The 72,089-nt window shown below is 41.7% G+C and overlaps 1 long non-coding RNA gene across 1 annotated transcript; it reads left to right on the top strand.

Moving 5' to 3' along the window:
* Window positions 1-34,158: 34,158 nt before the first annotated feature.
* Window positions 34,159-46,139, top strand: LOC138741827 (uncharacterized). Its single transcript, XR_011343798.1, has 3 exons — window positions 34,159-34,344; window positions 39,874-39,996; window positions 46,012-46,139. It is a non-coding gene; the product is annotated as an uncharacterized lncRNA (long non-coding RNA).
* The last annotated feature ends 25,950 nt before the right edge of the window (window positions 46,140-72,089 follow it).

The raw sequence follows: 72,089 nt of genomic DNA, 5'->3' as shown, positions 1-72,089 counted from the left end.
CACGTCTCCAGAATGGAGGACCATCGCCTTCCCAAGATCGTGTTATATGGCGAGCTCTCCACTGGCCACCGTGACAGAGGTGCACCAAAGAAAAGGTACAAGGACTGCCTAAAGAAATCTCTTGGTGCCTGCCACATTGACCACCGCCAGTGGGCTGATAACGCCTCAAACCATGCATCTTGGCGCCTCACAGTTCGGCGGGCAGCAACCTCCTTTGAAGAAGACCGCAGAGCCCACCTCACTGACAAAAGGCAAAGGAGAAAAAACCCAACACCCAACCCCAACCCACCAATTTTCCCCTGCAACCGCTGCAACCGTGTCTGCCTGTCCCGCATCAGACTTGTCAGCCACAAACGAGCCTGCAGCTGACGTGGACTTTTTACCCCCTCCATAAATCTTCGTCCGCGAAGCCAAGCCAAAGAAGAGTGTAGGGCATGATAATGCGGTGAGTTGGGTGGTGTAGATACTAACATATGTTGAATTGAATGTTCCTTAGCTACTTTCATAACAGTAGGTAGGATAAAGCATTTCAAGTGTTTAGTCACAGAAGTAGAGCTACTTTTCTTCTGCAAATAAAATTGCCCTCAGTGCATGGAAGGGTCCATGGATTTTTTTTCCTCTTCAATTTTTTTTCAATAAATTCTTTTATTGTCATGTAATAAAACAGAAAATGTAATATTACACTAAATTTCCTTTAGTACCAAAAGAGTTGCCATTCATATGGGCAGTGCTCCTTACAGTAAGAGAAAGAGAAGCAAAAGAAAGTCCCTTGTCACTGAATGTCCATGGATTTGCCTCAGCACTTGTTGGAATTGTTGGTAAATGCCCACACTTTCAGATGCCCATTTTGTGGGCATGTTTGTTTCAGTAGGTTTCACTACAAGGTAAGTTAGTCATCCATGGTAGATTTGATGGCTATCCTAACGCAGCATGGAAATGACCCTATATTAGAGGGTGTGATTTGCTGTTCTGTTTGGACATTCACACCTTCATTTCAATCAAACCCCCTCCTTGGAAAAGATGATAATTTTGAGGTGTTTTACTCACCAAATGGGCATTCTTTTGGGGAAAAAAAATCAAATCTCGAAGATGGCATGAAAAAGAACTGCAAGTATCAAAAAATAGAAATACTGATATCTCAGCTTGTGTCTTACAGATCTAGGATGTTTCTCACCCCCCCCACCCCCACCCAAACTTTAGGACTGAACAATAGCACAGGCAAGAGTGTTGGTTAAACATGCAAAATATCAGACAGCAGGGATCAGCTGAAAAGAATCAATAACACGGCAAAATTTAAAACGTGTTGTCTGTGTATTTACAAAACCAACTTAATCTGATTGTCGACAGGTACAGCAAGAGAGGATAATAATTTGTATCCAGAATTAAGGGAGTGAAAGTGAAGGAAATAGCTGTATATGGATTATTTCAATATTCAGAGAATGTCCATTGCTCTAAGTGAAAATGTCAACGGGAATGTGAGCTTCTGATGTTCACCACATTGCTTCTTATGAAGCTTCACTTCATTGGAATGCCAATTTATTGCAACTTGCATTATCTACAGAAGGCAGCTACTCATTTCAACAGGCAAAACTGCAAGTGCTATTACCAAATGACATGTCAAAATGGGACAATACTGTATTAAAAAAAAATGATGGTGCCTTACAACGACAACTCTTTGTGTAAAGCTATGTTGAGAGTAATCACATATTCCTGTTGAGAACTATTACAACTCGAACCCCAGCCACATGAATCAACTTAGCAGTAAGTAGCACTGTACTGAAGCTCAGCCATTCAACATCATCAAAGCCTCAGTACTGGTCAACATGCTCCAAAGCCTGGGCCTTTGCATCCCCTCTGCAATTGGATCCTTGGCTTCTTCATTAGAAGACACAGACAGTAGGAATCAGAACTGTCTCCTTCTCACTGACAATCAGCACAGGTGTGCCTTAAGTTTGCATGCTTAGCCTTCTGCTCTACTCTCTCTACACCCATGATTGTGTGGCTAGGCACAAATCAAACACCTTCTACAAATTAGCTGATGACACCATGTTCGTTGGCAGAATCAAAGACGGCAATGAGGAAGCATACAGGAATAAGATAGATCAACTAGTTGAGTGATGGAACAACAACCTTGCACTCAACTTCAGCAAAACTAAGGAACTGATTGTGGACTTTAGGAGGGGGGAAAGCAGGAGAACACACACAAGTCCTCATTGAGGGGTCAGTGGTAGAATGGGTTAAGAACTTCAAATTCCTGGGTGTCACGATACAATGTTTGCATACCACCAACTGAACACCTACTTGAAGGACAAATTGGGAAACAGTCTGAGGTTATCAGAAGGAAGCAATTTTAAATATGTGATTACAGACACAATGATAATTAAAAAATTTATAACAAACATGTACATCAAACTGCAAGAAAAGGAGAACGAGGAAACAAACGGTAAACCTAAACAAAAATGGGAACAAGATCTAAACATAAAGATAAAGAATGAAACATGGGAAAAGCAATGCTTTGGAACTATGAGAAATACAATAAACACGAGGTTACACATGATACAATATAATTGGTTACACAGGCTATACATCACACCTCAAAAGTTAAATAAATGGGACCCAACAGTATCAGACAAATGTTTTCGCTGTAAAAAGGGAATGGGAACAACAATTCATGCAATTTGGACATGTGAGAAGGTGGAAAAATTTTGGGAAGATCTAAACCAGATATTAAATAAAATCACAAAAAGCAATATACCAAAAAACCCTGAGATCTTCCTCCTAAGTAATATAAGAAACAAAGAATTTGGACTTGATTTGGATGGAGCACAAAAAAGATTTGTTATGATAGCCCTAGCTGTAGCAAAAAAATGTATTATGTCAACCTGGAAATTAGAAGAAAACTTGAGAATACAACAATGGTACATAGAAATGAATAAATGTATTCCATTAGAAAAAATAACATAATTTAAGAAATAACATCACAATATCCGAACAAATATGGGAGCCATACATGAAATACAATAGAGAAATCCTACCATGAACCTCCACCACCTAAAATGACAGAAGGAGAAGACAACGAAAAGAACTGACTCAGTAAAATTTCTTGTTTATTTTTATTAAGTGACAACATTGTTCAACGGGTTTAATGTATCTTATAGATTGAACTTCAAATAAATGGGAAAGGGGGTGAGGGAGGGAGGGAAGAAGGGAGGGGGGAAAAGGGGGAGAAAATGACACTATATATTCAAGAGAAAAAATGTCTGTATGTATCTTGGTCAATATGGTTTATAGTGTGAAAAATAAAAAATATTAAAAAAAGGCTTGCTAGTGGCTATACTTCATGAAGTTTGAGGAGATTTGGTATGTCACCAAAGACTCTTGCAAAATTCTACCATGGAGTGCATTCTAACTAGTTGCATCACTGCCTTGTATGGAGGTGTCAATACACAGGACATAAAAAAGACTACAGAGAGTTGTGAACTCAGCCAACATCATCATAGGTAATCAGTATTCAACTCATTGAGAATATTTACAAGAGGCAATGTCTTAAGAAAGCAGCCTCTATCCTCAAGTACCCTCACCACCCAGGCCATGCTCTTTTCACACTGCTACCATCGGGAAGAAGATACAGGAGCCCGAAGATGAACACCCAATGGGACAATGGTGAATGGTCCCACAGACACTACCTCATTTTCTCTTCTTTTTGCACTAGTGTGATGCCACTGCAAAACAATGAATTTCATGACCTGCTCATGACAATAAATTCTGATTCTGACTCTCGAGCTTCACACCTTTTGAAGATCACATGATTGTAATTGGGAAGTTTGGTATTTCAATGGGAAAGGTTAAAGCTCCACAAGGAATCATTGAATACTTGCCTGGTGTGCAGATAACCAAGTGCAATGAACATTTCCCCTGATTGTGTGGCGGCTGTCATCTTTCTGTAAAATGATAGAGATATTTCAGATGTATTGTCAGAGAATATGCATGACATCACATTTCTTAGCTCTTCTCAGTTTTTAAGCCTACACGTGTTACTGCCAGTTTGTGCTCCCTTGCACATGTTTTAAAATTGAGAGATAAAGCAAGGCAACAGGCTCTTCCAGTCCACTAGCCACTGTTGCTCAAATATACTAATTAACCTACAGACCTTGTATGTTTTTGGAGGGTTGGAAGAAACAGGAACACACAGAGGAAACACATATAGACTGGAGGAGAACATACAAACTCTTTGCAGACAGCACTGGATTTGAATCCGGGTCACCAACACTGTCATAGAGTTGCGTTAGCCGTGCCCTACCTTCTACAATATTTGTAAAAATGGCATGTGCCTCATGCCCATTCCATGACCAAGTCAGTGGAAATTATTGTTCTGAACTGTTGTCAAATTTGAAATGTATGTTAATCTCAAACTGTGAGGAATTAGCACATTTTCTATACTGGACGATGGACAGATGGGCTGAAGACCTGTTTCTGTACCAAATGACCTTATGACTTCAAACCAAAGTAGATTTAACTTGAATTTACAAAGAAAAGTAATGCTTGGATCAGGATCTCTACAGATATCAGGCAAACAAGATTATACCTGTAGCCATACAGATCAGGCTTGATCCCTTAATCACAATCAGGGGAGCTGTAAAAGCATGAGCCTCCCCTCAACTTTAATCCTTTAGTCAATGAGAATCATCTATAATAATGTGTGGACAGAACTGATCTTAAACTATCATGGTCTGAGTCTCTAATCAGTGTTAAAGCTCAATTATGTTATGACAGATTGGAATATGTATCATGTATAACCATATATATTCTTCTTTGGCTTGGCTTCGCGGACGAAGATTTATGGAGGGGGTAAATGTCCGCGTCAGCTGCAGGCTCGTTTGTGGCTGACAAGTCCGGTGCGGGACAGGCAGACACGGTTGCAGCGGTTGCAGGGGAAAATTGGTTAGTTGGGGTTGGGTGAACTACAGCATAGAAGTAGGCCAACTTGGCCCTTCTAGTCCATGCCGAACACTTACTCCCACCTATCCCCACTGACCTACACTCAGCCCGTAACCCTCCATTCCTTTTCCATCCATATACATATCCAACTTCTCCTTATCAGAGAAAAAGGCTACTTCTGTAACTTTATTCCAGTGAGGGAAAGCAAATTCTTAGCAGGGAGGAGAGCAGAGAATGTCATCAGAAAAACAAGCGACTCCAAATAATTTGTAAATGTTGGTACCATGGCTATCAAAGGTTTATAAGTAGCACAATCTGATAGCTGTCATAGCTCCGTTTGACTATGGCTTTATCTTACACAAAACTGAATAGATTTCAAAAACTTGACATTGACTGCATGGTGACTATTGATTATTACAAGAAAAAAATGCTGGATGATATTTTATGCTTCTATCTGTTTTTTTGCATGGAAATGTAATGTTTGTATGAGTAAGACAGTTCAATAAGATAAAATTCTATATCAGAATATGAATCTAATCAGAAAGAGGATGCCAGAGGCTTCAAAGGTGGAATCCTGAGCAAAACAAAAGCAAACTGCTGGATATTTCCACCAGCTACACATCGACCCCCGACACAATAAGACAGAGTGCAATAATTATATTCAATAATTACATTCATAGTTTCTGTTTGGTTGGACATAATTGTCAAAGGGTTAAATTGAATGCCTTTGATACTCGTTGGACAAATGATCTTTTGGATGCATCAATCTTTACTGCTCAATCCAACATCCTTCATATCCTCTCCATTTGTGGACTATAACTGACTAGCTCATATAATCGATTCAATTTGTCTGTGTTCTTGTAGATTAACTTTTTTTTTATCAAAGATGAGCATTTTTGACCTGCTTGATACATGAGTCCACATGATACATGTTATTATTTGCTCAAAAGAAAAGGAAAATCAAGCTAAATGTACTATTATGCAGTTCAAAATAATGGAGCTTGAGAAAGTGTCTAATGAAGCAAGACATTTGTAAAATGGTGTTTTCATCATCATGGTTTTGAGTGAATCAACAGAATGGATAGTGAGGCTTTGCAGTTGTTTTCAGACAATCAATTAATATATCCTTGACTAACTTCCTGTTACTCCCAGTGGATCAAAGAATCAATCATTCAATTGTAACAGCACAGAACATGGCCAATTGCATTGAGCTTATTTCAGCTCTTAGTAGAGTAATCCTGTCAATCCTACCTGAGCCTTGCAAATTGCCCTGCCACAAATGCCTAAGCATTTAAACCCATTGATGAATTCTTTCCATCAATTAGGGTGAAAGTAATTTGCCTTTCTCAACATTATGGTTATATAGATGGAGAAAGGCGTTTTGAACTTTCTGATTGATACACTTTTTTGATTGGTTTACTCACTCTTATTTCCTCTTTCGGCAGTGAATTCCAGATCGTAATTATTGTCTGAGTAAAAATCTTTTCTTCAAATTTCTTCCCTTCATTTTTTTTTGTCAAATTTTAAGTTGGTGCCACTTGCCTTTGAACAATCCATTAATAGGAACAACTTTCCTCTATTTACCCTTTCTTATTTTTAGACATACAGCACAGTAACCTACAACCCCTGACTGTTTTGACGGGTAGAAGAAATCAGAGCACATGGAGGAAACCCATGCTGACATGGGGAGAACTTCCAAACTCCCTACAAATAGTGCCAGATTCAAACCCAGGTTGCTAGTTCTATAATTGTGCCCTAACTGCTACACTAAACCATGTTATCAATCATTATTTTCTACACCACCTTCATGTATCCTCTATTAACTTCAGTTTCTCCAGTTTGCCCTTCAAGCTGAAATCTTTCATCCCTGAAACCATTGGATTCCTGGATCTTCCAACATAGAAGCTGGTTCTTCGGTCCAAGTTGTTGACTCAAGCTAGTCCCATTTGGATGCATTCATCCCATATCCTTCGAAACTATTCCTATTCTGACATCGGTCTAAATATTACTATTGTATTGTTCACCTCTACCATTTCCTCTGGCAGCTTGTCCACAAACTCACTTATTTTAGTGAACCTTTTCTGCCTGTCTTTAGGATTAGCCCATTTCTCCTTAAATTAGGAACCTATCACATTTTTCAGTCACAAGTACAGGACAGAATCAGTCAGATTGTCCTGAAAGATACTTATCAGTTGGATACGTTTTTGCAGGAATTTGATCATTTCATAAGTTTGAGACTAAGTTTTAATATATTATTTGCAAATGTATTTAAGTATCTAAATTTAACTTCCTGAATTCCCATGAAAGGATTTGAACTTGTGTCTTAGGATCAATGCTGCTAGCAGAGTAAATTAACCAACACACCATCACATTATCACACTACAGCAGGATTATTTTCTTAATGCAAAATTTTGCATTTCTTTCATCCCAGATGAAGGATGCATATTAAAAATGTAGTTGTACAGAGATGAAAATTATGCTAAATGGACTGTGGTGTCAAGTATTGGAACATAGCTGCATATTTGTAATCATTGTTAATAGGTTTCCCATGATAGAGGAAGAAGTCTATCTCCAGCAGTGGTCAATGTCATTGGCTGAGATTTGGATACAAGATGACATTCAAGCAAAGGTAGGTGAAGGTTACATATGGAAAAAGTAACATAATGTAGTCAGATTATAAATGAAATGGTAAAGCTTTTTTTGTTGGAAAATTGTAAAACAGTCTTTGCAGAGCCTGTTTAAGTTTAGAATGAGATATATAAAGGGCATACTCCAATAGACACTAAATAATGAGATGTTAAATTTACTTATTTAAATTCTGTGCATCTTACTAATTAGCACTAACTGACCTTCAAACTTGTGTATAAGTTGTGTATGAGTTGATTACAGAATTACACAATTAACATGAAATGGCCATGTCGTGCGTTTGAAAACCTAGGCCAGCAGAAATAAATTAGATTTGGAATTAGACTCTTTGCTGCTTTAATACGCAATCCTTCCTGAAGGAGACTCCTTTTCTCCAGCTCTCTCTCTCTCTAGCCACTTTCAGGTGCTTGGATGCAGATAATGCGCCAGCAGACGCAGCTGGGCGAGTGCAGCTGGGACGTTCAGGTGGCTTCAGAGAAGATGTCTTTCTGTCACCTGAATGTGCCGGCTGAAGGAGAGCCACGTCTGAGCGAACGCCGGCTCCTGTGGACTGAGGTTGTAGTCCCACTGCTGCTTTCAGGTGCAACAGTGGATTCTCCGAGCCGGAAAATATACCTTAAGGAGGAGGGTTAGGTAATTACTCCTCCTGGCCAGGTTCTCCAATTTCAGGTGGCCATCCGACAGCCACATTGGGGTAGAATAGACGGCTTTACAATTGGGTATTCTGGCCACCTGAAAGCAGCTTCCCTCTCTCTCTCCCACCCCGCCCCCCCCCCACCCAATGTTTCCTTTTCTCCAGCCCTGCATTCATAGAGCTATCCTCTCCCCCAATTAATTCAGCTTTTCTCCCCTATCCTCCTATCCATGTCCTCTTGCTGTTGGCCTGTGCCCCCCCCCCCTGCCCCTTCTTTCCTCCTTCTCCAGCCTTTTTATTTAAGTGTCTGCCTGCTTTTCGTTCATACATTGCTCATACCTTTGCCTCCTATGGACATGGTGGGACCTGCTGAGTTTCCCCAGCACTTTTGTGAATGAAAGTATGTTGGGTGTAAAACCCTCCTTCACATTTAAGCAGCTCTCAGTGTGTACATTAAGCTCTGTGATTCCCAAGGCTACACCCCTAGAACTGGACTGATTAGGTTGGCAGCTCTTTCCTCATCAGCACGAACAACATAGTAAAACTGGTCTCCTGCTGTGATGTAATCTTCAGACAATGAATAAGGCCATCTTTATTTATGGACCACTAACCCCATATCTCCATCTGAGAATTATAGGAAAAAAACAGAAATAGAAAGGATAATGTCTATAAATTTAAAAATATTAAAAATAATAAAAAAAAACAATCACATAAAACTCTAAAACTTTTTTTCAGTGGGTCAATTGCATCATTTAAAATAGCTCAGCTTCAACACATTTGTATACTGTACGCCAGTGGTTTTCAAACTGCCCCCAAACTCAAATTCCACCTGAAGCAATCTCGATGCCATAAGTGCTCTGTGATTAGTAAGGGATTGCTTAAGGTGGTATGTGAGTGGGAAGGAAAGGTTGAGAATCACTGCTGAAATTGTTACTGAAATATTTTGCTTGAGAAAAATTGTCATCAGCCCATTTCCTTTGGAGTTATGAAACCGTACACCTAACAAGTCAATTAGGTACAATTAAAACAATGATTTTCAAACTTTTTCTTTCCACTCACATACCACCTTAAGCAATCCCTTACTAACCAGAGCACTGATGGCATAAGGAGTTCTTAAGATGGAATGTGAGTTTAGGGGGGCAGTTTGAAAACCACTGCTGTAGGTAGGCTTTTGATAGGTTCATTGGCAAGTCCAAAAGTGAAGTAGATGGTCAAATGAGCAGAAGGTGAAATATAGGGATTGGCAATAGCTGACTGCTGTTGTGCCCAACACAACTATTGGATGCCAACTAGCTTGATTTGGCCCAATGTTTTTACCCCAACTGTGATAACATTTAGTTAAATCTGGCCATGCTTCACAATTGGTTCTTGGCTTTGAATGGATGCAATAGTCCATGACGATCACAGTTGACAGAGTTCCTATTTCACCAGGTGTTCAATGGGTGACGGGTGACCAGAGCACCAATATGCTGGAAAAAAAACTCATGCACCTAAAACCTGTGCACCAGGCTTATAATTAGATTTAAAAATTGCAACCAATTTAAGCATCAGCCCTTTTTGCTATTTAAATTGCACGCTGTAATTCAGTTCCTTCTTCTAGTCATGATGGCTATAAAATATTATTATGAAATTAGAACAATAAAACCAAAGTATTTTGGAAATTAATCATGGTAATAATATTTTACAGATGATAGTTCTTCAAAGCTTTTTTCACAGATCACAGAACGTGATTGCACTTATGACACGTGATGCAGGGATCATTTTTCATATCTCATTTATAATGAATTTTGTTTAAAGGTACAGATAGCCATTGGGTTTAGAAACACAGGCCATTATTATTTTTTACATGCAAGCTCACCATTGTTTCTGTCATTTTCAAAATAAACATCCCAAGCTGATTCAGCCTCCATGTGAATCAGGACTATCAGTTCACAACTTCGCATATAAGAGAATTTGCAGAACAAAGTTATTTCAACTACTAAAGTTCTTTGTTGCCTATTCCAGTGTCATCTTTTATCAGCACAAATATGTTTGTACCTTCTTGGTACCTTATCTAAGAAGATCCATAGATCAAGAGAATGCAGTTGCTGGAATCTGAAACAAAACAAACTGCTGAGAAACTCAGTGAAGCATTTTACATCAGATGTAGGGTGGGGAGAAATTGTTGACATTTCAGATTTTCGTTAGGGATTGGTGATAGATCCCTGTTGTTTATCATCTATAGGAACAATTTGGATGAGAATGGAGTTGGCATAGTTCAGTGAGTGTGCAGGTGGCACCAAAATGGATGCCATTGTGGGTAGTGATGCAGGTTTTATAAGGGGTTTCAACAGGAATGTGGACCAAAGAATGGTGGATGAAATTTAACTCAGACATGTGTGAAGTAATGCTTTTTGGTATGTTAAAAATGAAGAACATAGACAGTGAATGAAAGGGTCCTGGGGAGTGTTATAGATAGAGTCTGTCCTAAGGGGGGACAAGTGCATAATTCCCCAAAAGTCATGACAGAGGTAGTGAGGGTGGTGAAGAAAGTGTTTGCCACACTTGCATTCATGGCTGAGGCATTGAGAGCAAGAGTTGGAACAAGAGTGATTCCTCAACACTCGGATAATCTACCATTATTATTATTATTATTATTATTCCTTGCTCTGTGCATCACCTTTGACTTATCAGGGTAAAATTCCATTTGCTGTGGCTCTGCATACTTACCAATTGATTGACATGGTTAAGACCAATTTACTCACTGGCATAAGCTGCAACCTGTTTCAATACATCCATATATACTGGAAACACAAATCATGAAATTCTTTACAAAATTCAACTGTAAATCCATCCTCACCAGGAGATTTACCAATCAGCATAGATTGTAATATCTCTTTGAGTTCAAAATCCATAAATGAAGCATCTAACAATTTGACATCCTCCTCCTCCAAAGAAGATAAATTCAACTTAGACAAAAATGTATCAATCTGTTTAGTATCTACATTCCCTTCAGATGCATACAAATCTTGGTTAAAAAAAACACAAAATTCCTCATTAATCTCCTGTGGTTTAAAAGTAACCACAGAATTTCTGTGTATTGCATTAATTGTTCTAAAAGTTTGTTCAGTTTTCAACTGCCATGCCAATACTTTATGTGCTCTTTCCCCTAATTCATAATAACGCTGCTTTGATCTCAAAAGCATCTCTCATAATTATAAGTTTGCTTCATATTATAGTGAAGTTTCAGATTAGATAACTGTACCTTATTATCTTTTGTTGCATTTTCTTGAAACTTTTCCTCTAGATTTGCAATCTCTTTCTCTAACTCCACCGTATATTGCTTTTTCACTTTAGCCGTGTAACTAATAATTTGACCTCGCAGATATGCTTTCAAAGCATCCCACAATGTAAATTTACTTTGTACTGATCCCTCATTCATCTCCAGAAAAAGTTTAATCTGATCTCTCAGAAACAAAACAAATTCAGGTTGTCTAAGAAACATCTTATTAAACCTCCCAACGATAAGTTCTCTCAACTTTCTCAGCAATCTCAAGAAATCAACAACCAAGAATGATCTGACAATATTCTACTTTTATATTCTGAAAAATCAACCCTTCCCTGTAAAGGAGCTGAAACCAAAAAAAGATCTATTCTAGAAAATGAATCATGATGAGCAGAATAAAATGAATAATCCTTCTCGGTCGGAGAATATGTCACCATATTTCAACCAAATTTAATTCCTCCAACAATTCTATCCCCGTTTTAGCCATCTTAGTTTTCTTAACAATTTTTGGATATTTATCCAACAGTAGATCCAAACAGTAATTAAAATCCCCTCCTACCATTACGTTCTCATTTAATTGATTCAAATTTAAGGAAGCATCAGTTACAAATTGTACATCATCTTCATTCGGTGCATATAAATTCAATAAAGTTCAAGTTTCCAAAAACAATTTACAATTCACCTTTAAAATTCTTCCAGCATTTTCAAAAACAGATTCCAAAATAAAAGGTACCCTTTTATGTACCAAAATTGCCACTCCACTGGCCTTAGAATTAAAAGAAGATGCCAAAACATATTCAACCCAGTCCCTCTTCAATTTCAAATGTTCTTTTTCTGTCAAATGCATCTCTTGTAGAAAAGAAATATCCAACTTCATCTTCTTAATATAATCCAAGATCCGCTTCCTCTTTATCGGATGATTCATTAAATGTCGCAAAATTTAATGTACTTATTTTATCTTAACAAATAACTTTTAACACAACCAACCTGTGGTGAATGTCTGCCAAGCTGCCTGTGTCCCCTCTGGTGAGCCTTGCTGTACTAACATTGGCTCTGCATTATCTCTACTGTTAAGGACACTCCCCTTGGGTATAACTGTGTATGCACCTATTGTCTTTCATTATTGTACCATGAGTTTCTGCTAATAAAAGCCATGATTATTGTTTGACCACATCGTCTTTGTCTACTTCATCAACTGGCACTTCAATTTTATTAGCAGAAATGGATGCAGCACACAAGCCAGAGCGGCTGATAATCGACCAGTCTGCCCCGAGGGCCAAAGAAATTTTCAACCACTGGATTGCTTGTTTTGATTACTACATGGGTCTAAACAGCATGGTCGATGAGGTGATATAGTGGGGCCACCTGAACTCTCTGCTGAGTGAGGTCCCTTTCACCGTAACGCAAGGAGCTACCACTCTGGCTATAGCCCGGGAACGTCTGACTGCTTACTATGCAGGGCCATGGATGTGGTGCTTGCTCGACACCAGTTGCTGACGAGACGCCAGAAACCCGGGGAAGTGATGCTGCCTATGCACTGGCCCTCGACTCACTGTCAAATGAATGTGATGTCAGGGCAGTCAATATGCAACAACACCGCAATGCCTTGAAGCTGGATGCTTTATTCAACAGGATTGTGTCAAACAGAGGGCGTGCCTTCGTGGCGTAGTCCCGAACCCATTTGCAGTAATAGGAAAAGAATCCCATACACCTTTTAAGGGCTTTTGCTGAGTCTGGGGGTGGTAACTTCTTAAGGGGGGCCATTGCAGAATGCAAGCTGCAATACTCCAGTTACATCCGACAGAGGTCGCTGGAGACGGAGTCCTTAACCTTCGATCGGGCAGTCACTCTAGCCAAAACACTGAGAAGTGCCATGCGGTCCAGTGAAATGCTAGAAACCGAAAAGGAAATATCCAGGAGTGCTGGAACCCCGAAGGAAAGAAAAGGGCAAACTCCTGAAAAATGCTACTTCTTTGATAAGAGCTGGCACCCCAGACAGAAGTACCTGGCTCGATTTGCTACCTGGAGCTACTGTGGGAAACTCAGCCACTTCGCTAAAGCATGTAAGGCGAAAAGTACTCCCACTGATAAGAAGAAGAGAAGCACCAAGAAACTGCATCCTGGAGCTGCAGGAATGGAAGGCAACTGTGAAAAAGGGGAATCTTCTGTCGAGCAGGCTGAATTGATTTCAAGTAATGGCGAAGTGAGATCCCCTGTGATAGCTCAATTGACTGTAAAGCTTGGGGGATGTTACGGACTGGAACGGTAGGTTAAGGACTGGAATGGTCGACTATGAAGGGGAGGTGAATGGTGAGACTCTTGATTGTCTAATAGACTTGGGGAGTATTGACAACTACATCCACGAGAGAGTTACTAGAGCCTTAAATTTATGGAGATAGCCACCGATCCGAAAGATATCGATGGCTTGTAGTGAACTTACAAAAACTGTATGGGACAAATGTAAAGTTACTTTAAATTTGCAGGGACATTGCCTTGCTGATGTGTGGCTCTTTATTATGCCGGAGCTCTGCGCCCCTGTGTTATTGAGGTTAGATACTCAATCTCAGATGAACAGTGTAGTGTTAAATTTCAGTGGGCCACTACCCACACTTACCATCCCCCGCGCTAGTTACTGCGGTCTGTCTGCATTAAAGATCAAAGCTCCTTCCCTTTTCAGTGATTTATCCTGAGTGTCAGCCAATTGCCACTAAGAGCCATTCTTACAGCAAAGAGGATTGTAAGTTTATCAAAGCAGAGACCAAGAGACTGCTTAAAGAGGGAGTAATTGAACCTAGTAAGAGTCAGTGGCGGGCCCAAGTGGTAGTCGTGAAAAATCACACTAAAAGATGACTGGCTATTGACTACAGCCAGACAATCAACCATTACACTAACTTGGATGCCTACCCCCACCACGCATCAATGAAATGAAATGATTAATCAGATAGTGCAATACAAAATGTACTCCACTATCGACCTCAAAGCAGCTTATCACCAAATCCCCATTAAGAAAAGGGAATGGCCCTATATGGCTTTTGAGGCTGATGGGGGGGGGGGGGGTTATACCAGTTTAAAAGGGTACCTTTTGGGGTTACTAATGGTGTGTCCATGTTTCAGAAGGAAATGGATAAGATTGTTAGGATGTACGAGTTACAGAGTACGTTTCTCTATCTGGATAATGTCACTATCTGTGGGAAAACACAGGCTGAGCATGACAACAACTTAAAGAAACTTTTAGCAACAGCTAAAGAACTCAACCTTACATTTAACGAGGGCAAATGTGTGTTCAATGTGACAGAGCTACCCATTCTGAGCAACATTGTCCGCAAGGGCGAAATCCGCCATGACCCGGAAAGAATGGCCCCCCTTAAGAAGTTACCACCCCCAGACCCAGCAAAAGCCCTTAAAAGGTGTATGGGATTCTTTTCCTATTACTGCAAATGGGTTTGGGACTATGCCACGAAGGCACACCCTCTGTTTGACACAAAATCTTTTCCTCTCTCTCCAATGGCCTTGAAGACTTTCGAGAGAATTAAAGCTGATATTGCCAAAGCTGCACTCTCGTCTATTGACAAGGATGTCCCATTCCAAGTGGAAACTGATGCCTCAGATTGTCGCTGGCGAATAGAACTCTCAATTTATAATTATGAGATCCAGTACAGACCGGGCAGGTTAAATGATCCCTCTGACGCATTGTCATGATCTGCTGCTGCTGGTGCTCAGCTGGAGGGGCTAAAAGAGATCCATAGCAGACTGTGCCACCCAAGAATCACAAGGTTCTTCCACTACATAAGGGCTAAAAACCTTCCTTACTCTCTGGAAGAAGTCAGGAAACTGACTAAAAACTGTCCCGTTTGCGCAGAATGCAAGCTGCAATACTTCAAAGCTCCGGAGGCCACTCTCATCAAGGCAACCTGACCTTTTGGGAGGATTAGCTTAGATTTTAAAGGGCAGTTACCTTACAACAACAAAAATGCATATTTCCTTACAGTAATTGACGAATATTCCAGGTTTCCCTTTGCGATGCCCTGCCCTGAAGTCTCATCAGCATCTGTTATTAAGTCACTTGACAGAATTTTCAGCATTTTTGGTTTTCCCAATTACATTCATACCGATAGAGGCTCAGCTTTCAAGAGCACTGAACTGCGGCGAGCCCTGCCTCGGAAGGGGATTGCCACCAGCCGTACCACGAGCTACAACCCGCAGGGCAATGGGCAGATCAAAAGGGCTGATGCTACAGTCTGGAAGACTGTTAATCTTGCTTTAAAAACACATGGTTACCCTGTAACCTGGTGGCAGGAGGTGCTGCCTGAGGCGCTACATTCTATTCGGTCATTATTGTGTATTGCAACAAATCAAACACCTCTTGAAAGTATGTTTGCTTTTCCTAGGAAATCAGGAACTGTGATGGACTGGCCAGCCTGTTTATCTGAGCCTGGAACTGTGCAGTTGAAGAGCCATGCTCGGGCATGCAAAACAGACCCCCTAGTCCAACCAGTTCAGCTATTGCATACCAACCCCAACTACGCTCATGTTAAATTCATGTTAAATTGCTTAAAGACGGGAGTACTGACACTGTACCCCTAAGAGATCTTGCCTCGCCTGGTTCGCCCCTTCCTCACACCCTTACTCAGAGTGTGAGCCTGAGAGATTGGGCTCACCCCCCCACCCCCCCCCCCCCCCAGCCTGTGACCCCTAGTAAGCTTTCAGATGGCCATGCTGAGGCTCCACTGCCTCACACTGGCGATTCTGGAGCGGGTCCAGAAGCCAGTCCTTCTTACACTACAGACCCAGGAACTGTACCAGTTCCCAAGGTTGCAAAGGAGACACCTGTTTTGAGAAGAAGCACCAGAATTCGTAAACATCCTGATAGGCTGACATATTCATAAAACATCTCATTATATTTCGATTGCTTGCTAGATACCGGCGTATTTTTGGCTGTAAGAGTATTCTCAATGCCAAACATGTCTTTCCTAGCAGCTGTCCTTTTGATTTTAACCCTTCTTCTACTGGGGGAGACTGTGGTGAATTCTGCCAAGCTGCCTGTCTCCTCTCTGGCGAGCCTTGCTGTACTAACATTGGCTGTGCATTATCTCTACTGGACACTCCCCTTGGATATAACTATATATGCATCTATTATCTTTCATTATTGTACCATGAGTTTCTGATAATAAAAGCCATGATTATTGTTTGACCACATCATATTTGTCTACTTCATCAACTGGCACTTCACAACTCACAAACACACTAAAGCTCCGGTTAAACTCACTCCACCCCGCCTCCCTTTAACCTTGATCTAAATAAAATACAAATAAACTATTATTTGTTTAATAAACGAAATAAACAAATCTTCAAGCATGCCCAGTACTGACTGGGCCCTGCAATGGAGGCCCGACATTTCCACCATTGGGCTCGACATGTCGCCAGCTAGTCCTGTGAGCACAAGACCTCGATCGGGTGTTGGGCCCCCGCTCGCAGAAGGCCTTGTGTCCCCGGGAACGCGCTCCAAATTGCGAGTCCGATTCTCCAATGAACGGCCAGTGGCAGTGCCATCTTGCATTGAGGGCTCTGGTGTTAAAGATACCTTCGCTTGGCTGGTCCTTTGGATCTTCGGCTGTTCAAAAATCGATCTCTGTGGATCCTTCAACGAGGTAGGCCTCAACTCCTCTGCACTTTCTGCTCTTTTAAACTCTGCCTTTTTTGAAATTTGAGTTTTATTACCTCTCATTATGGCTGTTAGAATTCTTTAAAATCTTATAGAAAATACTTTTAAAGTTGTAACAGTTTTTAAAATTCGGGTATTAATTATTCAGCTGGGAGGAGGTGGAATCTCGTGTCTACTCTCTACACCATCTTGCCACGACACCAGCAATTATGTTTTCTCAAATATTTATTTATTCTACTTATTGGATCACAGTTAGTATGAACAATTAAATTTATTTTGTTACAGACCTAAGACCTCTGCTCAGCAGAGTTGAGCACTGGAGCAGCATTGCATAAGACTCAGTTGCAAACGATGATTAAGCTTTTGTAGGTGTTGGTGAGACATATAGCCTTCAATCTGATGTGTGTCATCTGGGATGTTCCAGGATATTGAAAAAATAGTCTTGATGATCTTGAAAGTATTGTTTGTAGGAGTGGTTCAATCCTATTTCAGAAAGTAATTGTGAAGTGTGTCATGATGTGAAGGTGGCTACCTCAGTGCATCATGCAGAGGGAATAATGGGAGGAAAGTTTTAAGTGCTAATAAATGCACTATGAGAGTTTTTGACACATCATCCTCACTTTCTGAATAGCCAATGTCAATCTGTGGATTAGTGACTCAGTAATTCTTTTGAAACTTTCAAGCCTCTGTGTGGCTGATGAGGACTCTCAGTAAGACTAGCCTCTCCTTCTCTTTTCAACATTGATTGCTGCAATATCCCTGCTGAATTCTGATTGAGAAACAAGATTTACTTCTCTATTTTCTCCAATTATTTAAGACTTTAATCAGGTCATAAAGGGCAACTGATGATCCTTTTAGAATTTCTTGTTAAGTTTTCTCCTGATTTCATTAAAGCAATCCATGTTACCCATGCTTCTTGCCGATGATGTTGTTTTCTGCTGGGCTCATTTTCTCTCTGTCCTGATTTAGTATGGATAAAGCCCAGGCATCCCTGGAATAGAATTGTCAGTAATATATTGAAAACAAGATATTCATAATTAATTGAATCAGTGGTGTATTTTTAGAATATAGAACAGTGTAGCACAGCAACAGGCTCTTCACCCCACGATGCCTACTCCGAACATGATGGCCAAATTAAACTAAGACTCAGCTGTATGCACATGATAAATATCCCTCTGCTCCCTGAATATTCACATCTCTCAAGTTGAGACACATGCTGATACGTTGGACATTTCAATGAGAGTTGAGCATGCAGTCAACCATGTACTTTAATGTTCTACATTGAGATGTTTTTTTCAATTATGTTTTAAAAAGCAATTGATACCACTTCTAATTATCAAAACACACACATGTTACGCAACCCACAACAAACACTCTGTTACTGCAATGTTTATCATTGCTTTTCTCCCATGATAAAGATGGGATGAAAGCCTCCGTGAAGAGATGGAACATTTCCATTTTGGTCCATGGCTACTCCAAGAATTCAGGGCAGTCTTGAAGGTTTTGAGCCAATGCAGTGGGAATGTAAGCAGAGGAAGGAGTGGCCTACACTGGTGCTGCCTTGTCGGTCACCTCCTGTACTGTCTGCACAAGAGCCTTCAATTCCTACCTATGAGCCCACAAAGCCAGTGAGAGGCACTGAGTCATCTGTAATCCTAGAAGAAGAAGAAAAGTATATCAGCCACAAATGTGCTGCAATTTCTCATCTATGCTACTCCATTGACCCAAGACATAGTAGGGCAATGGATGGAAGGAAGGCAAGGGTTCTCCTTTGTTTTGCGGTGTAACACACCATCTTAATTGAGCTTTCCGTCATCATCATTTGGTCCAAGTTGGCGACTTCCACCCAACAATATTATGAGAGAATCTGCATAGAAAGTCCACAATTCAAGAAATTATTCCATCATTACCATCATGAGACAGATTAGATCTGGGCAATAAACGTTAGTATTTCCAGGAAAGTTAGCATCACCAAAAAAGAATAAAACATTGTTATCTTACTTTTCTCATCAGAATGATATTTCCTGGCTTTCCCCTGACAAATACATTCCCCCAGATGCCCCCTCCCCACCCCCACATATATCAAGGTCAATTTTTCTGCAAGTCTCTACAGTCCTGTAGCTTATATCTTGGGTCTGCACAAAAATAAGAGTGAAGGGTCAAAGAGTTTACTCAAAAGGTCTTGCTTCTTATCAGAAGGTTCTGCATGAAAATGGGTATTGCTTCCCCTCCCAACGCACTCCCACAAAAGTAACTGCCGGAGAGGTTATTTTCAAATCTGCTGTTACTATAGTTACCAGTTATAACTATTTCTTGACAAGGATGAAGCAATTTGTATAAGCAGTATTGGTAATATATTTGATCCTCCCCATTAACCTCTCTTTGAATTGCAGTCATTGCTCAGAAGATCATTCGGTACATGGTACTTGTTTGGACTCTTTGACATCTCCCATTCTCTGTTTTTCCCTGTAACTCTGTAAATCTTCGCTATTCAATTAATTATCTAATTTTCCTTTGCAAGTTTATAATAAATCTTTTCCCACCATCTATTTTATTCCAAACCATAATGACTTTTTTTTTTCCCTCATTTTACCTTCGGTTTGTTTGACAATCTTAAATTGGCCACCTTTGTTACTGACTCTTTAGCTACAGGGCCTCATTCATTACTGCAATAAAATGGTTAATGATTCTAAACACCTCTCCCTACCTCCCCTCTAACCTTCTGGGTCTAAAGAGAATTACATCCAATGTTGCCATGTAACTGAAGGCTGTTCTGGTGAATGTGGCACAATCTCCAAGCCTATAATGTGTATAATTTCCCACTTTAGTCAGAGTCTAATCAATCGTTCATCAATATTTACAGTAACCTGGTGAAAAATACTGCAGGTACAGGAAATAGGAAACAAAAACAGAGGATGGAGAATGCATTCAGGGGTATGTGCTTAAGGAAACGGTAACGTGGGAGAATATCATGAGACGGAGAAGAGCTGGTGGTGGAGGAAGAGTGATTAGCAGGCACTCTGCACTCTGGAGGGAATGATGAAAGCAAAAGGAAGAACCAGCCTTTATCCTCAAGGACCCCCACTGTCACATTTGTGGCCCGAAATGTGAAGTTAATAAAACATTAAACACAAGTCTTATCAGGTAAACTTCTGAGTGTCTTTATTCTCCCGTTTCCTTTGTTCTCCTGCTTGTGTTCTTATCTCCCTCTCATACCACGTGACTTCCGGTATATCTCATACATATTCATTATCATGACATCCCTCCTTTAATCAGAAATAAACTTTACCTTCACTTACCAATATCCCTCGGAAACATACAAACATCGTAACTAATGGTAATACTATAACTCAACTACATAAAGTTTACTTCCTACAGCACTCATACATGCACTTTATGATATAAGATTAAATACTGTCCCAAAGTTCTTATTGAAACTATGGCACAAAGTCTTCGTATCGTTTGGGCACTTTCCGGTTTCGTTTCGGCCTGCCTGCGATATTGTCGTCGCTTCTCGGTTGTTCACTCTCGGCGTCGGAAATACTGCTCGCCACGGCTTCGCGTGTTTCTGGCGCTCTAGTCACTTCATCAGGAGTGCTGGTAACTGCCTCTGGAACATCATCAGGTCTCTCAGTTTCAGCATCTCGTATTGGCCTTTCAACCTCTTCGCTCGATGTATCTCTGGACTGGTACCTTTTTACACTTGATACATTTCTCTTATACAGGACTCCAGTCGGAGACTTGACTGTCACCATACTGCCACTTCTGGATACAACAGTATAGGGTTGATGGTAATAAGGTGTGTCTTAGCTTACCACCAGTTTCATGCCTCACTAGAACATTATCTCCTGGCATGATGTCTGAGTACTTGGCTCCACGTTTCGAATCTGTGTACAGCTTTGCTGCACCTTTCTTTTCAGCATCGTGGTCCCTCATCTCCTGGTCGTCTCGGATTTCCTTTATTTCTGGCATTTTGGTGCGGATTTTTCTCCCAAAAAATGCTTCTGCAGGACTTTTTCCAGTGGTTGCATGAGGCGTTGCTCAATAGACAGCCACATAAGATAGCAAGGGTTCTCACCAATTTTGTCCTTCTGCGTGTGCAATCCTCAATCGTTTTTCAATGGACTGATTTTGTCTCTCTACTTCTCCGTTGGCTTGCGGCCATTTCGGAGTTACTTTATGATGGTGGATACCTGTGGTCCTCATGTATTCCGCAAATGTCTGAAATAAATTGTGGACCATTGTCAGAGTATAATGTAACAGGTAATCCATATCTTGCGAATATCTCTGCTAACGCTTGTATTGTTTTTTCAGTGGTTGTGGACTTCAACACCACGTACTCATAGCATCTGCTGTAGTAATCTATCACTACCATAATTGATTCACCCGTCGGTAAAGGTCCAAGAAGATCAACAGCTACGTCGATCCATGGTCCTGTCGGAAGTTGCGTACTCCGGATCGGTTCTGGCGGATTACTCCTACTTGTGTTTTGACATCCGTGACAAGTTTTAACAAATTTCTCTGCGTCTTTATCACAACCTGGCCACCATACCTTGGTTCTGAGGTTTTGCTTGGTACCAACAATATCTAGGTGTCCTTCATGCGCTAAGGATACGATCTTCGGTCTCAATCTTTGCGGTATCACCAATCTGCAACCTCTTAATACACACTGTCCGATGCAACAAAGTTCGTCTCTAATGGGAATGTAAGCCTTGTGAGTACACTTGTCCCATTGTCCACTCTGTATGCATTCTCTTACTTCCATGAGTACTGGGTCACGTTCGGATTCTCTCTCAACTTCCTTCGTAGTCACAGCTTTCGGTGTCGCCTGAATAGCTACGAAGCATACAAAGCTCTTTGTTTCTGTTCCCAATTCTGACTTGGATTGTGGACCACCATCCTTCACCAATCTGGACAGCGGATCTGCAATGTTTGCTTTCCCTGCAATGTGGATTACTTTATATTTGTAGGGTTGTAGTCTGAGTACCCATCTCTCTATTCTGGCACATGGTTTGGATCTAGGTGCATAGATCACCTCTAATGGTTTATGATCTGTGATGAGTTCAAATTCAATGCCGTATAAATATGCATGGAACCTCTCACAGGCCCATACAAGTCCGAGTGGTTCTTTCTCTGTCTGAGAGTATCTTCTTTCCACATCTGATAACGATCTGCTGGCATAGGCAATGATTCTTGGTCCTCCATCATGCATCTGGACCAATACGGCTCCTAAACCAACCGGGCTGGCATCCGCTATGACTTTGGTTGATGCCGCCGGATCGTAATATCCAAGAGTTTTTGCATCTGTCAGGCTTTACTTCAGCGCTGTGAAAGCTTTCTTCTGCTCAGATCCAAAATGAAAAGGTACACCTTTCCTGGTTAGTTTCCTTAGTGGTTCTGCCACTGTAGCGAAATTAGGAATGAACTTTGCACAAAAATTGACCAATCCCAGGAAACTCCTCACCTCTGTTGCGTTCTGAGGTGCACGTGCCTCTGCAATAGCTTTCACCTTGGCCTCTGCAGGGTTTAGTCCTTCCCGTGTAAGTCTGTGTCCCATGAAGTCCATTTCTGACACACCAAACTGGCACTTGTTTCCATTCACGGTAAGGCCTGCCTCCTGTAGTCTAGATAGTACACGCCTCAACCGTTTGTCATGCTCTTCCTTCATTGGTGCATGGACTATGATGTCGTCAGAAATGTTGGCAACTCCAGGAATGCCTTGAATCACTCGATGGATTTCACACTGGTAGATCTCCGAAGCTGCATTAATTCCAAATGATAGTCTCTTGTAACGATACAATCCACAGTGAGTCACAAATGTAGTTACCTCTCGGGAACCTGGATCCAACTCTAATTGATAATAGCCCCATTTCAGATCAATTTTATGACAATACCTTGCTGGTAGTTAGTTCTTAAAGTATTTCCTCCACTGTTGGTATAGGATGTCGTTCTCTAATTATAGCTTCTTTGGCCATTCTCATGTCAACACATAGTCTTATGTCACCCTTTGGTTTGGGCACAATCACTACGGGACTGACCCATTGTGTCGAATGTTCCACCGGTTCAATAATGTCTTGTTCGATCAATTCTTTAATTTTGGCTTCGACTTTCCCACAAAGTCCAAACGGAGTTCGGCGCATTGGTTGTGCCTTGGGTTTGACCGTTTCATCTACCGCTAGCTTCAATTGTCGACCTTTCAGCTTTCCTACTCCTTGGAAGACTGCGGGGAATTCTTGCTTCATATCCTCGTATGACTGAATTGAATTGACACAAGCTCCAATATGAAGTATTGCCAGGTCTTGCGCTGTGCTTCTACTCAGCAATGGTTCTCCCCTCTCTTCTATGACCATAAACTCTGCTTCGGTGTACTTATCTCCAGCTTCAACAGTTGCAGTAAAACATCCAATGGTCTGCTGTGTATGGGTACAGTTTCTTGGAACACTTCTTTGAGGTACAGATGATCTTTTTCCTTTTCAACTTCTCCCATAAATGTCAATCAATCACATTACTGTCACTGCCTGAGTCTACAATGACCTGCAATGTCACTCCACCAATGATCACTGGGACCTTCTCATGAAGTACTTCTTTCAACGTAAATTGGTAACAACTCTGTTCCTCCTGGGTATCATCATCGTCACCGTCTATCTGGCGAATGGTATCTTTCTTTCCAGGATACTTTCCTTTCCCCCAGACTTTGCCTTTGGAAGTTGTACTCTTCCTCTTCTGGTCTGCATTGGACTTGCTTTTGCACTTCTTTGCAAAGTGGTCCTTACCTCCACACTTTCTGCAAACTTTGCCTTTGGCCGGGCAATATGGGTCTTTTCCAAAGTGATCTCGGTTTCCACATCGATAACACTCCATGTCCTGTGTCGACGTATATCTTGGCTGATTATGGCGATGTGAGAGCCTCTTAATTTGCTGGCTTGAGTTGTCTTTCAGGGTCATGGTATGAAATTGCCCTTCAACAGCCTCTAATGCAGCAGCAATGGTTAAAGCATCGGTGAGTTCCAACTCACTCCCTCTTTCCAGTAGACGTCTTCTGAGTTTATCTGATTTACAGTGCTGTACGACTTGATCCAATAATTGGTTGTCCAAATCAGCTGGCATGTAATTGCATCCAACAGCTAGCTGGCGTAGTCTCATCACGTACTGAGCAATTGTCTGGCCATCTTCTTGTCTCGTTCTCCGAAACAAATGGCGTTGAAATGTAGCATTCGGTGTCACTACATAGTGTGCATTTAATGCATCTACCGCTTTCCGGTACTCATCCAGTATTCAAAAGTGTCTTAAACGTTTCCCGAACTGAGGGTCCTGCAGTGAAAAGAAGTAACGCCATCCTCTGCGCTTTTTGTTCAACCGTACCGGTATCTAGAAATAGGCCACGACTGTCGGCGTAGGATTCAAATTCTTCCAGCCATGCCTTCCACTTTACACTTACAGTGCTTGCATCACCCGTCAGGTCAAAATGAGCAATTCCACCATGTGTTAGAAAGTCACAGTTTGCACTAGCCATGAGGAAATATTCCAGCCCCAAAAGTACAGAGTCACAGAGAAAATTCTTATCACCTTGAAGTTGTCTGTAATCCTCTGTAATCTTGTTTAGTCTTTAATTTTCTTCAAGCTTATCCCATCCTCGTCGCCAATGTCACATTTGTGACCCGAAATGTGAAGTTAATGAAACATTCAACACAAGTTTTATCAGGTAAACTTCTCTCAGTGGCTTTATTCTCCCATTTCCTTTGTTCTCCTGCTTGTGTTCTTATCTCCCTCTCATACCACGTGACTTCCGGTATATCTCATACATATTCATTATCATGACACCCACCACCCAGGCCATGCCCTCTTCACTCTGCTACCATCAGGGAAATGGAATGGGAGTCTGAAAGACGAGCACTCAGTGATACAAAGATGATTTCTTCCCCTCTGACATCAAATTCCTGAATGATCAATGAAGCATATACACTAGCTTAATTTGTCTTTTCCTTTTTTCCAATATTTTTATTTATTTGGCAAGGTGGTTTATATAAATATTTGCACGTGATGCTACCACAAAACAACAAATTTTGTGACATGACCATAACAATAAATTCTGATTCTGAATATCTGGTGGTGGAGCCTCATTGATCTTAATATAAATTATGGAGAACGATTCATTGAATGTGAAGGCTGGTGAGGTGAAAGGTGAGGATGTGGGGATCCTTGTTCTGGCTGAAATGATAGGTGAATTTCAGGAAACTGAATTTGGGTTTAAGAGCCCTCTGAAGTGGAAAGGAAGCTGTGGAAAAAGGAACATGGTGAATACAGTTATGTGAAAAATCAAAATAAGGTGGAGTTAGAGAAATTACAAGAATAAATTTGGGACCTCATGAGAAGCAGGCTGGGAGAAGGTTTAGTGATATGTCTGTGGGAGTTGGCGGACTTGCAATGGACATTTGGACAATGTTCACTGTTCATCACCCACTAATGTTGCCTGAACTGTTGACCTATTTTAGCATATTTTATTTTTGTCTATTGGAACATGAGGCCTGTATTTGTTCAGCCAAGGATCCTATTTCCCTCCAGTTCCGCAAATTAATAAGCAGCTCTTCCAATACTGTTGGTTTATTCTCATCAACTGTCCACTAACTCATTACCATATTACAGATCATTCATTGTTACTTCCTGAACTTTTCCCAGTCCATTTGATGAAACGTCTCACTACCAACGAAAGAATCTAACTACAGCCCCTTAACAAGCAATAGCATTGGCCCTAAGATCCGTGACTGACCAGAAACTTACCATATGTATATATATATAGATATATATATATCTATATAGATATATCTATATAGATATATATATCTATATAGATATATATATAATAGTTGATACCACATAAAAGTCTATCTCTTATTTTTGGCCCAAAAATCTGATATTTTCCATATATTGCGTGTATCACCCATCCAAGATCCCAATGCCCTGACCACATACTCTCACCTAGGCCCCAGCCACCTGCCCCTCCGAGCTCCCGATGCCTTGAATAATGCTTGACCTACCATGGTCAAAAGTAGTATTCATGTAATAGTCAACCCCCTAATTTTTACCCTAAAAATTGGTCCACAAAATTTGAAAATTACACACGTTTTACGGCAACTGGAGCAATCACTTGATGTATATCAGAAGGCCAGGCTGGTTATTCTGCAGTGAAAGATGCATTTCATGACTCCACAAACCCTTTCTGTGGTTGACAAGCCACAGTGTGATACAGTGCTGTTCACCTGTCTGGATAAAGTACATCGCTAGTACGACAACATCAGAGCAGTCTGTTTGATGGGCACCCAGTCCTTCACCATAAACATTCATTCCCTTTACCTCTTGTGCTCAATGGCTCCAAGGTCTGTCACCTGCAAAGTGCCCTTGGCAAGATGCCAAAGCTTCTCCTATAGCAGCTTCGAAACTAGTGTCCTATACCACAGAGTAAGGCATGAGCTGCAAGGACATGGAAGTGCCAGTCTCTAGACTGATGCCAAGTCACTTTATGTTGGAGTTGTTCACGGTCCAGATCTAAATTTTGGAAAGCCGTCATGTAATCTGTGGCAGTTTAAAAGGCATCCCACTGGCTTCACAAGGGAATTCTGGGATAGGTTATACATGTTGTCCCGATCCGCAAGGGTAATGACCTGGAAATAAACTCTTAAATTGCTGCAAACATTTTCAAAGGAATAAATATGCTGCCTTGTGAACAAATGTATTCCCCACACAGTTCCATACAAAAAGCCAAGTGCTTTCTTTTAAATTTAGATTTTATTGACTTTTGATTAGAATTTTTACAATTAAAAAAGGATAATTGAACATTTTGAATGGATTCATGAAATGCAGGTGCAGTTGGCAGCAACTGCTTCATCAGTAAATAGGTGCCAGAAATAATGGTCTGTGTCTTTGTGCTGGGAATTGATGACTTCCAGTGCCAGGTACATTTGTGCTGCTTTGGACTTAACCAGATTGAATTGATGCCCACTCTGTGCAAATGCCTGACTGATAAATTTGCCATATTCTTGAGCCTCGTCAGTAAACGTGTTTCTTTTGCAGAAGGACAGAAATGGTGTAACACGTGTTTGCATCATCTCAGCCGATAAAAGCATCTGTTCATCAGATCTGGAGGCATTGTAATGTTGGTTGACTTCTAACTGCCATAACTTGCAGAAGTATTTTCTGTGCTCTGCTGGTGAAGGCTAAGTGTCAGTCATTGAGTTTGCTGCTGTGTACTGATCCTTGGAAATGCATTTTTGTCAAATCTATTAGCAATGGATCCAAGGTTATATCTGCTGTAGTAAATAAGCAATTGTAAACGTCAACCAGTGAATGAGGAATGATAAATCATGCACAATTTGTGACACAAAAGACATTATTTGTCCTTTCATGGATAAACAGTTTGTGCAAGAAAAAAAGGTGTAATTTCATTAGTGCAGAGAGATCTTTTGGTGGTCCAAGAGTAGTTTATAATTCGGGCTATAGGTGTACTGGAAAGTTCAAGAGCTTGATAGCTATTGGACTAATAGGTGCTAGTTTTCAGAACCTTCTGCCTAAAGGATAGCAGCAACAAAATGCTGTGACCACGGTGATGGAGATCCTTTATGATGTTGGCTGCTTTCTTGAGATCGCCTCTTACATGGACATCCACAATGGACAGAAGGTTGGTGCCATGATAACCTTGGCTAGGCTTGCCACTTCCTGCAGCCATCTGCATTCCTGGTACAACAAGAAATCAGGAAAGCCAATTGTAGTCTGATATCTATAGCAATGAGAGCTGGGTTTAAGGGAAAGGTACCCGTGCAGCAGTTGTACAGGACTCTGATGACACCTGGCTGGCACAATATGTAAAACTTTGGTCTTTGTATGGAAGGAAACATAAATAGGTTCAAAGGAGGTTCAATGGGAGCTTGCTAGAATGATTTTTGAGATGAAATTATTGTCTTGTGAAATGAAGTTGAGTAGAAAGGGTTTATGGTCTCTGAAGTTTAGAAGAATAAATGATGATTGAGGAAAGACATGATGCTCTGTATGCAGCTTGAGAGGATGTGAATATAGGAGATGACCAGGAGAAATAGAACATAGTCTCAGCAAAGTAGGCCAGCATTTCAGACAGTTATAATGTGACCTCTGCACTCAGAGCATTGCAAATCTCTACAATTCTTCATCCCAAAGGTTTGTGATATTTGATTCTCACGTATATTGGAAAATGAGATAGACATAGTTTTGGACTTTAAGTGCATTCATGAACACGGGCATTACAATTGAGAGTAAATTTGATCTTATTGCATGATAAAGTCTCTCTCAGATGTCATCTGCCTATTTCTACTACAATTTTTTATTTATTTTCTTGTCACATGAACAGAGATGTTTCATTGAATTTCCATCAGCTCAAAAATCAGTACAGCAAATTTTTGATTAGAGATCAATTTCAAAGTTTGGTCTACTGGGAACAGAAAAGATTTTATGCAGTATAATATATAAAATGCACAAACACAAACTGCATCAGCATATGCCAGTATTTATATAGGTCGCAATGCTTTGAAACACAGAGTTTATTATTTCCAAACACATAGGTGCAGATAGCTTAATATCCAAATGCTGTAGTCTGAATTGCTCTAACCGAATAATATCTTGTCTGAAGTTAGAAGCACAGTGGTAATAAAATTTAAAAAATACTATAGACACTGAAAATCTGATATAAAAGCAGAAAATAATAGAAAAACTCAAGAGGTCAGGCAATGCAGTATCTACGAATAAGAAACAGTTAAGGTTTCAGGTCATAAACTCTTCCTCTTTCCCACAGTGATTATAAGCTAGTTTCAACAAAGTTTATTTTAAGGATATAAATAATGCTTTAAGAATGTGATTCTTAATTATCACACATCAATCCCTCTGGAATTGAAAATTTTCTGGTACACTGAGATTAATTCCTTCAGGTTTTAATTGTTGATGAAACTTTTTCAAAGAATAAAATTAAATTTTTTATCTTCCTTTTAATTGTTTGCCCTATCTTTGTTCATCATACTTTTCTTTTTATCTTTTTCTGTCCTGTTTTAACGTAATGTTACTCACTCTAATTTATACCTTTATTTTTTCATTCTTGTGTAATTAATTTGATGATTCTTAAATCTGTTTGGCCAGGTAGATACGCCATTACTTCTCTTGTCCCAGAAGTCCAGTTCTCTCATTGTGATATTATTGACTTTGATTGCAGCAGGAACAATATCATTACAATTTAACAGGCAAGAGGATGTCTAATCTATGATGCGTGCATGCTCTGAGCCTTAGAAAAGCTAATTATGTCTGACTGTAATAAATCTCCCACCTGAGTCCCTCCTTCTCCAGCGGTATTTTTATAAGGATGTAGCAGGCGCACTATTATGTGCAGTTTTTTTATATATTTGATGAGATTGAAGCATGTGGGAAAGGCCACTAGATACTTGGCAGTCTTCTATAATAATCTGCCCATCATGATCCATTGTTATCTTCTGTAACTTATGATGTTAAACATCATATTATGTATATAGAGTAAAATTCCTGTTATTCAGAATTCAAGCTACTGGCAAAAATAGAGTGTAAAATAAATAGGCAAAATTGCGAATATTTAAAGTTGGCACGCCTCACCATTAGTTGGCCAATACGTAATCTCAAGCAACTGGAAAATTAACTTAACCGGAATCTAGGTGCCAGAGACCAATGGTTTTACTGTATCTATATCTATCTGTATGTGTATACAGGCTGTCCCCCATTTAAAAATTAGTCCCCCATTTAAAAATTACCTAGATCTGTCTGTAATTCAGATTTGTATTTAAGTCGGAATAGGTACATACAGTCCTTATTTAGCTTCAGTTAGTCAAATATTTATCTTAGTATATAGTATATATTTTACCATTATATGCATATAAAACACTTCCCAATACACTAAAACATCTTAAACATATAATACAATGTATAATAATGCAGTACATAATTATAAAAGTAACTACATCCAGTCATAAGATCATGATTAAAAGTTAACACTCACAGGAAAAGATGGTGGAGAGATGGTTACTCTCTCACGATGCTGAGCGATGGCAGCACCCCCGACCCTGACCCCAACGGCCCTCCTTCTGATCCACATCTGGCTCCTTCGCTCGCACCATCCTCCCTACCTCTCTCTCACACGCTCACTCCCCCCTCCTGCTCACTTGCTCACTCCCTCCACCTCCCTCCCTCTCACTCCCTCCTTGCAGGGTGATGGCACATCGGACCAGAGTATCCTGCAGCATACTCTCTCGTTATACTGAGTGATAGCAGCATCACCCGAGAGTATCCTACAGCATAACCATGCTCAGACTGGAAATTCATGGCATTCTACATCTGGTCAGCTTCTGGGAATGTAAGGATGAGTTGTTTGTAAATTGGGCATTTTCATGCCAGGGACTACCTGTGTGTTTATGTATAAACACACACACACACACACACACACACACACACACACACACACACACACACACACACACACACACACCCCATGTCCATTTTTTATTTTTTCAGGAAATTTAATAGCCTTTTTCGTTTAATCTGGTTATGTATTCCGTTAATATTTATAGTCATATAGTTCAACATGGCCATCTCATATTCTGTTTACACCTCATTTCTGCTTCCTCACCACCACCATCCCCCTTTTCTCCATTTTCATCTCTCAGTTTTCTCTTTTTGAACTCAATGTATGACAACACTTTTAAAACATAAACTACTTCAACAACTCCCACATCTAAAATTCCCTTAATCCCAAATATCCCCCCCTCTCTGAGTTACCCCTTATCCCTTGCCGGGCAACCACAACTTCCCTCTCTATTTGGATTGCGAACCTGCTTGCAAGCGTCAACTGATTTCGCAGTGACTGTTATTCTCTCCCACCCAACCCCCTCCAGAAAAAACTTTTATCTTCACATATAACAAAGCTCACCCTCTTTTTTCCCCCTTACTTCCTTTCTTCCCTTTTCTTTCCCTTCTTTAGTTCTTACTTATACATTATTTTTACATCTTTATATGTATTTTGTCATCATTCTTCGTTCTTGTTCCATCTCTTCATCTCTCCTTCTGTCCTGCAGGCATCCTGCAAATTCTCGTGCTTCCTCTGGATCCGAGAACAATCTGTTTTGCTCCCCTGGGATAAATATTTTAAGCACAGCTGGATATCTTAACATAAATTTATAACCTTTTTTCCATCGGATCGATTTTGCTGCATTAAACTCCTTCCTCTTCTTTAAGAGTTCAAAACTTGTGTCTGGGTAAAAAAATATTTTTTGACCCTTGTATTCCAATGATTTATTGTCTTCTCTAATTTTATTCCTTGCCCTCTCTCTTGTCGTGTATCTTAGAAATGTTACTAAAACAGATCTTGTTTTTTTTTGCTGTGTCTGTGGTTTCGGAGCTAGTGTTCTGTATGCCCTTTCTTGTTCCATTCCTTCCTGTATTTCTGTCATTCCCAGGACCTTGGGATTCATTCTTTTATGAATTCCTTCATATCTCTGCCTTCTTCATCTTCCTTTAGGCCCACTATTTTTATGTTGTTTCGCCTACTATAGTTTTCCATTATATCCATCTTCTGAGCTAACAACTCTTGTGACTCTTTAACTTTTGTGTCATATTCTTCCAATTTTCTTCTTAAGTCATTCACTTCCATTTCTACAGCCATTTCTCGTTCTGCCACATTTTCTAATCTTTTCCCTATTTCTGTCATGACCAGCTCTATTCTACTCACTTTTTCTTCTGTACTTTTCATTTCACTAAATTCTAATGTCAACCATTCTTTTAATGCTCTCATTTGTTCTTGAAATTTTTAAAATCTATATACTGTCCATCTATTTTACCTTCTATTTCTCTGTGCAGAGCTTGGTCTTCTTCCTCTTCTGTGTCTGCACCTGTCTTTGTGTCTTCTACTTCTCTTCCTTGTATCTGTGTCTCTTCTGACTTTCTTGTTGAGTTGCTTGCCTCACTTTGCTGGGCTTCTTCTTGCTTGGCTTCTTGCAGTTGGACCTCTTCTTCTGGGCTAGTCATCTGTTGCGCCTCCTGTTGCTGTTCTTCTTTCCTATCACTCCCTTTCCTGTCGCTTTCCTCTTCTTCCAGCTGAGAGCTCTGGTGTCGGGCATCTCTCAGCTGGTGTACACACACACAGCACGAGGACTAGCGTTGTGCCCAATGAAAGTCAAAGAAGCCATTATGAGACTGAAAAACAAGAATAAAACAGTAAGAGAGATCACCCAAACCTTAGGATTACCAAAATCAACGGGTTTGAACATCAGTAAGAATAAAGAGTGTACTGGTAAGCTTAGTAAACATAAAGGGACTGGTATTCCAAGGAAGACCTCCACTGCTGTTGACAGAAGAATTCTCATCGTAATGAAGAAAAATTCCCAAAAGTATGTCCGACATTACTGAAACATTCTTTAGGAGGCAGGTGTTGGTTTGTCAATAACTACTGCCCATAGGAGACTTTTTTTTAAATTTTTTTATTTTTCACACCATAAATCGCGTTAGCCATGATATACACTTTTTCTTTTTCACACATATACAGTGACTTTTTTGCCCATAGGAGACTTCATGAACAGAAATACGGAGGCTACACTGCAAGATGAAAACCATGGCAAAGGTGGTATGCTTTGGATCTTGGGCAGTTAATTAACACCTCCACACTTTGCTCTTGCCATCACTCCGATACAGGTTAATCTTGGTCTCGCCTGTCCACAAGACCTTTTCCCAGAATTCTGCAAGCTCTTCTAAATACTTCTTTGCAAACTCTAATGTGGCTTGAACTTTGTTTTGGTGATCTTAATCATCTGTATCCCATCACCATCTGCAAATGGAGTGCAGGCCATAATCTGGATGAGTGGGAAATATGTAGCCAACTAAGGAGTGAAATGATAGTATTCTCATACAAATTTATTCTCACATCTTGCTTCTCTCACCCACAACCTCTTTCAATATAAAGGCTGTGGACGGTGTGTGGCATCTCTCGTTTCTCCCACTCCCATCCAACGCCACACTTCTACCTCTTGTGCTATTTTCACTCCAGATGAAGAGAAAAGTTGTAGATGTTGCTGTACTGGTTGGAAAATGGCAGTGAAACCCAACTGTTTTGCACACCATTCCTTTGCAATATGGATCTTTCTACTACCCATTCTCCCATCTTCTTCTCCCACAGGTTTATATCAGTCTATGTCCTTTCTGCTCAGTTTCTGTCACAGCAAGTGAAAGGCTTACAGATGCACCTGGACACAACTAGATTGTGCAGGTGTCCTGAAGTCTGAAGTGTTCTGTCAGCATGTGCCAAATCACTTTGTAGACTTTTGCAAATTGATCTGCTGAGAACTTGTTGTCATAGAAACAGATAGAATAAATCAACCAGTAACTAGCCAGAAAGTAGTCAATTATCCCTTTATGTGGTGCAGGTGGAGTGCCCTGATGCTATTGAACTGCTCCGTTAGGTTCTAAAGTGTTTGTGCTAACATCCAATCAGCATTGCGAGCTGATTAATATAACCTCCCTGCTCAACATCCTTCCAGATGATGTCACTGTACAAGGACTGAATGAAAATCTTCCCCAATATGTCATCCAGTGCATTTCACCCCAATCATAAAGTGGACATTGGTTTGGAGCAGGAAATGAACATTTGAAAACCGAAAATGGGCACTAAATACCAAATTGCTCTTAATCCGTCCTAATTATAGACAAGTCTGAAGTATCATTGACTTTAATGCAGCTCATGACAGTGATACAACTGTGTAGAGGAGGAACAACTGATCATTCTCAATTGTTCATTAGAACCTGGTGTCGAGCTCTGCATCAATGCCGGTAATATGATTTCCCTACCTTGAGTTCAACTTCAAAGTGATTATGGAGTATAATAATGCATAACTGTTATGTCATTTCCTGACATACTCACCACAAAGGCAGCTAAACACATTCAGGAAATATGAAATACAACATACAAATGTCTGTGCATGTTATAATGCACAAAGCTTTTGTATGCGTGGGTGTGGAGACAATATAACCTTGTAGAATTATTTTTTTTTCAGAACCCAGAAGATCATTATTTTCATTGTATCTGTAGTATTGAAAATAGAATTAATTCACAGCTATTAACTGTTGATCCATCACTGCAAAATACAATGATACGTAATACATGAAACATAAAAACAGGTAAAGACTTGCATCTATAAAATGCTCTGTCTCCTTCCCCTCAATATTACATCCTTGCACATCCATCTCTTCACAGCCCATTCCTCATTCTCTCCAGTCCTCACACCTTCCTCTTCTTCACATAGCTTTTATGCCTTCACATTGCTATTTATGAACAAACATTTCTGGTAATAACAACAAGGTTGAAATGACAAGGAAAATGAGGCCTGGGAAAACACTACTCATATGAATGTTGTAAAGCTTCATGGTTTAACAGTGCCCACATGGAAGAATTTTCTCGGAGGTCTTCCCATTCTACTCATGTGAGAGAGAGTGGTTTCAAGCTTCTGAAGATTTAGATGATGTCAACAAAGTGTGCCTTTTGCTCTTGCATTCTTTCATGTCTTCTGAACTTCCTGTTTGGAAGAATGGAGAGCTCCTTGCTCTCCATTATTCCATGCAGTGCCTGGAATTTATAACTAGATTTTGTTGTACATAGATTTAAAATGCATATCCAGTGAAGAATAATCCCGATGTAGGTTTATCTTTCTCTTTTGAACTACTTTCAGACCAGAACATTTCTCAATTGTGTGACAACCTGTGTAAAAGGTTTGATCAGTGTAGGTAAAGATTTGGGTACATTTATTTGCAGAGAAACAAATTTGTTCTCTCACATTAATGAGCTCATGCTGAGCTTCTTATTCCTCAACACCTTTGGTTTTTTTCTTGCCTGCAGGGTGAGGTTAACTGTAATGATGCAACTTCATGTTCCATTGGCAAAAGCGGGCATTCCATTGCACTGGTGCAGGAGGCCATGTGTCTGGGATGTAGCTTTCAGTTTTGTTTAAATTGCAGATTGAGTATCTGCTGTCAACTTCATCCAACTCCACCAATGAAAAATAAGTTGGTATCATTACTGTTCTATTCTTGAAGTGGCTGAAGTGAGGGAGGGATGATTAAGAAAGGACCATTGATAAAATTGTCTGATTCTATTGCAATTAACATGTATTTTTCCATGATGGCCACCCATTATGGAAACTAAATTCAAGACAAATTGAACCAAAGATCTTTTAGACTGAATTCTCCATGTAACCTTAATGACATGATTCCGGTATTGTGTTCATGTAACTAAAAGGCCAACAATGAGATGGGGGCATGTAACTGAAAGTGCACACTTAAATGACTGTTGTAGTGGAAGAGAGGAATTTCTGAAGGTCTCTCAAGAATTTTGACTGATTTTGATTAAAATCAGCACTGAAGGAGCAAAACAGAGAAAGGAATGTGAATGAAGCTGAAGTGGCAAAGCAGTGAAAACCCAGGGCGTGAGAATGGATTTTTTATTGGATGTGTTGAGAATAAGTAGCAGTGGAGATCAGAGAGTCTAGTGAGAGGAACAGTAAAAAAGAGTTGGTCTGAGATGGTATACATCTTGCACTGATACAGTTAAAGGATGTACCTGTGTTTTATTTGTACTGTAGCAATGATCTGACATTAATGCAGGGTATTCACAAAATCCACAATGAGACACGAGAAAATAAGCCAGAGGGTCATTCTTTTTCAGACTGTTTGCACAGCATGGCTATACTTAAAAATCTAGCAGCAGTTTTGGTTTGTAATTTCTTTCATTAAAGTATTATTGTTATCTGGCAATTCTGACATCATCCTATGTATGTTGAAATAAGTTAACTTCACATTCAGCAATACATCTCATTATCAGTTTATTTTCCTTCATAACATTAACGTGGTTGCTCAGGAAATGGGATCAAGCTATTGTCAGGAATATAAGAATATACCCCAGTCTTGACTATATTCAGGATGCCAGGGTTCTTGCCATGGTTTATCCCCAACAGCAGCCTGACAGAGGACTCTCTGATTTATGGGCTGTTCCCATGGATGAATAGAGTCAGACACCCAGAACTGCTGGAAGACTATCAACCCAGTGGTTTCATCTGAAACCTGTTGATCTTTCAGCACATGGAGATGTTGGTGCAAGACTGCTGCTGCCTGGCACATTCTAAGTTGCAGGTGGACGTGCTGAGGGACACACTGAGGCTTGGTGCAGCCAACGCAAGGGCACTCTGGGGAAAGACCACAGTCTTGAGTCCTTCCATTACTGGGCATTGAGGGGCTGAGATCGAGGGGAAGCCCACCAAAAACAGAGGGAGGAGTAATGAGAAGGTGCCACAGTGGTGACAATTGTGTAAATAGAAATTAATGTAACAATGTACAGTGATGGAAATGTATGGATACGAAACCAAGGGTGGGAAGAGACTTTGAATAGTTTTCCATTTGTAAATAATGCGAATTAAGTCTATTTTTTGGTTTTAAAAAAGTTATTTGAGGCCGCTTGGAGGCTTTTAACCTGCTTGGTGCTAATTTAGGAACTTCAAATGAAATTCACAAAAAAAAAAGAAACCAAGTGAGAAGGGGAAGTTAACAAGGTGAAAAAAAAATAGAGCAATGATTAAAACAGACAGCGAAGGGTTGAAGTACAGACAAATGTTCAAAATTTTCTGTACCAGAATGTTGGCAGTATTTGTAACAAGATCATTAAAATAATACGCAAGTACAGGCAAATAGGTGTAATTCAATGCCATTAGTTAAGTGTGACTGTAGGCAACTATAACAGGAACCTAAGTATTCTGGGGATAAATGACATTTTGGAAGGATGGGCTAAAAGGAGAAGTAGGTTATGAGATGGAAGTTGGTTGTGGTGAAGCATTATTGGCAAGTGAAGAGATCAGTGAAGTAGTGAGAAGTGAGTTTCAAACACAGAACAGCACGATACCAGATGATTTCACCCACTTTGTCTGTGTCAACTATGATGCAAGTTCAACTCATCCCATCAGCCTGCACACACTGCATCCTTCTGTTGCCTGCCAGTTCATGTGTCTGCCCAAATGCCTCTGAAACTTTGCCGTCATATCTTACCTGCTCTGACGGCTCATTCTGGCCACTACCACTCTCTATGTTATGACTCAGTCACTTGAAAGATGATGATACAAAACTAGAATTAATTTGGGTTGAGCTTAGAAATAACAAAGGGGAAAGAAAAACATCAGTGTAAATTATTTATGCACCACCCCAAAGGCATTTGAGGTGCATTTAACTGGGAGTCAGTCACAGCCCATAATCTGAACAAATCAAATTTGATGAAATGTGTTCACAAGAACAGAAGAATACAAGAAAATAGAAACAGGAGTAGATCATATAACCATTTACGGAGTGGCTATTCAAGTAATAACACAGAAATGCTGGTTTCATAGCATTCATAGGAGGTAAAGTTACACCAAAACCCCTGGCAACTGGCATCTACTGAGATTGCTAGATGCCAGATAAGCAAGTTTTCCGGTTGCTTGAGACTCACTCCTACAATGTCTAACTAATTCATCTGTACTAAGAATAAACAGTTTTAAAGTCAAAAATACAGTACCATACCTCATTTACACTGAAAAAAAATTCACTTACTTGAATATATAAACCTTAAAGCATTTTACTTTATTTTCACTCACATTCTTTGAAAATATTTCTGCAGGTACCTCCCCTTCCACAGAGCCACCCGGAAGACGAACAATAACATTATAGATAATTAATCCCCCTACCCCAAGTTTATAGATAATAATATACTAATAAAGGGTCTTACTAAGCAGGGGTAAGGAGTGACTTTAAGAGCATCACCCCAGAGGCAAACATCATCAACCAGCTCTTCCTCCTGGGCGATCCCATTTTATTTAAACACAACTTTATTCAAACAGCTGCTATGAGTAAACCACTACCAAGGCCCTCTGCTGGCTGAATATTTTCTCCCATCTTTGCCAAAAGGTTTATATGTTAATTTAGAGGACATTAACTTTTACAATTTTAAATGTTCTTTAAATTTGTATTCATTCTTAGATTTATTTATTTATCTATGTTCTGCGATTTAATTTTTAAAAAAATTTTGCCGGTTGCTGATTACTTGAATTCCAGAAAACAGGAGTTTTACTGTATATCGCTGACATTATAGGCCTGACCCCTTCCTCAAGGTGTAGTCTATTTAAGCCTTCCTGGCTATTCAATGTTATCATGGCTGGTCTATGCTGGCTTCATCTGTGCTTATGCACCATTTCCCATTCTCCTCTATTTCTTAATAGAGCTATTGTTTGTAGTGTTACCATAGTCACTATGATGTAATATGTCTTAATATCTGCGCAGACTAATGACGTGCATTATTCTTCAGGATTTAGAAGGCGTGAGCATGAAAAAATTTTCTTTGAATTTTCTGTTTCTCTTCAAATTTGTTTATCCATATAGTTATGAATCTCTTTAAATTTGAGCTTTTTTATAATGTTTTATATCTCTATCATTATACAGTAAATGCTTTGTTATTCATAGTTATGAAAGTCTTAATGCGAAGCTATGCAAAATGTTTATCCATTTTATCAATGAATTAAAGCTACATAAAGCAGCAGTCACAGAGTTTGATTTGTTGGATTAAAAGATCAAAATTCGGAATATCCTAGCTCATGCTTTTGGAAGATGATACTTTGAAATTAGGATATATTAGAATAAGAAAAGTGTTGTCTATATTTATCCATCTCCACATTAAATACTTCTCATGATCCAGCTTTCATAAACTGCCAGGCCAAAGAACTCTCGAGCTTCACCACTCTCTGATAGGAGAAATCTCTGTGTTGTTCACGTAAGATTCATAAAAGATACTTCCTAATCCAGATTGCAAACATCTTGTAGGTGCCTTCAAATAATTTCTTTCTGCAGCTCTAATCCTCAATCTCAGAGCTTCACCATCAGTTGGCCTTCAATGTGTTGGCAAAACACCAACAGAGCAGCTTGCAAACTAGAGTTGTGCAGCAATCTCCTGTCAACTCTGGGGAATACAGTAATGTTCAACATAAACTTTGCATTGAATTGCTTGTTTGAAGAAAACGGCAGATCAACTTGCTCAATAAAAGAAAGCTCCATTTAATGATCAGTGAAAGGCAATCACAAATAGGAAATACAACACAATTTCTAGTTTACTGCAGTGATATATACATAATAACACCCAAGAGTGAAGAAGCAAAGCAACATGACTTTTCAATACTCATTTAATGACCAAATATTGATTGCTGAATTGTTTAATGTAATATTAGAGACTTACTCCATAATTTATTTCACAAAATGGGATTGTTTTATCTTATTTTTCCTGTTGACTACATAATGATCATATTTTCTTTTGATTATTGTTAACTGCCTACTTGTTAAATGTAGTGCCTTTCTACATTCATAATTTCTACTGAATTGGCTCAGAAGTAATGTTTAATCAAGACTAAATAACCCCCTGGAATAATGTCCTGTGTCTTTAATTGTTCACTGTACTACTCATAAGTTAATTATTGGTTCTTTGTCTCAGGAAGAATTCTGCAATAAAACAATGTAAGTTGACTGTATAACAACTAAGGCAATTCGTTTTCTCCAGTGAAAAGCTCTATAACAGCTTTTTAAGCACAAGGGTATTATTTCTTTTGGCTTATAAAAATGTTCTTTCATTTGACTCTTGTAACTCTCCAGAGCTGCACCAATTTTTGAGAGCTGAATGTTCAATTTACAGTGGCAAGTGTATCACATGCAATTCCTAGTGAAATGTCTGTTGCCCTACTTGTGTATCATCTTTGGCATCACAAATCACAAGAGGTATGTACTGGCAAGAAAGCACATAGCAACTTGGTGAACAATAAGGCCAACAAATGATCTCGTCAACAAAATAGGATGAAGTATTAAGAAGCAATTTGGGGAGGGGCAGTGAAGGAAATTGAGTAAATTAGAGTCAAACCAAGTGAAATCAAAAGAGGGAAAGAAAAGCTGAATAAATCATAAATGGGGAAATAGGGACAAAAATCAGAAAAAAAAGTAAAATCCACAAAAACAATTTCTAACCTCTAGAAATAATGATGAAAGGTTTCCATTATTTCTTTTGTGGGTCTCGATATTATGGAACAACACTTTGTCTTTATATGAATCTTTATGCTGTTAATGCCATTGTTAAGTTTCTGAAGTGAGCTTATTTGGTAATTATTTGGTAGTAACATCTTCAAACTCACAAGAGGTTGTCATTGGTGTACAGATGTATACAGAGATTTTATAAGACTGTTGCTATAGCAATGGAATTCACCCTTCAATTTGTGGTGTTTTGGCACTGGTATAAAGTCACGACTGTACCACAAGATACAGGGAGTTTAGACATCTGTAAAACTGAGCATTTAAACATCCTATTATTGCTGCAAATTTTGGTAATGCTATGCTTCCGTCTCACAGTAATACACTTTTCATTTAACTCAGTATTACAAAAAAATGTTTCAAATATAACCTTATGTCTCCAATTTAAACTGAAATTATGTGGCACGTTTCCAATTTATAAGAAATAAACCTTCAATTTCTCCCAACACTTATATTAACACCATTCAACCTCTACTCTTAATCTGATGCAACCATTGTTAATTCTATTCAAAATTTGGACATGATTATAGTATCAGAAGCTTGTTATCAAAAGCTAACTCTTGCTTTTTTTCCCCCTAAGCCAAGTCAAAGATAAAGATGTTGCCACAGAGAGAGATTGAGAAATGAAGGAATAGAGCAGGTTAAATTGAAATGGCCTTCAATTGATTAATTCTGTCCTCGAGCTAAATCAAATCAGGATAAATCATATCATCTGTAAGATTACCTTTTCTCACATCTTGATATGCATTTTTTTGTGTTTGATTATTCCATAAATCAATGTACAATAGTGTACTTAACCAACATGGTTCATGAACATCCAAGAAATCTGAAAATGTGTAGTGAATATTTAAATATCAATTTCAACGCAGTCCAGTGAAATTTCATGGAATTATTGACTTCATGCATTCTAATATATTCATGTCCACATTTTTCTCTTTGATCAGCAATCAATATTTTAGCTAGGTCTGCACTCCAGTGAAGTACTGTGTGAATGTTAGAGGCACTATCTTTCATCTGACGTATTAGCCTATATTCCATTCAAGTGAGATATGATATCACAATTATTATTCAAAGAAGTTTATAGCTCTTCATATTGTATTAGATAACCCTTGTTTCTCAACTAAAATGACCAAAATAATTATCCTTTCATTATTACTTTGCTAATTGTCAGATGAAAATATGCTGCCGCCTTTCCTGATTGCACTCTGAATTGGTTGAAAGGTTCTTTGGCAGCAGAACAAGGCTTCCAAAAGCACAGAAACCTCCCTGGTAGCTGCCTGTCAGACTGGCTTCTGCGTTTCATTGTTCATTCCTTATGTGATGAATCGTGAACAATTTCTCTCTTCTGACAATTCTGGCCAGTAAATTGTAAATGCCAAAATGCAAAGAAATGTTGAAATTCCTGAATGAAGGCTTCATCTGAATATTGATGTAAGGACTCCAAATCAGTCTCACTTTACCTAATCATCTTTGTTGTTGACATTTGCCTAGAACAGCATCATTAACATCACCAGTGTGCAGTGAACTGGGATTCACCGGTAGAGTGTTGTGCCCACATATATGCTGGTTTCCCACCTAAAACCATAACCCTTCTGAAGACTGCTGTTGAATCCTGCTCTTAGTTATGAGCTAATAAAAGCGTTTGTTCTCCCTCCAGTCATGAAAGCTTTTATTCATGCTACAATTTTATTAGCTCATTCCCTAAACGATGCAAGCAATACTCAAGCCAAGTATACTACTGATAGACCTTCTGTCCCCTCACATGGCTGAGGAGTTCACATACTGGCTAGGCTGCTTCCAGGCCTACCTGAATGCGACCAGAGATGCCTTCCACTCCAATGAACTCAGGAAGTCACCGATCGTTTACAGGGTAGGAACGATGGCATATGCAGTCATCAGAAACTGCTCTATGTATGACACTGGTATCGAGGCATGAAGGCACGGTACCTGAAATCGCAGAATGAGGTCCTAGTGAGGCACTGGCTCGCTCTATGTCACCAGTGGCCAGGAGAGATCATTGACGACTACCTGTTGGATCTGTGGATGCTTGCCAAGAACAGATCTGGGAGACTTTAGTCGCAGGGGTCCGGTCGAGGTACACGAGGCAGCGACTACTTGAGTAAAATAAGAAGGACCTGGCTGGCCACCGCGAGTTGGCCAAATCGCTCGAACAGGCCAAGCTCGAGACCTTGCCCACCCAGATGAGGCCTTCAAAGGACCGGCTGCTCCTGCTACCACTACCTCTTCCCTAATGACTGCTGCTTCCTGTGCCAGGGAGTGCTTTTTTTATGGAAAGAGCCAGCATTCCTGATCTCATTGCCTGACAAAAGATTCCTTGTGTTCCAGCTGTGGCAAGAAAGGACATTGGGCGAGGGTTTGTCACGCGAGGGGAAGCCCAGGGAAGTCCACAGCCTAACCGCTCCCAGATCCAGTTCCAGCCCCAAGCTATCTGCCCTGAATTCACCCAAACCCACTTGCTGCATGACATGCTACCCTTGGAAATGGCGTGAAAAGGCTCGGCGACCATCTTGCCGTGACCCGAATTGAATTCAGCACCGTCATTGTCAGAGGAAAAAGGAGGCTGGCCGTCTTGCTATGCCACGAGGTCAACGGCATCTTACCTATGCAGGGCAACCCAGGATGATGGGGGCTACTCGAGTGAAGAACATGGAGTCTCCGGGAAGCTAGCATTGATGGTCCTGGATAGGACGGACCTCACCAGCTCAACAACTCTCTAGTGACAGTAAAAGTGTCGGACATTCCACTAGATGCCTAATTGACACAGGCTCAACTGAGAATTTCATACACTCATGAACTATGCAAAAATATAAATTGAAGATGTATCCTAATTACCGCATATTTCTTGCATTTCAATCACATTCTGTGCGTGTACAAAAGCATTGTGTGGAACATCAATCATTGGAGAGGGTGGGGGAATTGTATATTCTGGATGAACTGTGTGCTCTGGTGTTGTAAGACTTGCTGTGTCACCTTAAAAGCATGACCTTGGAGTTTTCTGGACCCCTCCCCCCCCCTCCTCCCCCCCACCCCCCCCCCCCCCCGTACCAGTTTGGAACAGAGAGCCCTTAAAATCAGAACCCATATGCAACCTCTCCATACTGAATATCGACCCTCTTCCCAAATCTGTCTGCAGACTGCAAGCACATTGTTACTAAAAGCAGAAGGTACATTTTAGTAGACTGAGAGTTCATAAAGTTGGAGACTCAGCATCTGCTGGAGGAGGGTCTCATTGAGCCTAGCTCCAGCCAGTGGAGAGCGCAAGTGGTAGTAGTTAAGGGGTAAAACAAGTCCAGGCTAATAGTTGATTATAGCTAACTATTCATCGGTACACGCTCCTGGATGCATACCCCCTCCCTCGTATTTTGGACATGGTGAATGATATCGTGCAGTATTGGGTCTATTCGACCATCAGCCTGAAAGCTGCCTATCACCAGCTGCCAATCTGTTCTGAGGACCATCCAATGATAATTAAAAGATTTATAACAAACATTTACATCAAACTGCAAGAGAAAGAGAACGAGGAAATAAGCTGTAAACCCAAACAAAAATGGGAACAAGATCTAACATCAAAGGTAAAGAATGAAACATGGGAAAAGCTATGCTCCGGAACTATGAGAAATTCAATAAACACGAGGTTACACATGATACAATATAATTGATTACATAGGCCCCAAAAGTTAAATAAATGGGACCCAACAGTATCAGACAGATGTTTTCACTGTAAGATGGAAACGGGAACAACAGTACATGCAATTTGCGCATGTGAGAAAGTGGAAAAGTTTTGGGAAGATCTAAACCTGGTATTAAATAAAATCACAAAAAGCAACTTACCAAAAAATCCAGAGATTTTTCTTCTAAGTAATATAAGAAGTAAAGAACTTGGACTCGATTTGGATGGAGCACAAAAATGATTTACTATGATAGCCTGAGCTGTAGCAAAAAAATGTATTATGTCAACCTGGAAATCAGAAGGTAGCCTGAGAATACAGCAATGGTACATAGAAATGAATAAATGTATTCCATTGGAAAAAAATAGCATATAATTTAAGAAATAACATCACAGTATTCGAACAAATTTGGGAACCGTACATGGAACACAACAGAGAAGTCCTACCGCAGACCTCCACCGCCTAAAATGACAGAAGGAGAAAAAGACGAAATGAACTGACCTAGTATGTAAAAGTAGAAGACACAAATTTCTTGTTTATTTTCACTGAGTGATAACATTGTTTAATGGGTTTAATATATCATATATGTTGAACGTTGAGTGAGTGGGGGGGGGGGTGGGTGAAGGAGGGAGGGAAGGGAGGGGGGAAAACTGGAGAAAATGACACTGTATATTCAAGAGGGAAATGTTTGTGTGTATTTTGGTCAGTATGGTTCATAGTGTGTTAAAAAAAATTTTTTTTAAATGGGCAAAATCAAGAATGACAAAATTGCTAGGTGAAGTATCGAACTTTCCACCTACAATTATGACATTGCCTATCAGCCAGGAGCCCTTAATGATCCTGCAAATGCCTTATCCAGAGGAAGCTGTGCCTCTGCACACACCGGCCAACAGCGGACTATGCATAATGAGCTCTCCCATTCATGGCTCATTTCGTCAAGGTGCGCAATCTGCCCTTACCTGTAGAAGAGGTCAGGGAAATTATCAGGTCTTGCCAGGTCTGCACAGAGTGCAAGCCACACTTCTATTGCCCTGCAAAAGTGCACCTGATCAAGACATCCAGGCCCTTCGAACGGCTCAGCGTCGATTTTAAGGGTCCTCTCCCCTCCACGAATGGAAACACCTTTTTCCTTTCTGTCATTGATGAGTATTCCCACTCCCCATTCACAATTCCATGCCCAGTTACATCTGCGTTATGAAGACGCTAGACTCCATTTTCACTCTTAGTATCCCAGCTATATCTATAGCGACCATGGCTCATCCTTCATGAGTGATGAGTTCCGTCAGTACCTGCTGGTGAGGGGCATTGCTTCCAGTGCAGGACTACCAGCTACAGCCCCCGGGGGAATGGGCAGGTTGAAAAGGAGAATGCCATGGTCTGGAAGGCTACCAAACTGGCCCTGAAGTCAGAAGGCCTTCCAGACTCATGCCGGCAGAATGTCCTCCCGATCACGCTCCACTCTATCCAGTCACTAATATGTACCGCGACCAATGCTACTCCTCATAAGCTTCTATTTACTTTTGAAAGAAGGTCGGCATTAGGAACTACACTCTCAATCTGGCTCACCACTCTTGATCCAGTCTTTCTTAAGAAACACATGAGGAGAAGCAAGACCGATCCCCTGGTGGAAAGGATGAAACTTCTCCATGCCAACCCCATGTACACCTATGTGGAGTACCTGGATGGCACAGAGGACACTGTCTCCATCAGGGACCTGGCACCCACCAGAACAGAGGGTCTGTTGCTTCAAGCCTGCAAGCCATGGAGCTCATTCTCACTGCCCCCAGTCAGGGCCTCAGGGGATCCAGTTCAGGAGTAAAGTGCACCCCCCTCCATCACCAAGCCAGACACCCAGCCTGCCTCTCCTCCATCTCAAGGGGACCAGGAGACCCAAGGAGTACAAGGCCCCCCAGTGCTAAAGTGCTCCACCAGACTCCCGGACTGCTTCAACTTGTAGATTTGTAAATAACTGTATTTTTATTACCACTTGTTCTGAACCCAAGTTCTCTGTCTTCATTCACAGACCCTAAATTCTACAGGAAAGGATGAGTGCAGTGAACTGGGATTCACTGGTGGAGTGTTATGCTGATCACTGGCTCCACCCCCATCTGTTTTCTGCCTCAACCCAAAACCCTTCTGAAGACTACTGTTGAACTCTATCCTAAGTTATGAACTAATAAAAGCGTTAGTTCTCCTTCTAGTCTTGAGAGCTTTTATTCACGCTAAATCGCGAAAACCTCAAGTGGCCTCAGTCACATTTCTTCGAGACTGGAATTCTCTACTGATAACCCACCCAGCACTAACTGCTGGAGGTGTGGTGATGGGGATCCTAGTTTTGGTCAGAAATCTTGAAATTGGTTTGGCAGGGAGTTGAGCAGCACTGTCTGTGATAAAAGGGGTGGCATTCTATGTTTCTGCTTTTCACATGATTGAAACCTGGTTCTTCTGTGAATGGATAGCAGCAGTAATGTGGTTGAAATTCTTTACAGTAACAGACTTTTGGTATCACATTAATATTCGTATCATTCAGGCAAGCCAGGTGCAAGGTAACAGAACTAGGATGCATGTATTTCTGCACCAAAAAGTCAATCCTTATTAGCGACTATCATCAACTTGCAAAGGTATAATTGCACAATTTTCATCAGTGGAACATTAGTCGTTATTATTGCTCACTGTCTTCCCTCTGCACTCTCAGTCTTGATGAAAGGTTTCAGCCTAAAGCATCGACAATTCTTTTTCTTGAACTGTAGCTGCTTAGTTCCGCTAAGTTCCTCAGCAGATTGTAGTGCTAACAAATTTTTCCCCATTTTCTACAGGAAAAGTTTTTTGTGCTTCTTCTAGTTGGTAAACACTGTGGCTAATGTTTAAATAGTTTGTTAAAGATGATGATAATCAAATAACAATCCTTATGATTGGATTACAACTGCAGCAATTTCATGACAGAACATAGCACTTCACTGGGAGCAAGATGATAAAACAGAGACAATGAATATTTCTTATTCATTTGGTCAAATTCCATTTATAATGGTTATGATCAACAGAAGAGGCTTTCAAACTGCTCCCCTAAACTCACATTTCACCTTAAGCAATCCCTATGCTATAAATGCTCTGTGATTAGTAAGGGATTGCTTAAGGTGGTATGTGAGTGGCAAGGGAAGGTTGAGAATCACTGCTCTAGACCCAATTGTTACTGAAATATTTTGCTTGAGAAAAATTGTCATTGACCCATTTCCTTTGGAGTTATGAAACTGCACACATAACCAGTCAATTAGGTACGAATACAACAGTGGTTTTCAAACTCCCAAACCACCTTAAGCAATCCCTTACTAATCACAGAGCATTTATGGCATTGGGATTGCTTAAGGTGGAATGTGCATTTAGAGGGCAGTTCGAAAACCACTGATCTACAGAATTCATTTTACATTGAGTTCTCATTAACAACGTTGTTGTAAGAGTCACTACTGCATGAAAGAATGAAATTGAAGTATGCTGTGCCTATTTCTGTATAGGTTTTGAGTAATTATACTTGAGAATACCAATGACACAGGGAATATTCTCTAGGAGGTGAGTGTGTCTGATGGTGCGGGTGACAAATTAATCAATGTCAACTCCATTAATATCCCTGAATATGCAAGCAATTGGGTCTTTTCAAAAGTACCGTAAGTTTATTAAATTAGCTCCTTTGCAGTGTTTGGCTTGGAACTTATTTAAAGTCATATTCAACACTTAAAGTTTGTTTAAGTTATATAAAATAGCAAATCACATGAATCAGGATAAAAAAGATCATCAAGTTAGTCAAAGGGATAATTGGACTATGCATGGAGAATGATGGTTGACGTGAGAGATTGGGCAACTCAATGCAAATATAGTGCAGGTTGGGTTTTAATTTGTGGACCAGAGGCTTGAGAAATGTGGCTACAACATTGATGATAGGGCCACAATACTCTTTATTGATGTAGTTTGTCCAAATAAATGTCATCTATACAGTAAAACTAGGCCAATTTATAATCCAACCTTCAACTTTCAGAGTACACCTTCATTCCGAAACATCAACGTTTCCTTTGGTGTTGGCATTATAAATTGATTTTGTTGCCCTTAATTTGTGATGCATTTTCTATTGCAACTTTTTGATTTTGTTTTCATTACTATTCCATCTCATGCCATTGCTTGGACTTTAATGCTCGCCCCAGGTCTCACCATCCCTAGCTGGGAGGAAGGCGTTCACTTAAAGATCTCTTGTCTAGTATTGGAGGGCGAGGAACTATAAGGCAGATGGAATTAGTTTAATTTGGCATGGTGGGGCAGACATCTTGGACCAAAGAGCCTGCTTTTATGAAAGTGTCCAGATGGATCACACTGCACATCAGTAAGGTGAGACCACAAAAGAGTAGCTCAAAGCAAGAGCATAGGCTTTTGAGTTGAAAGTGCTTAGAGCAGGAATAGCATATTCCTTGGTTAGATATAACAAACATCTCACACTTGTGATTTCAACTCATCAAAAGCTTGACAATCCAGGCACACTGGCACAGCTCTTAGAGCCGCAGCCTAACAGCTCCAGTAATGCAGGTTCAATCCTGATCTCCAGCGCTATGTCTGGACTTCGCATGTTTTTCACATAATCATATTAGTTTCACCTAGACGCTCCCAATTCCTCTCACATCCAAAGATAGGTTAGTAGGCTAATGGTCCACTGTAAATTGCCCCTTATGCGTAGATGAATGGTAGAATCTCAGGGGAATTAATGGGTATGTGGGAAGAATAAAACAGTTTAAGTCAGGGGTGGCCAAACTTACTTAACGTAAGAGCCTCATATTATAAACTTCAGATGTACTCTTACATGCACATTTTGTTACAATTTTTTAAATATTAAGAAATACATGTATGAAATAATATTTATATATGTATGTAGTTTTTTAACCGCTATTTCTATTAGTTTCAATAATCAAAATCCTAACTGATTTTCTGTGAATATCTCTGCCAAAGGAAGCAGTAGAGGCTGCTTCATTAAATATACTTTAGATACAGTAAGAGAGATTTTGGTATGGTAAGGTAATTAATGGTAATGGGGGGAAAGGTGCTCCTGGTTCCATGGCCAGATCAGCTGTGATTTCACTGAATGTGGGAGCAGGCTCGATGGGCCGGATGGACGACCCCTGCTCTTCTTTCTGATGTGTTCTCTTCGGGAACACTGCTGACACTGGTCTCTGAAGATACCTGCACCATTGCAACATCTACAGCCAAGTGCACAATGTGGGAAGTGACTTGATGCAAATCTTCCTCCTGTGGCAGGGTGATACTGGGGAGCACGCAGCTCTTCTCCTCCCTGTTCCACCCTCAGTTCCCATCTTCCCAGTCGCTCGTGGGATGGGGGGGAGCGGTAGCTGGGAGCGGAGGTGGGAGTATGGAGTGATCTAACCTCTCTGCTGCCTGGTGTCGGCCCTCCATCTGGCGGGGCCAGGGCTTGCCCATGGCCCATAATAGGACCTTCACTTCTACTGCCACCTCTAAATTTGTCCTGGCTTAGCACCTGTATGAGGTCCTCATTGGGGACATCTCCACCCTCTCATCCCAATCTCTGTCATCTTACTACCCTCCTGCCAGATTTCCTAGACAGGAACCCCATCTCTCATTCAAGCTCTCCTGGACTAATTTCAGCTTCCCAACCTCTGTGACTACTCCCTCAGCTTTGCTCGGCTCTCCTAAGGCACACCCCATGTTGGCAGGGCTCTGCTATGGTGTGGCCTGGCCCAAGTGAGGAGACCCAACTCATAAGAGCTGCTTGCTCTTTTCCTCTGGTGGGGCTGTACCTCCAGTGCCCATTCTCCCTTCCCTCTCCTTGTTATGCAGCCTAGGCTGGCTGTAGGGCTTGAGAGTGTACCAGGGTGGCTTCAGGAGTGCTGGTATCTCCTCAAGCCAACGTATTTACGTGAGCCACACATTACATGCCAAAGAACCACATGAGGCTTGCTAGCTGTGGTATGGCCACCCCTGGTGTAGGATTAAAAGGCCACTTAATTATCCATGCAGTCTCAGTGCGATGAAGGGCTTATTTCCATGCAGTTACCCTACATTTCATCAACACTGCCCCCTCCATTCCTGCATCTTCTCCTGTGGTTCACATCACATGACTAGAGCAGGCCCATTGTCCCTGCGACGACTTCCACCTTCCCCGACTTTAACCGCACAACATCTGGCCCTGCCAGTGACTGTCACAGCATGTGCCCCGAGCATCTGCACCAGCCCCCGCCCTCGCCGGCGCAACTCACTGAGAACTACAGCAACGTCACTTCTGGCTCACAGCGTGACGTCACTTCTGGCTGACTTAACGACATCACTGCTGCCGGCCGTGATGACGTCACTTCCCCTGGTGCAGTGGACACGGCTGGGGAAGGAGGCCAGCAACACAGCAGCCCCCCACATGCCTTCCGCCATCTTGGGCCAGGCAGTGCCTGACACAGAGGGCCCCCAACAACATTGAGAACAATATGGTCAACATGGGCGATGACCAGGCCACACTACCGATGCTCCCCACGCCTTCGGGTGCCATCAGCTGCTGTATGCCACACCCAGTGACCGACAGCAATGTGGTCAACACGGGCGATGACTAGGACACCCTACCGACGCTCCCCATGCCTCCGGAGGCCATCAGCTACCGCATGCTGCACCTCATGACCGATGTCAACTTGGTCAACATGGGCAATGACCAGGCCACCCTATTGACGTTCCCCATCCCTCCAGATAGTGACGACTCTGACTCTGAGATGGCCCTGGCCGCCACCACACTGACCAGCCCACGATCTCGGGCACTCGATGATGGACGTGCGAGTCAATGGGCAAGCAACAAAGTGCTTGTTGGACAGTGGCAGCACCGAGAGCTTAATTCACCCGAGCGTGGCCCACTCCCTAAGTATGGAGGTCCACCCCACCACCTGCTCGATTGCCCTCACTGCCAAGGATAAGACTGTTGGTACCCTTGGGCGCTGCTCGGTTGATATAATGGTGGGAGGGGAGACTTGCACAGGATTCAGGCTCCTGGTCATGTCCAAACTCTGTGCACCACTCCTCCTGGGCCTGGATTTCCAGTGCCACCTGCAGAGTGTCACCCTTGCCTTCAGGGGGCCCCAACCTCCACAGCAAGCCAACCTACCAGCCCCGGCCAACCTGCGACCTCTCCACACTGCGCATCACCCCACCAGTGCTCTTTCCACATCTTGTGCTAGGCTGCAAGCCAATCACTGCCAGAAGTAGGGGCTATTGCGCTGCAGACAGGGACTTCATCAAGGTGGAGGTGCAGTGACTCCTGGCGGAAGGCATTATAGAGCCTAGTAACAGTCCTTGGAGAGCCCAAGTCCTGGCGGTCAAAGGCAGAAGTAAGCCGAGGATGGTCAAGGATTACAGCCAGACCATTAATCGGTACACCCAGCTGGATGTCTACCACCTGCCGAGGATTGCCGACATGGTCAATGAGATAGCCCGCTACCGGGTTTTCTCCACGATGGACCTGAAGGCAGCGTATCACCAAATCCCTATCAACCCTAAGGACAAGCCCTACACCGCCTTTGAGGCGAACGGGCGCCTGTACCAGTTCCGCCGGGTTCCTTTTGGGGTCACAAACGGGTCTCCATCTTCCAGCGGGAGATGAATCGCATGGTAGACCGGCCCAAGCTGAAGGTGACGTTCCCGTATCTGGATAATGTCACACTCTGCAGCCGTGACCAGCAGGACTAACCTGGAAAAATTCCTCCAGACGGCCAGAGAGCTGAACCTCACTTACAAAAAGGAGAAGTGTGTGTTCAGCACCACCCACCTCGCCATCCTGGGGTACATCGTGGCCCATGGAGCAGTCGGCCCAGATATGGAAAGGATGTACCCATTAAGGGAGTTACCCCTCCCCCCACGCTAAAGGCCCTCCGTGGGTGCCTGGGCCTGTTCTCTTATTACTCGCAGTGGGTCCCTCGCTTCTTGGACAAGGTCCACCCACTGGCCCAAGACACAGCTTTTCCCCTCCCACCTGAGGCGCAGGCAGCCTTCACCCTCATCAGGCAAGACATCGCGGATGCCATGATGCAGGCATTGGATGAGGACTCCCCCTTCCAGGTGGAGACCTATGTTCTCCAGGACCCTCCATGGCTCCGAGATAGAGCACTCCGCCATTGAAAAGGAGGCCCAGGCAAATGTGGAAGCGGTCCCTCACTGGCGCCACTACCTAGCTGGCAGGAGATTCACGCTCCTCACAGACCAGCGAGCCTTGGCGTTCATGTTTAACACTACCCACAAGAGCAAGATCAAGAACAACAAGATCCTGCGCTGGAGAGTCAAGCTGGCTACGACATCCAGTACCACCCCAGGAAGTTTAATGACCCCCCTGATGCCCTCTCTTGCACCTGCGCGTCTATGCATGACAACAGCTTGTAGGCATTGCATGAGTCTCTCTGCCATCCAGGCGTCACCCGGTTGTACCATTTTGTTAAGTCCCGAAATCTGCCTTACACCATCAGGGACATCAGGGACATGACTGAGGCCTGTCGGGTCTGTGCGGAATGTAAATCCTGCTTCTTCCGACCCCCCTCCCCCCTCCCCAGGCCCATGTTGTAAAGGCTACTCGGCCTTTCCAGCGTCTTGGCATGGACTTCAAAGGGCCCCTGCCTTCCACAAACCGAAACGTCTTCTTCTTCACAGTAGTAAACGAGTACTCACGCTTCCCTTTCGCCATCCCTTGTCCAGACACCTCCACGGCCACTGTCATCAGGGCCTTGGGGCAGATTTTCACCATGTTTGGCTACCCCGCCTTCATCCACAGCGACCGGGGGTCTAGTTTCATGAGCGATGAACTGCGCCAGTACCTGACGGCAAGGGGCATCGCGACCAGTTGCACGATAAGCTATAACCCAAGAGGCAACGGACAAGTGGAACGCGAGAATGGGGTGGTCTGGAAGGCAGTCCTCCTGGCTCTCAGATCAAAAGTTGAGTACTGGCAGGACGCCCTGCCCGAGGCGCTCCATGCCATTCGGTCACTGCTGTGCACGGCTACCAATGTCTGTTCTCATTCCCAGGAGGTCAGTGACTGGAATATCACTCCCAGCATGGCTCACATCCCCGGAACCGGTGCTTCTGTGTAAGCATGTACGGACACACAAGGCCAAAGCCCTGGTAGAGCAGGTTTTCCTCCTTCATGCAAACCATAACTACCCTTACGTTAGGTTCGGCAGTGGCAGGGAGGACACCGTCTCAACAAGGGACCTGGCACCAGCAGGAACACCCACCACACCACACCACCCTCCAACCTAGGATGACGCTGATCGGGCATACCTCCCTGCCCTCAGGCAGCTATGGGGCATGCGGGGCCTCCTTGATTACCAGGGGCCTGCTTCAGCCTTAGGAGACGAACCCGCACCCCCACCCATCCAATACGACCCACATATGTTGACCCCGGTCCCCCTGGCCACCCCTCCGTGCGGCACCACATCAGCCACACACACCCCTACCGCTAGCCCCCCCACTTCCCCTCTGACCAGTGACCAGGAGCCAGTCCTACGATGGTCACAGAAACCCCGGCGGCTGCTGAATCGTCTCAACCTGTAAATATTATATGTACATAGTGGATGCGATTCTTTGTTACTGCCCCCCCCCCCCCGAGACAATTTTAAAGAAGGGGGTGAATGTGGTGGTATACCACCGGCCTACTGCAGGGGCCAACCTCTGTACCCGCAGGAGTGTAAGGGGACAGGACAACACCCAGCCAGCTGTCAATCAGTCGACCTGATTGGATCAAGTCCCACCTGGTCGGTTGTCAATCACCCTCCCAAGGCCTAACTCAGAGTTGCTGCAGCCATATCCAGCTTGGCTCTGTGGAAGTCTTTGTGGATTAAAGCCTGTTGTACAGTCTTTATCTTTGTGTGTTTCTTATTCTGGCTAACAGTGCACCACACTCATCAGCATCTTTGCCAGGTGATGATGAATTTAGGGTAGCACTCATTTTCATTCACACTGACCCATTTCCCCCTCTCCCACCATCAGTGTGTCTGCTGGGCTTTGTCATTTTCATTGCCACTGCATTGTGGGGCTGGACAGTATTCTTGCTGAGGTAGGGAGTAAGTTCCTGCGAACCCTATCAATTTTTTTACTCTTGCTTTTATCAACTCTCTGCCTTTCATTCAAGTTTATAATGAAAATGTAACTTTTTGCCATGTTGACAGTAGAGAATGATCTTCTTATGAAACTGTGCAACACATCAGTGCTAAATCAATGGGCAAACACAGCACTGCTGTCACAGCAGCCCCAATATATTTGTACAGAACTTGAAGTACATGAAGTGAGGAATGAAATAATATTTTTGTTAAGCCTTGAAGTCAGCAGCCAAGTGAAACACTAAAATACTCCTTGAAATAATGGAAACATTGATTTAAAAACTTTTTTTTTTAGCATGATCTTTAAAGTTGGAGAAATATGGAGAATATTAGGGAGTTCCAGTAACTGCAACTATTTGGATTGTAGCTACTGGAAAAAGGAAGGGATGCCCAAGATAGAGTATTGAATTAAGTCCAAATATTGCATCAGTGGGATTTGAGAGAAATGGTTGGCAATGGCCTTTCGCACAAAACCAGTGGTAACATGTCCATTTCCAATTGCTCTCCTTTTCCAATGACTTACCAGATTGAATTCAACTGACAACTCTTTCTTCTACTTCATACTTTCATCAGATATAGATTTGGACCCACAAGCAGCTTAATATATTGGAAGATCAATAGAAACTGGAGGTACAGTAGTGATGATAGGGTGATGGGTGGGCTTCATGTTGTGTGGTTTGTGATGGTTGGACTTTGTGTTGGATGGGTTTGTGATGGTAGGATGATGGGTGGACTTTGTGTTGGATGGGTTTGTGATGGTAGGATGATGGGTGGACTTTGTGTTGGATGGGTTTGTGATGGTAGGATGATGGGTGGACTTTGTGTTGGATGGGTTTGTGATGGTAGGATGATGGGTGGACTTTGTGTTGGATGGGTTTGTAATGGTAGGGTGATGGATGGACTTTGTGTTGGATGGGTTTGTGATGGTAGGGTGATGGGTGGACTTTGTGTTGGATGGGTTTGTAATGGTAGGGTGATGGATGGACTTTGTGTTGGATGGGTTTGTGATGGTAGGATGATGGGTGGACTTTGTGTTGGATGGGTTTGTGATGGTAGGGTGATGGGTGGACTTTGTGTTGGATGGGTTTGTGATGGTAGGGTGATGGGTGGACATTGTGTGGGCAGTTTGTGTTGGTAGGGAGATGGATGGACTTTGTGTTGGATGTGTTTGTGATGGTAGGGTGATGGGTGGACTTTGTGTTGGATGTGTTTGTGATGGTAGTATGATGAGTGGGCTTTGTGTTGGGGAGGTTTGAAACAATGTGGTAAGGTTTCAATTCAAGCTACATGGAAATAACAAAGATTGAAAATAAAAGCTCACACTATCCAGTTTGCCTCAGTATTCCAGCAATATCATCACACTGTAAAGAATAGGTCAGCAGAACTAATGTTTAATAGCAGCTGCTCAGACATTTATTATCACAAGGGGAATTATTTTAGTTTTGGAGTCTGCCAAAGTCAGTAATTAAAAATTCAGACTAAGTTGCTGCAGGCATTGATACAGCTAAGGCGAGAATTGCTCTCTGAAATACAGTAAATTGTAAATTTAAATCTGTTCAGAAAAATGGCACCAGGGAAAATCATAAAGGAAGGCATTAGGCCACCTAACAGCTTCTACCTTCATTAACACTGGACGTTCCTGGTGTATTTGCATCTTGTGGTTGACAAAACTATTCTGAACATGCCAATAAATGCAATTGCACATAATGGTACAACCTCTCTTTGTGGGCACACTGTTACTGCATCCGCCACGGAAATAGTGCACAGACTTAGCCTGAATCAATGCCACAGCTTCAGAAGAAAGCTTTGGAAGAAAAGTTACTTGGCGAAATGACAGAGACAATTATAAGGAAGATGCATGTTGAAAGTCTGACCTAGCTCCATAATCTAATTCCCAACCCTTCACATTTGCTTATTTGGAGTAAGGAGGGGAGCAAGATATGACAGAGGGAGGAAAATACGAGCGTTTATGAAAGGTAAAACCAAAGGCAAATATAATGAAATATGATGTGATTTGATTTTGATCCAAACTTAGGCATTTCATGGTATTACCTTTGCTAAGTACACATCATCAATATTGGGGATGCCATCATTGATCAGAGACTGTATTGGAGCTGCCTCATAAGATGAAAGCAGAGGGAGTGGGACAAATGGAGTGAGAGGGAGAAGGAGGGAGAGAGAGTGAATGATATTTTTATATTTCAAGAGCTGATTACATTGATTTGTATTCAGCAGAAAAATATTTTTACAATAATTGTTTCCTTTGCAACCATGAAGCTCCTACTGAGCAGAAACCAAATTAACCAATTCAAATGCTCCTTACTGTATAGTTTTTGTTAAGGTTCTACTTGGACTCTGCCGCATAATGTGAATTTGCTGTAACTCTGACCCACTCTTATGTACTACTTATTCTAAGTCATAAACTATTAAATCATTACATAAAGCTGGCAGATGTTTGGAAAGGCCTTTCACCTCTTCCCTTTGCATCTTCTAGGGACATATACAGTCCTTTCAGAGCTGAAGCAGTGATCCAGCTGGATTCCCTCCAACCTAGTGTACCGAGTTTGATGCATGATCTCCTCTCAGTAGGACCTTCTCCTTTCAGTTAGAAATTTATTAAATGTAAACGATCCAACTGACTATGTTTTGGTCTTGCTTCTGGTTCAGATGGTGTCTTATTTAAATCCGAAGAGATAATCCCAGGAACAGTCCTTTTTTATAGAAATATTTACCAAGACTGTAGATCTGGAGTATGGAGTCGACATATTTGAAGTGAGTCTCTGACAATAATTTTCTCACCCATGATGAGGATTGCACCTGACAGTTTTACAATGCTGTGCTTCTATTGATTTTTACTGAATGCAGTGAATCATTCACACTTGTCAAACTCTCACTGATAATCATGATTTATGTTGAATGCACCCGAAATAGGTGATCTTCCAAAATAGGACCAACAGCAAAATTCAAATCAGCACCAGAACCCCATGTAACAGTTCAAAATGTTGACTAATGGTCAACCAATATTCCTCTCCTATTTCCTCATCTGACAAAGCTATAATTTTCTTTAAATTCCTAAATATGCCAATTAGCTGCATTCAAAATAATACAAATTGAAATAATTAAATAATTTGAAACAAACACAACAGTGTGCTGAGAGAATGTTCTGCCGAATGGGAGGCATCAAAAACTGGGGATAATATGTGCTCCATATAAAGAGGAAATAAGGTGGTATTTCTTCATTGAAGGTTATGAATGTTTGGAATTCTATCCAAAGAAGAATGTGGAGGCTAAATCATTGAATATTGTCAGGGCAGAGAGAGAGAGAGAGAGACAGGCATTTTGGACATTTGGGGAATCAAAGGATGTGGGAAACAAGAAACAAAGTGGAGCTGAGACTCCATCTCATTTAATGGGGAACAATCTTAAGAAGCCATCTGGCCTTATTTGGCTTTTTTAATGTTCTTGACTATTATTAATATGGCTTCTTTAAAACACATGGATAATTTCATTTTGTTCTTTAGCATTATCACCCAGAGCTTCGAACAAGATATTAGATTGAAAAACAAATCTGAGTACCCAATTAAATGCTAACCCCCTATTGAGTTTTTTATTATGTTTTTGCAGCTTTTCATTCTATCTCATTTGTGCTCTTTCTGCTTCCTCTATTTTAGTATAAGGCATGTCTTCTTCTTCACCACACTTTTGCAAATTTACATTCTTGGTCTCACTTCCTACAGCTGAATTTAATACTCCCCATGCCCCATTATAATGTATAGAGTATTCTCTTGGGTTGGCCCCCAGAGAATAAGTATCTCTGCGTCTCATTCACTCAGTTGGGCAGAAAGCATCAAGTAAGCACAGCTCTCTTTTGTGGCAATCTGTCTTCAACTGAATTTTGCCCATGATTTACATGTCACAAAAATCACATGATACAGGAGCAGAAGGAGACCAATCAGCCCGTTGAGTCTGATGCATCCTCAGGCCCACTTCCCGGCCTCCCCGTAACCCTCAAATAACTGTCAATTTCTGCCTTATATACACCCATTGGTCTTGCTTCCATATCCACCTGTGGCAACAAGTTCCACAGACTCATGGCTCTCTGGCTAACAAAATTTCTCTGCATCTGTAGCGGCCCATGGCCCGCTTCACAGGCTGACACAGCAAGCAGCCGTTGAACACGACAATTGGTAGACAGCATGTGGGATGAGATGCCCGCTCCTATTGGCTGCAGGAGTTGCGGTCAAATCAACCAATCACCGCCAGCAGACCACAGTGGGTCCAATCCGGCCCCGTGTACCTGGGACAACCAACCAGCAGCTGGCCTTGCTCAAGCTACACCCTGGTGGTGACACAGCTGGCTGCCTATAAAAGGCAGAGCTGCAGTCCAATAAAGCCAGTGTCAATTACACTCCCTTGGTGTGCGAGTCTTCTTTCAACCTTGAGCTATAACCATAGTGACCCCGCGACAGTGGGGATCCTGCCTGGTCCAAACGGCATTTTGGGCCCAATGATGGAGGAACAGCCTACATCAATGCTGTAATGTTGACGGTGTTGGGCTTCTGGACGTTGCAACTACTGGTGAGGTTCCAGCAGACCATGATGCAGTTCGCCATTCACCAGATCTCAGCAGACAACACGTGCTACTATCATGTGGTTAGCGTCTTTGATCAAGGCACCGGAACCCACATTATCAACTTCCTCCAGCAGCCCCCAGAGCAATGGAAGTATGTGACCATCAACGAGCTATTAACCTGCAGTTTCAGGGTCTCAAAGCACGAGCGTGCGGCCAGAATGCTGAACATTGACAGTTTGGAGGACAGGGCCCCTTCTGCCCTCAACGACATACACACTCTCAATGATCACTACACCTCTTGCCCATTGTTCCAGCAGATCTTCCTGGAGTGGCTGCCTGAAGAGATCCGGCTGCTCATCGCAGAGGAAGACTTCGACGACCCCAGGAGGGTGGCTGCCCGAGCAAACATGCTATGGCCAGCAAAGAGGGTCATCTGAGCTTCGCTCACACAGCTGACAGCATCTCGTCAGCAACACCTGGCCAGGAAGCCCACCAACTGACTGTCTTACCTACTATCCAACTGACCGACCGATGCACCCCACCGGTGAGCAATACTGTTTCTATCATTAATGGTGGGGTACTGAGGCCAGTTGATGGTGCTCCCCTTGCGTGTTCCAGGGAAATGCCAAGGCCAGCTGTCATTGATGGCTGTGATGACCGGCCAACTGCATAGCCTCCTCCACATGCAAGACTTCCTGTCAGGCCGACAAGTCTTGGTAGACACTGGGGCAGAGTACAGCCTAGAGGCTCGCAGCGGCAAGGTGGGCCGAGATCTTCGAGTAGCAAACGGCTCCAACATTCAGGCACTGGGCACCCGTACAATTCCCCTCCACTTTGGGGACGGACAATTCACTTGGAAGTTTATGGTGACGGCCCTACAATAACTGTTACTGGGTGCTGATTTCCTGTAAGCCAACTTGCTACAGGTGGACATTAAAGGGGTGTTGGCTGGTACACAGCCGGACATTTCAGACACTCCTGCTGCTGCCAAACAATGAATTCCCTCAAGTCTTAGTGGAATTCCCTTCCATCACTATGCTCGATTTCAACTCAGCGGAACCCAAACACGGGGTGAGACACCAAATTATTGCGGTGGGCCCTCCCCTCCACAACAGGGCATGGTGTCTCCCCCACCCCCACCAAGAAACTCAACCTGGCCAGAGAAGAGTTTTGAAAGATGGAGGAACTCGGCTTTGTGTGGTGCTCTGACAGCCCATGGGCCTCCCCTCTCCATTTGGTACCAAGGCAGCAGAAGGTTGGAGGCCGTACGGAGACTACTGCCACCTAATGAGGTCACCACACCTGACAGGTATCCCATGCCCATATCTAGGACTTTACCGCTAATCTGCAAGGGGCACGGATGTTCTCTAAGGTGGACCTCATCAGGGGTTATCATCAGAGCCTAGTCTACCCTGATGACATTCCCAAAACTGTCATCATAACCCCCTTTAGATTGTTTGAATCCTTCTGCATGCCATTTGGGCTGAAAAATGCAGCTTAGACTTTCCAGAGGTTGATGGACACACTGGGCCGGGATCTGCATTGTCTTCGTCTACCTTGATGATATTTTAATAGCCAGCCACACCCGTACTGAACAGTTAAAACTATTCTTCTCCAGGCTAAGTGAGTTTGGTTTAACCATCAATCCGGCCAAGTGCCAGTTTGGCTGAAAGACAATTGATTTCCTGGGCCATTGCATTAACCAACATGGGACCAGGCCATTACCCACCACGTTACTTCACCACTCCAACAACCATGAAGGGGCTACAAGAGTTTGCAGGTATGGTCAATTTTTGATAATTGCTTCATACTTGCAGCGGCTCCGCATCATGAGTCCTCTATTTCCCCTCATGGCAGGGCCCATTATAGACATTCAAAGGACATAGGAAGCGACTGAGGCCTTCCAAGCAACCAAAGTCACCCTAGCCAAAGCCACCATCCTTGTGCACCCGAGGACGGATGTCCTGACCGTCTTCATGGTAGACACCTCCAGCACAGTGGTTGGGGGTGTACTTGAGCAACTGGTTAATGGACAGTGGCAGCCACTGGCTTTTTTCAGTAAACATCTCAGGCCACCAGAGCTCAAGTACAGTGCCTTTGATAGGGAGCTGTTAGCGTTATACCTGGAAATTGGGAACTTCCATTACTTTCTGGAGGGCAGGAAGTTCAAAATTTACACAGACCGCAAACCACTGACCTTTGCTTTCAGCAAGCTGTCAGACCCATGGTCAACCAGGCAACAGCGGCACCTGTCATATATATCTGAATTTTTGACAAACATTGAACATATCACTGGCAAGTCCAATGTGGTAGCTGATGTCCTATCTCGTCCAGCTATCCTAGTGGTGCATGACCCCACCCCGGATATCGACTATCAGGCCATATCAGATGCACAGCAAGCAGAGCCTGACATACCGGCATACTGGCCCGCAAATAGAGGACATTCAGATCACACCAGGTAACCACACGCTGCTCTGAGACACCTCAACTGGTAAACCACGCCCTGTCTTTCCAGTCACATGGAGGAGGAGAGTTTTCAATTCGGTCCACAATTTGGCTTACCCCCGCTATCAGGAATACAGTTAGAATGGTGGCCTCCATAAAGACATCCAAGGTCCAGATCCACATTAAAGCCCATCTACAGCCTTTCAAACCAGCATGCCGCGGTTTCAGCCACATGCACATAGACATTGTGGGGCTCCTACCTATATCCAGAGGTGCATGATATCTATTGGCCATGGTCGACCAGATGACTAGATAGCCAGAGGTGGTGCCACTACCCAAAATCTCTATGGGACATGTGCACGAGCATTACTTAACACCTGGGTAGCATCTTTCAGGGTCCCAGAATACTTAACATCTGACATGGGGCCCCAAATCCAGCCTGTGGACCACCTTACTGGGTGACTCAACTCCACCACACCACAGCATACCACCCACAGGCCAACAAGTTGGTGGAGAGATTGCACAGGCACATGAAGACAACTCTGATGACCCAACCCACCAAACTGAATTGGGCCGATGAACTGCCTTGGGTCCTGCTAGGCATCTGCACCGGCCCAAAAGAGGATCTTGAGTCATTCTCTGCCAAGTTGGTCTATGGCGCACCCCTAGTCATTACCAGGAGAATTTGTGGCAGCTTCCAAAGTCTTGGGTGAGCTCCCGACAGCCACATTGTCTCGACTGCGCGAATGCCTGGCTCACGAGCCCAGTTAAGCCCAGATCTCACGGGCAAGCCAGATCCTTTGTCTCAAAGAACTTTGCAAACTGTCACTACAGTTTCATCCTACTCGGGGCCCACTGGCCACCTCTTCAATGGCCTTATGAAGGGCCATACTACATTGTCAGTCACAATGGCTCCACCTGCGTGTTAGACATTGGTGACAGGAAGGAGACCTTCACACTTGACTGGCTGAAACCAGCCCACATGGATGTTAACCAGCCAGTTACTCACCCGACCCACAGCGCAGGGGTCAGCTGCCAAAAGACAGTGTCCTGATCACTGATTCTGGTAGTAGTCATGTAGCAGCCCACAGCCCACTCCATGGGTGACACAGCAAGCAGCCGTCAAACTCGACAATTGGGTAGACAGCACGTGGGATGAGACACCCGCTCCCATAGGCTCAGGAATAGCGGTCGAATCGACCAATCACCCCCAGCGGATCTCAGGGGGTCCAGTCTGGGCCCCCACATCCGGGACATCCAATCAACAGCCGGTCTCACTTAAGCCACGCCCCAGTGGTGACACAGCCAGCTGCCTATAAAAGGCAGAGCTGCAGCCCAATAAAGCCAGTGTCAATTACACTCCCTTGGTGTGTGAGTCTTCTTTCATCCTCGACCTATAACCTACTATACCTTGAGCTATAACTGTAGCAACCCCACTACACATCTCTGTTTCAAACTGACACCCTTTTATCCTAAAGGTTTCATGGGTTCTTAAGATGGGAGAAACCCACCAAATCTTGGTGGCACTCTCCTCTTAGAAAAATTTTGCTCATTGTTGATTTTAAAGAGCAATGATTATTTTTGTCCAATGGCATTCTATTGTTTGAAAGCAACTGGTAAATATAATTTGACTTACAATGAATAAAAATATGATTTTAACAACCATCTAATTGCAATGCTACAAACTGCTCAAGGAAATGTTAGCCTGGCAGCTGAATAGGATTCAGTGTGTGGTCCAAATATATTCAGCAACAGGTAGTTGGGAGTTTGTTACAGGATGGTTACTCATACTGAGGCTGAGCACGCTGGCCACAGATGGCAGACTCTGTAATTGCTATGTTTTAGCATGTGTAGAAAATAGAAAAGTTTCCCTTTAAAATCCTTCAGATGACTGTTTTCCAGTACTTTTTTAGAAATTACTCTCAGCACCACTGACACTGAATTTCACCAGCAGATGTTTTTCTTTCCCTGAGCAGTCATGTGGTTTCTCACTTTGTGCATTCAGATTCTAATTCTGGCTCCTAACTACGGCAGATATAGAAATGAACCCTTAGTAATCCCAGAGTCATAAAAATGATGACACATTCTCATAAATAGAGTGAGTAAAATGATCGGTCATACCCATACGAATGTTCAAACTTTTGGGGAAGGTGGGCGTGGAGTCTTCGATCATCAGTTTAGCAAAGTTAATTTGCCTGTTCAAGTTGATAAATTAGTCTTCATCAGCTGGTGATTTTAAATTTTGTAGATATGGTTGTCTTCCTTTCACAGTTACCATTTGGGATTATTTCTTTTGCTGGTGAAAGCGAAGGATGATATTATTCAACGAGAACAGGTTTTTCTACCTTTTTTTTAAAAACCCTTTTTGCAACACAGGTGTGGCCAGCATTTATTGCTCACCGTTAATAATTCTTGAGTGGTAGATAGTGATCTCCCACCTTGAACCGTTGCAGGCCTTGAACCGCTGAATCTGCCACCTTGAACCATTGCAGGCCTTGTTAAAGTCCCAGGATGATGATGAAGGAATGGCAAAATATTTCCAACTCTCAACTCACCTCAACCAAATGTGGTCACAGAACATGCACCAGGCATCATTGGTGTGACTGGCTGAGACAGAGTGGGTGATCAGGTGTACTAGCATTCTGACCTCCAGCAAGTACCCAACTTTTGGCAATGTGATTCATGTCCAAATTCTGATCACAAGTTAAGTTTATTGAGGCCTAATCTGTATGTTGCATCTACAGACTCGAGTCCCTCCCTTGACATCACCATTACACTTCATTTTTCTGGTACAAGGATTGAGATCACTTTTGCAGCTTTAGCAGCCTTCCTGAAGGTTTATCTCAGATAGAGCTTTACAACGGTGTGGCTAGTGCTACCTCTGCCCTGCTTCAGTGACCCAAGTTTGTTCTTGACCGCGAGTGCTGTTTGTGTGGCGATACTATATTTTCCCTCTGATTGTGTGGGTTTCCCCAGGTGCTCTTGTTTTCTCCCACGTCACAAGGACGTGCTGCTTGATACGATAATTGGCTGCTATAAGTTGCACAGAGTGACGGGAGAATTAGGGGAGTTAGCAGGGGAGTTAGGTCAGAAAGAATGGAACTAATAGAATGTACTGAAAGCCAGTAATAACTCAATGGTGGGAATGGCCTCCTAATAACAAAATACTGGTCCTGCACTTACTGTTCCATTTCTAAAATTCATTCCCATTAGCTCATGCAAAGAACATTTATGATAATAAGCAGCAAATCTGTTTTCCTGAGAAATAAGTATTGGCAAGGATGCTGGGATGAAGAACCTCTGAAAAATTGCCAAAGGACATTTTGAGATGAAATTGCTTTTTATTAAAGCATCTGAAAAATCAAACCACTCTCGGTGTAGCATTCTCCCAGTCATGTACCAAGGTCTCAGGACAAACATTAAAGGTTGTGGTATGTATTTGTACCAATGAGTGGGCTAGCGGACTTGCAATGTAAGTTTATGGAGTTGGGAAAGAGGCTGACGAGCAGGATCTCCAACGTGGTACTCTCTGGTTCATTCCCAGTGCCATGAGCTGTGGAAGGTCAGAAGTGGAAGTAGACAAATGAATGGCTGAAAAGTTAGAGCAGGGGACAGAGCTTCAAATTCTTGGATCATTGGAGCCTTTTCTGGGGAAAGGGCATGTACAAGTGGGTTGGGTTGCACTTGAACTCAAGGGGAACTATTATCCTGTCAGGTTTGCTAATGCTGTTGGGAGGGGGTGGGGGAGGTATTTAAAATAGATTTGCAGGGGTTTGGGAACCAAAGTGAAGAACATAGGAAGAGCCAGTTGGCACACAAGTATGGACAGCTTGTAAGGAGTTTGTGTGGAAGGACAGGCTGACAGGGCAAAATTGCAGCCATTGGGACTAGTTGCAATGTAACAGAAACACTAAGGCAAAAAAAAAGAAACAATTACTGAGCTGAAGGCTTTGTACTTAAATGCACAGAGAATAAGAAATAAAGTGGATGACCTTCTAGTACAGCTACAGATGGACAGATATGATGTTGTGGCCACCATAGAGTCATGGCTAAAGGATAGATGTCATTGGGAACTGTTATTGTCCAAAGATACACAGTGTATCAATAGGCAGGGGGGTGGTGTGGCTCTGTTGGTAAGGAATAACATTAAATCATTAGAAAGAGATGACATTGGATCAAAAGAATCACTGTGAATTGAGTTAAGAATGGCAGTTATGTACATATCTCCAAAATTTAGCTGTGATGTGGACAACAAATTACAAAAGCAAATAGAAAAGATGCTTCAGAAGGAGGGCAATGTTATGGTAGTCATCAGGGATTTTAACATGAAAGTTGTGATAGTATGGGATCCTATCACTTCTGTATATATTTGTATATAGTGCTAATAATTGGCTGAGAGCCATAGCCACACCTACTGGCCAGGTCATAAAGGGCTGCACCTAACCAGATCCAGGTCTGTCTGGACTGGTCGACCTCGATGTACTACGCTCTAGTCTTTTGGTAATAAAACCTTTGGTTTGAATCTACAAGTCTTTGAGTCATTCGACATGCTAAAATCTTATTACCAAAAACTTTCAAAAGACTGGAGCGTAGTACATTGAGGTTAACCAGTCCAGACTGTGATCTTGCTGTCCTCTCAGAGCTCCACCCTTGCCGTCATGACGCTGCACCTAACCAGATCCAGGTCAATCTGGACTGGTGGACCTTGATGTACTACACTCCAGTCTTTTGGTAATAAAAGCCTTGGTTTGAATCTATAAGTCTTTTGAGTCATTTGACACACTACACAAGTAGATTGGGAAAACTGGGTTGTATAAGGCCTATGCATGACTTTTTAGATCAGCTTGTTGATGAGCCCATTAAAGGACCAGCTGTACTGAATTGGGTGCAGTGTAATGCGCCAGAGGTGATTAGACAGCAGTGGTTCTCAACCTTTTTCTTTCTACTCACGTATCACTTTAAGTAATCCATATGTCCTCAGTGCTCTGTGATTAGTAAGGGATTGCTTAAGGTGGTACGTGAGTGGAAAGAAAAAGGTTGAGAACTACTGACTTAGAGTAAAGGAACCATGAGGAGGCAGTGATTACAATATGATTGAGCTCATTTTGAGATTTAACAAAGAAAGTCAGATGTGTTGATATTTCAGTGGAGTAAAGGGAATTACAATGGCAGAAGAGAGGAACTGGCCAAAGTAGATTGGAAGGGAGCACTAGATGGGAAGATGGCAGAGAAGCAATGGATGGAGTATCTGCAAGAAATGAGGAAGGTGCAGGATGCATTCATACCAAAAAGGAGGAAATCTTGGAATGAAAAAAAATTTCAACTGTGGCTGACAAGGGAAGTCAAAGCCAACGTAAAAGCAAAAGAGAGGGCATAGAAGGAAGCAAAGGTTAGTGGGAAACATACTAGTATAGGTAGGGCATTGGCTGATTGGCAGAAAGCAGAGAGTCTGAATATAGGGATCATATTCTCATTGGCTACCATTGGTATATTAATGATTTAGATTATGGAATGAATGGCCTTGTGGCCAAATTTGCACATGATAGAAAGGTAGATGCAGGAGCAGGTTGTGTTGAAGCAACAGGGAAGTTGCAGAAGGACTTGGATAGATTAGGAAAATAGGCAGAGAAATGGCAAATAAAATACAACGCTAACATATCCTTGAGCAGTCAAAAATAAATGAGCAGTCTACTTTCTAAATAGGTAAAAATTGAAAATACCCAGATGCAAAGGGACCTGGAAATCATTGTGTAGGATAGGTTGAAGGTCAGCTTCAATGTTGAGTCAGTGGTGAAGAAGGCAAATGCAATGCTGGTAGTCATTTCAAGGGGAATAGAATACAAAATTAGGGATTTTAAGGATATATAAGGCATTAGTGAGAATTGCAAGCTGTATTTTAAGAAAGGATGTTCTGACATTGGAAAGGAGGAAGTTCACAAGGATGATTCTGGGAATGAAAATGTTATCAGATGAGGAGCGGTTGACAGCTCTTGGTATGTACTTGGAATTTAGGAGAATGAAGGGGGAATCTCATTGAAACATTTCAAATGTTGAAAGGTAATGACAGAGTAGATGTAGAAAGGTTGATTCCTGTGATGGGAAAATCTAGTACAAAAGGGCACAACTTAAGGATTGGAGGACATCCGCTTAGAACAGAGATGTGTAGGAATTTCTTCAGCCATAAGGTGGTGAATCTGTGGAAATTGATGGCACACACCCTTGAGGAGGCCAGGTTATTTGGTGTATTTAAGACAGAGATTTATAGGTTCTTGATCAACCAGGGCATCAAAGGTTATGGCAAGATGGCCAGGCAGTGGGGCTGAATGTGAAAATGGATTAGCTCCTAATTAAATGGTTGTGCAGACTCTTTGGGCTGAATGGTCTATTTCTGCTCCTATGTTTTAAGCTCTTATGGTTATTTTTCAAGTCTCTGGAGGGGTCTTGAATCCAGACTTTTCTGACTCAAGTTATATTGAATATCGTGACATTATTGTGAGCAGAAGATAGATACCAAATAAACTTACCATGGGAAGACACTTCAAATAGTGTTAATTCTAACTACAATTTGATAAATTTTAACTGACACGATAAATTTTCTTCATTTTCCTCACCCCTTAAGTCTAACATTTCCTTCTCTTTATTTCATTTTCTGTTTGTGAATTGATATCAAATTTACTCATTCATAAACACATCTTTTTTTGGGCATTGCACGAACAATTTTCCAATCCAATAAATGAAGGAGGCCCCCAGTTACAGTTCACAGAGGTCGATCAGTCCATGTTTCCCAGCTACAATGTTATGAGATTGCATTTTCAGTAACTCAGTACGTGCTTGCGAGAAACTAACAGCAGACACTGTTGCAAACCAAATTCTTTACCAGTGCCAATGAAAATTTCCAAATTCCTTACCAACTGAGTTTTCATCATTTTCTGTTTTAAAGCAAATTCTTTGCTCTTTTCTTTCATCTCTTCCTCAAAATTAATATGAATGCCTTGTGAATTTATAAAAATACTCAGTGTGCACAGATAACAATCTATCCATGTCAGTGAGATGAAGGAGATTATCAGTGACTTCACCCCGCCCACAACAATGGTTGCCAAGTGGAAAGAGTAGATAGCTTCAGGTTCTCGAGAACAAATATTCCCAATGACCATATCTGGACCGAGTATGTTGGCAAGATGGTGAAGTAAGTGCATCAACACCTTCATTTCCTTTGAAGACAAGCAGGTTTGGCATATCCCCCTTGTCCCTCAACCACTTCAACAGGTGCACTCATTGATGGCAAAAGGATGTGGCAAGTGGTGTGGAGGATGCTTGTTCAAGATGAGAAGAAGTGGCAGAAAGCAACTTGAACATAGTTTAGAACATTATGCAAACCTCCCTCCACTCCATAGACTCTGTCTACACCACCCACTGCCTAGGAAAAACAGCCAACAGACTGAACAATCCATCAAGCCCTGGCTCGCTCTCTTCTCCCTCCTCCCACTGGGGGAAAAGGTTCAAGCTTGTGAAATCATGCACCAACAAGCTTAAAGACAATTTCTTTACTGCAGCCACCAAGTTTATGAATGAACACCAGAACAATGTTTTCATGCTGTCCTTGCTTTTTATTTTTATGAAATCTTTTTATTTCATTGCAACTCTAAACTTTGTGATTGTGCCCTTACTCTTTTACTTTATATGGCTGTATGTATGTTAATATTAAAATGTTAGATTATTCACAGAAGAATCTTTGTCGCAGAACTAGTCATAACATGACAAATACACTTAAAAAAATCTTAGAAACAGGTTTAATGTTTCAGGTTGATAACATTGATTTGATCATATGAATATTTTCTGACACAAAAATTACTTCAGGGATGGTATCGCTGATTCTGGGCGAAAGAGGGGATGGGTTATAATCTAAAGTCATTTTTTAAGTGCTCAATACATAAATGGACAATTAAAATTGAGTGAACTAGACTAGCATCAAAGGCAGTGCTTGGAAATCATTATGATCTTGCTTTGCAACTAAAGGAGCTCTCTTTTTAAATTACATTTCATTATTTTGCATTGAATTTCTATCATATTGTGAAGAAATCCAGCCCCAGACCACAGCACACAAAACCTTTGACAAATGATAATTGCTCTATTGCACATGGAACCTGTCAAAAAGCAAGCACACACTTCAATGGATTAGATTTCACATAAACGTTTATCAATAATCTCTCTACCATTATTATTTACATTATTAATATTTAACTGGTTAATTTAAATGTGACCTACATTTAGCATTTTGAAAGAAGGAAAGTTATTTTTTCAGAGTTGTTTACTCACAATTTGTTACTTTGTTAATGAAGAAATGTCAGAAAAACTTGATCCAATACATTCATTCATTTGATTTTCTTAATACAGAATTTTGACTGTGTTACAGAAATTTGCCCTCACAGCATTTGCAAATTACTATCCAAAAATCTGAGACAGAGAATAAAATCTGCTCTCACATATTTTGTGAATTTGTATGAAGAAAGTAAGTATATGAACATAGGATTGATCTTTTTTTTGTAATTTGCCTTTCTTGTTGGATGTGCAGAGAACATGGTTTCACGTTACAGAAAATTGTGATGGCCCATTTTCTGGGAGTGGAACCTTACTGACATTTCAAATTTGAACTTACTGTTCAAATCAATTTAGCAATCTTCGTGCAGAAATTGTATTCAAGAAAGGTTAATGGTCCAGATGATATGCAGAAGTATTGGCATTTATCGTCATTTGGCGATATTTTTCCAATCACTGATTTTTGTATTTCTGCGTGAAATGCGGTTCTCTTGGATGATTCTCACAAAATATATATAGCATTAAAAAAGGTAACTGAAGATTTCAGTGATTCTTACTCTGGGGAAGCAGAGTGGACATGTGTGGCTGGGTAGAACCTGGTGTAGGAACTGCTTTCCACACAATTTAGTGGAGGGAGGTGGGGGGTGAGCAAGATATTAAGTTTCAAATTATTTGTTTGAATGTTTTTCCCAATTTTGTTGATTTTAGCTTTATCATCTTTTTAATGAAATTAACAATTTTTCTGCAACTGGACATAAATAACAGAAATTTTAAAAATCAATGGTGCAGGAAAATATGTGTTGCAATGATTTCTGTAATATCCCCTAAGGTTTTCTGTGCATTTCATGCACATCTCACAGAGGAGCTTAAGTTTAGACAGTGGCACCTAATCGTATACAAAGCATCAAAGCATTTCCCCAAGGTTTTCATGCAAGTCAGTCAAGGAGAGAACTTGCATGTTGCTTCCCAGGCCTGTTTTGGCATTATTTAAAGGGAACCCACTTGAGGGGACTCCCACAGAGTGATTCCAGCACTGGTCACCTGTCTCCTTTTGCATAATGGCCTCATCTGGCTCCCCCTCAGCCTCCTGCCCAGGACCACCTGTGGCCCCTGATCACCGGTCTCCTGCTTGACCTTCCCAAATTATGCTCCTTCTTACTTCCTACAGTTGAGAAGGAGAATGCTTCAAAAATATTCAGAAGCAGCCAATTCTTTTTTTCTTTTAGTTTTAGATTATTTTACAGCCTGGTAACAGGTCCTTCTGGCCCATGAGCCCACACCACCTAAATACACCCATGTGACTAATTAACTTACTAACTCCGTACATCTTTGGAATATGAGAGGAAACCAGAGCACCCAGAGGAAACCCCAGAGATGCACGGAGAACATACAAACTTCTTACAGAGAGCACTGGATTTGAACAGGGGTTGGTGTCACTGTAGCAGCGTTGTGCTAACCACTACACTAACCATGTTGCCATTTACAAGGACTGTTATAAAACTTGACTGTATGGAAATAAAAGCAAATATCATGAGTAATGTTAGTAACCTGACTAGGAAAAGCAGCTAGCTTTTGGATAATCGCAAACTTTGTTCAGTGGTCAGCACATCTGCATTTATTTCATAAACTTACAACATTCCCAAAATCTCTGGACTCCAGGACATTTTCTCACACTGTATCAGGACATTTTCTCACACTGTATGAGGACATTGAAAGCAGCAGAGAACCAGGAGTTACACGTCCAGTTTGTATTATCGTGAGTATCAGGGTCTGGAGATCTCATTCTTTAAAACCATAGAACCTGTTTTGGTAGTTATCAACAGCTGTAATAACATACAAAAGTTATTGCCACTACAGCATTTTGGTTCTGCAAAAGCTACACTCCAATGAACAGCAGTGATGCAAAGAGAATAAATGCTGCAAGCCTTGGTGCTTGACATACATAGAAAATTGGGAAAGCTGTAAGCTGCTAGCTGAAACAACATCATATGCTTTACAATATCAGCCAAGGTCAAAGATGTTCATTTGATTATTGTTTCTTGTGTAGATTCTTTGGCAGAACAAGAGAAATATGGCTTTGACACTTCTCCTGAACGAAATAATCAAAATGCCTTGTTTCTAAGCAGAGGACAATGGATTTGCTGAGTACAGCAAGCATTTCATGAATTAATTAGGGATAGCAGTAGCATTTTTTTCCAGAGTCGATGGCTTTGATAATATCTCAATAAAATTTCAATAAGGAGGTCACTAAGATGAAAAGTTTAATAATTGGAATCCGTATATGTGTCAAGCTTGTTATTTGAGGAAGACATTAAAAAGGGAAATTAAAATTCCAGTACGCAGTAAGTGTTTTAAAGAATATATTCAAACTTCAATGATTTTACTTTTAATTTGACCTTCCCCTTCCCATACACAAATGACTGCAGTGGTTTTCAAACTGCCCCTCCCCCAAACTTAAGTATTCCCTAAGCCATAGGTGGCATGTGAGTGGAAAGAAAAAAGTTTGAAAACCACTGTTTTAATTGTAACTTATTGACTCGTTAATGACTACGTTAAGAAAAACTATGCACGGTTTCATAACTCCAAAGGAAATGGGCCAATAACAATTTTTCTCAAGCAAAATATTTCAGGAACAATTGG

The sequence above is a fragment of the Narcine bancroftii genome, chromosome 8, assembly GCF_036971445.1.
Source record: "Narcine bancroftii isolate sNarBan1 chromosome 8, sNarBan1.hap1, whole genome shotgun sequence".
NCBI classification, from domain to species: Eukaryota; Metazoa; Chordata; class Chondrichthyes; order Torpediniformes; family Narcinidae; genus Narcine; species Narcine bancroftii.
Note: the sequence above shows the minus strand (reverse complement) of the source record. Positions and strands in the feature narration are given on the sequence as shown.